This window comes from Clarias gariepinus, chromosome 6, assembly GCF_024256425.1.
Source record: "Clarias gariepinus isolate MV-2021 ecotype Netherlands chromosome 6, CGAR_prim_01v2, whole genome shotgun sequence".
Taxonomy (NCBI): Eukaryota; Metazoa; Chordata; class Actinopteri; order Siluriformes; family Clariidae; genus Clarias; species Clarias gariepinus.
In genome coordinates, this window is record NC_071105.1 from 33772754 (window position 1) to 33844081 (window position 71328).

A 71328-nucleotide genomic window follows, 5' to 3' on the forward strand; every position below is an offset into this window, starting at 1 on the left:
ACCTGGCTCCAGTTGCTATGGGGACACGGACAGTGAAGAGACGTTAGTCTTACAGAATTCCAGGATTTTAAAAACAAGTGTTACGGAAGGGATGATGGAAAAGATGAAGGAACAGATACAGACTGTGATGGCAGGCGGATACCACCGGTGACATCACCTGAGACAACATGTTAAAACATTGTAGCAAAAAACTGACACAATTGATCACAACTGGGACAACTGTTCAAAATATATAGTATATGCAGTGCCAATTTTTGTGTTTGTGTGTTTTTTTTGTGGATGTATTATTATTATTATTATTATTATTATTATATGTTGGCTACTTCCTTTTATAACAGTGTTAAAATTGAGACATCTCAATATTTTTATTCTTTCATTGTGTGCAGATTAATTGTTAGCATTTGAGTGGTAATCATGTTAGACCCATACACTGTTGTTGTAAAGTTGTGGCACTTTGAAGATCTCTATATGGGTTCCCTTAAAGGAACAATAAACACATTGTCTATTTGGAGACCTTTGGACTATTGTGTACCACAGACAATAGAAACAAATAGAATTTCTGTGTCTAATTAGCAGCAGATTAAAAGCAAAATGATGTAGATTTCCAACCAGACTTGTGGATGCATTTGGAAGGTCTTTAATAAACCTACATAGCAAAGAGATGAAAATGTAAGTCATAATCAGGCCAGTCTTAAATTTAGCAACTGGCAGATATCTAGAAAAAAAAATCTCCAAACCCAAAGCATTTTTATTTATTCAAAACTGTTCTAACGGCAAAAAGAAAGATGATTTACCCACAGTTTGGACTAATGAAATAAAACCGTAAGAAACCATAACACAAAGTAAGCATTTTCTGAAGAAAACTGTCCCGAACTGGTCAGGCAAACTAGCATTCTACAGAGAAAATAGTCCTGTACAAGCAAGCAAGCTAGTGTGAGGCTAGCAAGCTAAAGTTTTCCAGAGAAAATAACACCTATCTAGCTGATGAAATAAAAAATAATTAAATAAATGAAAAACAAGGAAGGAAATTCCAAGCTTTTCTAATCCTGCCAAATAATCTAGCAGTACTTGTGGTAGGTTAGCTGAGCTGTAATAATGAATTCCTTTCATTTCTGTTAGTAAATCTTGCATCATATTTTTGAATGTTTTGGAAAACTTTGTAATCACATTTTTTCTGGTACTGAGGATCATAGTAAACAAAAATTAAGAATCTATATAATAAAATTCACCTTTCATTTAAATGTATCTAATAGTCTATAAAGGAATGTAACATACATTTACATGTTATAAGCAAGCTAGCGTTTCCTCAAGAAAACAGATTTGGCAAGATTAGGGTAGCTTGAAATTTTCAGTGCTTTCTTGATTTTTTTTTTATAAAGTCAAATTTAGGTAACTGTGAGTTACTAGATTTTTAGCCCCATACAAGACTGGGAAAAATCTGGGAAATGCTAGCTTGCTGGCCCTGTTTTGAACTGTTTTTCCCCAGTTATGATAGATTCATTCAGCCTCATTCAGGCAGGACCTGTACTATATACATATCAAAATACTGTTTGATTTCACCAGTCCATGCGATAAACAAATCATATTCGTTTCTGCTCTGAGAACACTTTGGAGAAAGTGAAATCTCAATGAGCCTGAGGCAAACTACGTCCTGGTAACCAAAATTAAACAAGTGACTCTAATTAAACTCATCAAGATACTCATCAAAAGCTAGGCTGATACTGATGCATTATTGTACTAGCTAGGACTGGTAAGAGCACTGTTATGGCTACAACAAGTGCTTTTTTTTGGGGGGGGGGGGGGGATGGAGTGAAACCCACTAAAAACTCCACTATGTTGTCATAACTTAAATGTATATTTTATCATGTTATAAGTGTGATTCACACACTGAGTTTAAATGGCAGGGAATTTCCCAATATCTCATAAACACCTAAGAAGTCTAGTTTACCCACAAACATTCACTATTAGCTAAATTAGCATCTGAATTGAGTTTTTAATACAATAGCACCAGTAAGAAATCCATTATTATTCAACACATAGCCAAGGAACTCCTGGAACATAACAATAGGTCTTTTTTTGGTATTTGCTTAAAATTTCACATTAGTAAAGAAAGAAAAAGAAATAATTCAGTTAAAAATGTGTTGGCAATTTGTTTTTCGAAAACCATTGCTTTTGGGTTTGTTTAAAACAACACAGAAGTACTGTTTCCTGTGAATAATGAATTGGTTCTATTTCCGTTAGTAAATCTTGCAACATATTTATGAACATTTTGAAAACTTTGCATCACATTTTAGTGGTAATGATTTTCAATTTAAACGAAAACATATCATAAAATCTACCTTTCATGCAAACTAGTCTACAAATGAAATAAAAATATAATGACTGCATATACTAAGATTATGCAATGTTTTGTGAGTATCGCAATGTCAGTTGCTTTATTGTACTGAAGGAATAAACTAGCTGTTATCTATGGTAACATGATGCACCCTTGAAATTAAAATGGTGGGTAATTTTTAAGACTCGGGTAAATGTATACGCTCACATTAAACTTCATTTTGAATTTAATTTTATTTAGGTTAAATTTCTGAATTACCTAAACAGTGTTTAGGCAATAACCTTTTAAATTCATAGTCTCACTTGATAGCATCACATGCTTGCTGACAACAACAAAAAAAGTATATGACCTTAGGTGGCTTCTTTTAATAAAGACCAACTGTGTTTATTTGCACAGCTAGCTAAAAAAAATAAAGATTATTATATATTTTTATATAATTAAAGTTTATTTAGAGTTAACATTAAGTTACCAAATAGTTTAAAATTGCCTTATGTTTCTCCCGTACTGCAAAGTACCTAAAGATACGATTTAAAAACTGGTACAAGCAACCTCATTTTCTCTCTCATCTTTTCCAAGAATTCAGCATTTAGTATTACTATCACCCGTATACTAATCACCAGCCTGATTGTCTGTCATCACTGCACCTGTTTCTTACTGGTTCATGCCTTAAAATAGGTGGTTTTATGCTTGAATAATTCATAGATCACTGCGTGGCTTAACAAACAGAAAACATTCCTCTGAAACAGATCAGGTACAGGGACTTGACTACAAATGAGAAGCAAAAAAGTCCTTCAAATGGCGTGAAGGACTATTCCTTAGTCACTAAAAAAAAAAAAAAACATAAACGTTGGCTCTTTGGAAGCAAAATACAAAGAAGTAAGGGGTGGATAGAGACAGTTTTATACATTGTGCCATTAGTGATGGATCTAGAGCGTTTAGGGGTTAAAGATTGGCAGCACTACATTTAATAGAGTTGGACTAGTGCTGTGCGGAAGAGAGCTTTCAGAGCTAAGGGTTGTGCATTTCAGTCCACTCCCACTCGGCTAGTTTTGAGTCAGATCAGTGGTGCGTGGCAGCTCAAAGGGGTAATGAGCCAGACTCATCTTTGCAGTTAAAACTGGCAGAATAAAAGACAGATCCTATAACAGTTAAGTTGTATGGAGCGACTGTATTGCTAAATAATTTTTATTTTATATTTTTGTTTTTTGCTGCACAAATAAAACAGCCAAAAATAATGATGTTCTGAAATGCTTTTTGCTCTAAATATAGAAAAGATGACTATTCAAGCTACTTGCTTTTAAATGAGCAGTCATGCAATCCCTAATACTGTATCTATAATAGTGTGGTGTTAAACTTAACCAAGTATATTGTCACATGCCTAACTCGTCCTTCTCACAGCAAGCAACATGCATGCTATTGTTTTTGGCAGACGAGTTATAGGTGTTGAGTGACTTGGTGACAGATCTATTGCTATGAACTTAACAAAACAATGGGAAAATTAGCAACCTAAGTGTGAAAGAAGAGTAGTGGGAAATCACCAGGCTGCGTCCTTGAACTGGACAAAATTCATCCACGACAGCGGTGTGAGAATGGGACACAAATGGAAGAAAAATGAATGAATTAGCTTCTGCTTGGCTGCGTCTTTTTTCACAGCACTGCTGGGAGTCACGGCTGTGGTCAGGTACCCTGGGAGGTCAGCAAAAGTTACACGACTATACTAGTCACTATACAGCGTTCCTTACTGCCCTTTTCTTCTCCTCTATCAGGTGTCCAGGAAGCAGTGTTCAGTTGGCGCTGTCTCATCAGCAGGCAGCCCACTTCCTGACACAGATCATGGGAAGAAGCTTACGGAAAAAAAAAAAATACATTAAAATCACCACCAAGCGGTTTCTCTGACAACACACACCACATCCCACAAGGAAGGGAAACTTGCATAAGTGTGTAACACAGGCCGCAAGAGAGCCACAGCCTCTGTTTCTCATCCTGAGTATCATGTTAGATGGGATGTTGTCATTTAAGCTCATTTGTTAGCCAAGTATCATGGACAGCTTGTATACCCCCAGCTCTAGATTCTGATATGAGAAACCCTAGGGGGGCTAATGTGGGGGCAGCAGAGTGGTCTGTACCACAGAGATAAACCTCCCTACTGGTGCCCTCCATGCCCTGGAGCAAAGCATTGTGGGCACCACACCCTCGTTGCTGGCACAGTGCTGGGCCACCTGCTACATTTCATAATTCCTGCTGTGGTTACCGCAGTTACGACATCCCTGATGACACGGAGCACTTCCTCTGGCCAGGGTCACATGCCACAACACACACACATATAGCGCTACACTGGAAAAACACAGTCAAACAAAGCTGGAAAACAGGGTCAAAGGGTCAGATGTTTGGGTTTTATACACTGCATCCCAAACATTGTAAATGATACAAAATGCATCTGTTATGTGTTAATCAATTTAATCTGACCACTGAGTCTGATATGACTTTATAACAAATTTTGTATGTATGCATGATATTTTCCAGTCTTAGCACTTGTGGGATTTAGCCCTTGCATCATCTCTATATAAATACACTGATGCATCAGCATTTTAGTCTGTCCGGCTTTCTGTACACTGTACACCTGATTAAAGATCTCAGTTTTCATGTTAACTTTCATGCTAACATAATCAACAATCATCAATGACACCCGTCAGCGAACACACAATATTTCTGACTTAAATCCGATTGAGATCATTAAATAGGTTTTCCATGCTTGAAAACAGTCCATTGTGGTTGAATTAAAGTGGACCACAATTCCTCCAGGGCCATATAATAAACTCATAGACTGTTATCACAACGCTTGATTGCAGTTGTTGCTGCGAATGCTGGGGCAACCAGTTATTAGGTTAAGGGCAATTACTTTTTCACATAGGGTCAGGTAGGTTTGGACAGCTTTTTTTCCTTAATAAATAAAATCATTATTTAAAAACTGCATTTTGTATTTATTTGGGTTATTTTGTGTAATATAAAAATTTGTTCGATGATCTGAATCATTTAAGTGTGACAAATATGCAAAATAAATAAATAAATACAATTCTGAAAGGGGGCAAATACTTTTTTGCACCACTGTAGGTTTAGTAATATAAATAAAGTGAAAAAAATTAATTCGCAATACAAAATAATACAATGACATGCAATTAGTTTAGGCGTATAATTAGTAAATTAGTAAATATATATATTAGTAATATAAAAATAAATACGTAAATAAAGTTTTAAGTGGTCATAGGCATGATTTCCCACTTTCCTCCAGTTAACTGATTATTAGTTACAATAGTCAAAACACTGTTTAGTACAATGTTGAGTTTTTTGTTTCAACATGATTATAAGTAATTAAGCATTTACTTATTGAAAAAAAAATGAGATATAAGAGTTTTTGGGCGGCTTTATGGGTTTCATCATTAGAGGCATCATTAATGATTACATGCCAATTTGCAAAAAATAACTTTGTCGTCATTCACGATTGCAACTCAACTTGCCAAACTTTATAGCGTAATCTACTCCTCTGCAAAATTACACAATTAATAGAGATACTGAATCAAGATAAAATTGCAATCAGCTTAAAAATTAAGGAACTTTTAGTTTAGAAATAAAACCGAAGTAAGTTTTGTGTTATTCTTAAAAGCACAAAGATATGAAACGACTGCACATTTTATAACTGACGACACAAACAGGTGATTATTAGTTACAATAGTCAAAACACTTTTCAGTACAATGTTCAGTTTTTTGTTTCAACATGATTATAAGTAATTAAGCATTTACTTATTGAAAAAAAACGAGATATAAGAGTTTTTGGGCGGCTTTATGGGTTTCATCATTGGAGGCATCATTAAAGATTACATGCCAATTTGCAAAAAATAACTTTGTCGTCATTGTTCTTTTGGCTGCTTCCATTAGAGGTCTCCAAAGACGATAATCTGATTCTCTCATTTTGATTTTGGCACAGGTTTTATACTGGATGCCCTCCCACATTGGCTGGGAAGCAAACCTGGTTCGTTTGCATGGCACATGAGGAGCCTACTACTGAGTGACCAGTGGCATCAATTTACAATTAATTCTAAGCATAGTTACCAGATTTTTACTTTTAACATATAAATTGAGATTAGAGCATCGGCAAAATTGTCGTGGGACCAAATTGCATGCAAATCTTAGAGCTCGATCAAGACAGGCTACAACCGGTAACAGTGTTTTCAACCTGGCAGATAAGATTCTAATAAGAATCTAATAAGAATTTCTTGAATGGCTGTAGTCGTTTAGCACAACCCATAAGGCATAGGATTAGCAGACTTCATTCACTGGCCTGAGAGGCATGGAAGACACACTCCATTCACTGGGGCAGACAGGCAAAGAAGACACACCTCAGCTACTTGGACTGATAGGAAGAAAGAATAGATCACCTTCACTGAGCCAGACAGGTACATAGACCTCACCTCCTTCCCTCATTTTTAAAAGCAATGTAGCCTTCTCATGCACATGATTATACAAATAATTGAATCTAAAGCATATTGGGGACATCATACAGTACATTAAGACAGACAAGGACTGGGATAAAATAGAGTAACGACAATGTCCTCAATGTCCAGAAAGGTCCAAAAATGCCAGTACACTGAAGATGTTTTGATGCTAGGCATACTTCCCTCACTGGGACTGGCAGGTATAAAGAATACATCTCCTTTGTTGGGACTCAGAGACACAGAACCTAACCTTATTTACTAAGATCAACACATAAAGAATGGCGAGAATTACTGTTCTGAATAATAAACTAATAATAAAAGAGATGTATTTTAGAATTTACTTTTGCATTCACAATTGCATCTTAACTTGCCAAACTTTATAGCGTAATCTACTCCTATGCAAAATTACACAATTAATAGAGATACTGAATCAAGATAAAACTGCAACTCAGCTCAAAAATTAAGGAACTTTTAGTTTAGAAATAAAACCGAAGTAAGTTTTGTGTCTGTAAATTTAGACAAATTTTCCGTATCTGGCAGCACAAAACAAGGAAGAACATTTCTCGTTTCTCATTAAGAAATTTAATTTTATGAAACCAAGATGTTTGCTGATATTGCATTTGCAGTAAATAGTTTCTAGTAGTTTTGCCACCCTTGGCATCGAAACCATGACCAGAGTTTCCAGGGGAAAAAAAACTAACAACTAACAAAAACTAACAAAAAGTCATTAAACAAACACAACTTTAAGATCACTGTTTTGGACAAGGAATAAATGTTTATTAGTAATTCAACTAATTTAATTGTATATAAGATAATACATTAATTGTGAATCCCGAACTGTTCAGCTAAAATAAAAACAATCTTTAACAGACTAATAGCAGAATTTTGGTTGCAAATATCCTTTGTTTCAGAATTTTCTGTTTTTATTTATTCATTTTTTTAGCTTGCTTATTTACATGGTAAAAACTTTATTGCAGTTGCACCTCATGTTGGTAAAAGACAATAAAACAAACCACTAAAATCACTGTAGTCTGTATAATAAAAAAACATATATTACATGTAGGCTTTAGGAAGATGTTTGCAGATTGTACTTACATTTACATTTGGCAAACGCCCTTATCCAGAGCGACTTACAATTTTATTTCATTATACATCTGAGCAGTAGAGAGTTAAGGGCCTTTCTTAGGGGCCCAACAGTGGTAACTTGGTAGTTGTGGCCACCAAGATTCTGACCCCTGTACATGTTTTGTTGTCAAATCATATTAATATAGAACAGCTTTAGCAGTGAATTAAAAATTGCAGAGATTATAAAAAGCATTGCAATAATTTGTCCACTTCTATACATCAGTCTGTTTTGGGTTTGTTGTATTTTCGTCTTCCGTATTCTGTAGCCACAGATCCTGCTGTAGCCCCAACAGCACCCCCTACAGGTCCTCCAACATACAGCCCAAGCACACCCCCTAGGACTGCTCCTCCAGCCACCAGCTTAGGCACCTGCTTGGCACCTTCACTCACCTTATACCCAACAAATTGAAGGACAGAGCCGAGCAAAGTGGTGACTGATGAAGCTATGGATCCCACTTGTTTTGCATTTTTCTCTTCTTGCTCAACTTCTTCTTCTTCTCTCAGAGAATGAAGAGTGCCTGGGAGAGATCGGTCAACAATGTCATCTCCTCCTCTGCCTTTCCGCAACTGTGTCATCGTTCCACTACCAATCTCATTCTGTCCCTGAGAACTGTAATGCCTTCCTCCGCTTTCCTTCACTACCTGCTCCACTTTTTCAAGTAGTTCCTCAATGTTCTTTCCATTCCTTTCTTGCTTTAGCACATGGTAACGGTCGCCACACTTCTCCACCAACTCTAGCAACTCAGGCCGCTTGGCTGCAATGTATTCCTCCACATTTTCATCCTTTAGCATGTCTGAGTGTGTAAAGAGGACCAAGGTATGGCGTAGGATGGCTTCAGAACCAAAGGAATTCCGTAGGGAGCCCAGGTCATGCAAGTTTGAGCGGCCAGGCAGGGTTACAGGGACACACAAAAGAAAGGCATGAGGGCCTGGGGCACACAGATCCATACAGGAGGACAGATGGGTTGCCATGTTCTCTGGGGAACAGCTGGATGAGAACAAGTCTGGAGTGTCCACCACTGACACCTAAAAGAGCAACACATATTCTCATTACTAACTTCACCTATTCATTAATTAGCCAGCTATTTACATTATGACCATAGAGAGAATGTGAATATGTGGTGTAAAGGCTGTAAGGTAATATAAAACAGATAGTACTCACTTGTTTCTGTCCAATCACAGTGGTTCCTTTCACACATGACTGTGTGGTGGCACCAGTGGCATCATCTCTTCGGAGCTTAAACTCATCTCTGCCCAGAATGGCATTCCCAGCTACACTCTTTCCAGACCCAGTCCGACCTAGCAGAACCAGCCTCAGGTCATCTGAGGATGCAGAGGAACTGCTGGAGAAGGAGGAAAGTTGGGCAGGGGTGGCGCGAGACAATAAAGCAGTGGAGGAGGATGAGAAAAAGTCATTAGTGCTGGAAGAAGAAGTGGAGAAGGCAGTGGAGGAGGATGTGAAGGAGTCATCGACACCGGGAAAAGAGGAGACTGCAGTGGAGGAGTAAGTGGAATTGGTTTTGGGAGAGAAGGATGAGAGAGTATCGGAAGTGGAGAAGGCAGTAGAGGGGGAAGAGATGGATGCATTGGTGGGGGAAGAGGAGATGGCAGTGGAGGAAGAGGACAAAGCATTAGAAGAGAAGAAGGATGAGGCATTGGTGGAGGAAGAAGCAGAGGTGGTGGTAGGGAAAGAGGAATAGGACAATGCAGTAGAAGAGGCAGATAAGGGGGGATTGGTAGGGGAATAGGAATATGTGGAAGATGAGTAAGAGGAGACATTAGTGGAGGAGGAAGGGGCACGAGTACTTAAAGAGGAAGAAGAGATCTTGGTAGAGGAGGATCGGGAAAAATCAGGTGAAGAAAAGGAGGAGAAGCCAGTGGAGGGTGAATGTCCGAAAGCAGCAGAAGAAGAAGCTGTGGGTGATAAGACAGATGTGCTGATGTCATCAGTGGTGTTGAGGTGGTAATGGACTAAGAAAAGAAAATGAGAGAAATTTCATTTATTAAATAACATTTTTTAAAGAAAAGTTTTATTTCCTGGCTAAAAACTATATAAGATGAGTAAGATTAATATCGACCAATGTAATAAGGAAATGTGAAAAAGAAACTGTGAAAGTGGATGTATACATAACATGACATGACATGACTTTAATCAACAGCAAGTAGTCGAATAAAGCTGCACCATTACAAGATAAAGTTTCAACTGATAGCTGACACAAACATGGTGAAAAAAAAGCATTTTGAATATACAGAAGGATTTATACAACAGTGCTTTTGAAGGCTTAATTCTGATTGTTTAGGTGGACGACATTGATTCATTATGGCTCTAGCTGTTCTAATGTTCTTGTCTCTGTAGTGTCTGTAACTTACTCATGGTCTTGTATGACTGATACTTCACAGAAAATGTTAAAAATGTGTATCTATTTGCAGTTTTCTGTAAAAAGGCATTAATATTTTTGGAAAGTGTTTGCAGTATCAGCACAAAGGAAAAGCTGTAAATGTACATTTTCTGAGACAGCAATTTTCAGGCTTCGTGTTTTTTTGTTTCTCTGTAACATGACAATCTGTGTATTTTTTTTTTTTATTATCGATTCACATTAACTTATTAACAATATAACAGTGTAAGGTTATGATAAGTGTATAAAAGGTAAAAATGTTATGTATTTTGCTAACAGCTGAAATAAAGCCTCAGTTAAGACACATTGTTGGCATAAAGCTGTTATGCCACTGGATTGTCTTTTTTTTTAAATAGCATCAAGTATGCCTTAATAGCTCGGCGCTGTCATGCTGTAATATCAAACATATGAACCAAATTCACTCTACAGGTAGAAACCCAAAGTCAGCAGCCCTTATTTTTAAGAAAGGTGGGGGGCACAAAACTCTTCACGCTTTGACAGTGAGTTCTTATTAATTAATTAATTAAGAATTTAATGTTGATGTTTAATGTCAACTTACAACGGTGGTGAAAATGAAAGTAAAATACAATGCTCAATATTGACCTCCACAGTCCTAGATGGAATTATTTCTTTATTTCATGATTTATGTAAAAAAATAAAATAAAATAGGGCATAAGTTCATATGATAAGAAAAACAGTTGAGTATTTTACATGTTGCTTGTTTCACAGTTTTCTGTGATTTTCTGCGTATCGAGTTTCTGAATACGTGGCACGTTTTTAGCGAGAAAAAAAATGCTTAAAAATAGAAGGGAAACTTGTTTCGTGCTGCGGTGTTGTGGTTGAAACTGTTTCGTCACAGTTTGTTCGGTGACTGTCTAACATGGAAATATTTGGTGACTAAAATTCAGATGACCAAAATACTAAAGCACGCTTTCACGACGACTACACCTCTGACTAAAACTACAGATAACATGAACAGTAAAACTAGGTGGTGCACGGTGACTCACTGGTGTTAACGAAGTTCTGGTTGTTCTGGTTTCTGACTGGTTGTTCTGCCTCTGAGAGATGACTGAGAATGGCGCCCTCTGGTGGCGAGAAACAGATAATCACGTATAAAACATGTGAAGGTCGTGATATTAAACATACCTGATGTTATAACAAAAACCCAATAAAATAAAGACATTTTAATATTAATCCTATTGGATCCACTAAGCATGGATAGACAGCTGGTCATCTGGTCAGTCAAACAAAACATTGTTGAAATGATTAAAAGAAACTATAAGGTGTGGCACCTTTACTCAAAGAGAAACTGGAACGCTTTTTGTGGACTACAGACGAGTCGTCGTTCCAGGGCTGAGAATAAAGCCCATTGGCCAGCTGCTGTGATCTCAGCCTGCCTGCCGCCGGCCCCATGCTTCTGACTCTAATTTTCCCTCTCCTCCCCGACTCGTCCCACGTCTCCTCCTTGCTCCACGTTATTTGGTTCGGGTGCACAAAGTGCTCCTCTTGCAGGCTGTACCTCCTGTTGAGGTCACTTTCCTCTCTCTGCATGCCACTTGGTGTATAACAGCTGCCAGAGCGCTCAATCAGCTTCTTCACCTGGAGGAAAGAGTAGTATCAGTGAATTCCACACATTCCAGTTATTACAAACAAGGTAGAAGTGGTCAGTGCTTTAATAGAGTGAGTGAGTCTGGTCCAAACAGTCTCAGCCTACACCATCTGCTTTCTCTATTACTTATGAGCTGTTGATTGATTGATGTGCAAAGGAGTGGATTTCTTAGATCAGTTTTTTTTTTGCATTTACTGTATTACAAATGATTATTCATTTATTTTCAATACTGCTTATTCTGCAGTGGGTCATGGGAAGCCTGGAGATCATCCCAGGAGATGTGGTTCACCCTGGACAAGGTGTCAATCCATCACAGGGCTAATACATACATACATACATACATATACACACACACACACACACTATAGATGGGCAATGCCAACTAGTCTACTATGTGTGTCTTTGGATTGAGGGAGGAAACCAGAGCACCCAGAGGAAACCAATCAAGTACTCAGACTCCAGGCTGGACTTGAACCCTTGACCCTGAAGGTGCGAGGCCATGGTGCTATCTACTATGCCTCCATGCTGCCTATAAATTATTATTCATTAAAAGATGCCACTGAATGTTTTTCTCTCTATAGAGTGGAAATGTCTGGGAAATTTGTTTGCAATTACCTCACCAGCCTTACAGGGTTTTTTTTTAAGGTATACAGTCACAAAATCAAACTGAAACAAACCTCACAGCTATTACACTGACTGCGATGCGGTTACATATTCATAATTATGTTGTAATGCATGTATGTCGAATGTCTGACAAGCAAAACTTTGCATAATGTGCTACTATAGAAACCATAACATATCAGAATGATTGGTGCTTTGCTATGAAAGGGCTAATTTTTCTGAAAAGGTTTGAGAAACCTCACCTTCTCCAACAGTGATATGACCTGCTGCCTGTCATCTGGTTTGCGGTTATTGATCACATGCCAGCGTCCTCCACAATCATTCACCATGGCACTGAGTCCAGGTTCATCCAGCCTCATGTACCGCTCATGGTCTCTCCCTATCAGATAATCTCCGCAGGTGAGCAGCACGATGGAGTGTTCCAGTGCGCCCTTGCCAAATATACACTCCAGCTCAGCAGGAATTCGGCCCTCCATCTCAGTAAACTGACCTACGGGTACAAGGATGAGGAAGGCGTGTGGCCCTGGTGCCACCAGGCCTAGAGCTTTCTCGGTCTCTCTCTTTACACTGATGTCAATGTGCTCGCCTTTCCAGTACCAGCGTGGTGTCTCGACCACTTTGAGGGGTTGTCCTTCTGACACTCCGGACCTGACCTCATTCTGCCGTGTTGACACCAAGGAGCTGCTGCTCGAGCTGTCATTCAGAAGCGTGTCAGCTGTCAGGGTCTTTCCACAGCCCATGTTGCCTACTAGAATTAAGCGCAGCTCTGGAATGCCAGTGTGGCTCCCCGGTGAGGCTGGAAGACAAAGAAAGAGAGACACTGTTAAAGAGACATTCAAAGAAGTAACGGTTAAAATTCTGATCTAATTACAAGAACTGTTAGACTCATGGGTACTTGAGAAAGCCTTGAGACAGTTTGATGAAGCCATCCATAAATCAAATCCCTGTTATCAAATATAATCATTTAAATTAATATGACACACACACACACACACACACATATATAAAGTGCAACATCCTCCATCTTTACTTTATTGCTGACTTTCTTTAAGGCTGAATGTAACAAAACTGAAACTGGATACTCCTTGTAAAAAGTTACCAAGTCTCCTTACAAAAAAACTATTATGGCACCGATTATACAATCAACAATGATTGTCTCCTTACAATACCACCTGCCAAGGGGTGGGATATATCAAGTATTAACTGTACACTGAGTTCTCAAAGATGCTTTGGTATTCGGAAAAATAGTGTCAAATTGTGATGGTTAAACGACCAGGTCAGAGCATCTCCATAGCATCAGGTCTTCCTGGTATGTGATGATCTACCAAAAGTGGTCCAAGGACCAGTGATCCAGCGACAGGGTGGTGGGCATGCAAGGTCTGAACCTAGAGAAGAGCTTCTGTTGTACAAACTACTGGCAAAAAATAACTGCTGGACATGATATAAAGGTGTCAGAGCACTCGTTTCAGTGCGTTTCAGTTTCAGGGTTCCCTGTATCAGCCACCAAAAGTGCCTAAAATGGGCTTGTAAGCATCAGAACTGGACCTGTGGAAGAAACTGGTCTGGTCTGATGAATCATGTTTATTTTACATCATGTGGAAAGCCTGTGTGTCCTGGAAAAACCTTGGGTCATGGCTCCATGTTGATGTCAAACTTTGACAAGTAACACCTACCTAAACATTGTACAGACCAAGAACACTCCTTCATGGTACTGATAAGCTCTAATGACATTGTTTCAATGGCAGATGGTTTTAATGTTGTGGCTGATCGGTTAACATTTTATTTCGTTAAAATCAGTGTAAATGGGGATAAAGTGGTATAAAAGATGAATGAATAAATGAATGATATTAGTCAAATATTAGATGCTTTACTGTACAAAAATATTTAATAGGGCAGATAGGTTTAATCCTGCTAAAGAAGCATTTTCCACTCTAACTTATATGCATTATGCATTCATCTACATTTATTAGAGTAATAGTGTTGTAATTAAACTCAGTAGTTCAGTGGCTATGCAGTCTGAGATGTTCTGATCTATACTAAACCTGTGGTTATAACATTGTCCACATGCCTCAGTAATCATGTGATTCACAAGGATGGACAAAAAGACATACCTTTCATTCCTATACCTTTCTGACCCATATGAAAGACAGAGAAAGTGTGTGTGTGTGTGTGTGTGTGTGTGAAAATCTTCAGGTCAGGGTGTGTGTCTTTTTTTTAGGCATGGAAAAACTGCATTCTTTCTCTCATGCTCTTTCACAAACACACACTCCCATATGACCGGTGGCCCAGCCTGTTTAACAGCATTCAGCAGTGTTGTCACATACACACATGCACATCCGCTACGCATGATTCTTCTTAATCGGAATTTTTGCAAAGCATCATGTTTCCTTATCTTATTACTTGATAAGAAATGTTGATGAGGTTTTCATAAGAACCAGGAAACATTGGCAAAAAAAAAAAAAAAAAAAAAAAATGTGTTTGGGAGATACTGCAAGTGAGAGAAAATCGGATCAAAGACTTATTTTATTTACTTATTGAAATAAAAATTGCAGACCAAAATATGCTCATATTCTTAAATTGATGTATAACTTTTCATTTGTGTATTTGTGATATTTCTTTCTATACTGTACCAGTCTACTAATTTTATTATTTCTAATTTAAAATTAGATGCATTTTTTAATTATACAAGGTTGATAATAGTTTAAAACAAAAGTAAAACAAGGAAGCACTTTAAAGTTTTCTGAATTTTGATAATCACATGATTTTAAGTTTTATTGTGAAGAGACATGATTAATAAACTAAAACTAAGACTATTGCAATTCATTAGTTTACTTGTATACAGCTATAACATTAATATTAATATTATTATTATTTTATTATTATTATTATTATTCACTGGGAAATGAATACATTTTAATGACTTTAACACATCCTGAGGCAAAGTTACCTAAATGAGTATAATTGAGTATAACGAGTATAAACTCAGCTTACTGTACCTTGACTAAGCATATCCATGTTTCGTGATGCTCAGCAGCCAGTAAGTCTAAATTCCACAAGAGTCTGTACCACGTTTTGGGCTGAAGCAGCAGCTTTACTCCTCTGCCTTGCTGCTACCCTATAGTCTTACCCCTTAACCTCTCAGAAGGAGCTCCTGGTTATCCCCTCCCACCTGCGCTCTTTCTCCAACCAAACACACTCATACACTCACAAAACTGGATCCACAATGATCATTCTGTATGTGGGTGGAGGTGAGACTGCCATCTTCCACCTGTGTGAATCATGCTCTGCTGATACCCTGGTTACGCCCGAGCAAACCTACAAGACATCCAAGCTTCAGGTTAATTTACAACATACCAGTGTTAATAGAAAAGTTGCAAATACCATTACCTTATATGGGCATTCTAACAAGCCATAGATATCATTTAATTATTCTTGTTTATAGCTCAGCCTACTTGGGTTTGTTAGAAACAAACATAAAAAAAATTGCAATTAAAATTTGTTTATATAATGTCCTTAATTGTTCCCATTAACTACAGGATTAACTTCTTTTTTTTTTTTAAACCCGTTAAGGATCATTCAGAATATACACTAATTAAGCAATATGACAAGAATGGGAGTGTTTTTGTGTGCCACCTGTAATTCAAATGACATGTTTATATTAATATGCTTCATCAAGTATATGTTTCCCAGGATCATTATTGAATTTACACTCATAAGCCACTTCAACACCTGTTCAACTGCTCATTTATGCAAATATCTAACCAGTCACATGGCAGCAATTGGGAACATAAACATGGTCAAGACGATCTGCTGAAGTTCAAGCCGAGCATCAGAATGGAAAGTAAGATGACTTTGAATGTCGCTTAGTTGTTGGTGCCAGACAGTGTTTCCAAAACTGCTAAACTCCTGGAATTTTCCCCTCCAGTACAGCCATCATAAGGGTTTACGGAGAATGGTCTGAAAAAGAGAAAATATCCAGTGAGTTGCAGTTCTCTGGGCAAAAATACCTTGTTCATACCAGAGGCCAGAGGAGAACAGCTAGACTGGTTTGAGCTGCTTGAACAATAACTCAAATAAAATCACCTTACAACCAAGGTATGTTGAAGAGAATTTATAAACGCACATGCTAAACCATGAGGCAGATGAGTTACAGCACCAAAAACTGAGACTTTGCCTAGGTTCACAGAAATTGGAAACTAAAAGGAAAAAAAATTTGACTGGTCCGATGAGTCTTAATTTCTGCTGCGACTTTTGGATCGTCTATTGGGTCAAAATGAAAGATGAAACAGCATGAAAGCATTCTCTAAGGAATGTTTTCAGTAACTTGTTGAATCTATGCCATGAATAATTAAGGCAAATCTGAAAGCAAAAGAGGGGTCCAACCCAAGACTAGCAAGCTGTGTTTAATGAAGTAGCTAGTGAGTGTAATTAGCAGTGAATCATTTACACACATTCACTTGTATGACGCATGCTCCACATAAAACAAATACATGGTGCTATTTAAAAATTTTAAATATTCATTGATCAGCCAGAACATTTAAGCCCAATCTACTGTATATTATTAATATACAGTGTGCTGTGGTATCCAAAATGGTATCAGAAAACCTGTTAAGTCCTGTAAGTTGCAAGGTGGTGTCCTCCATGGATCAGATGTGTAGCTCCACCGGCTTCAAAATATGTGAAGGCAGGGAGGGATACGGTGTTTAGACATACAACATGGTCTTACCAAACTGGTGCCTCGGTGGCGATTTGCAGTGGGGCGCTACATCAAGGAAGGTAAATTGAAACGCATGCCCCTCGATTTTGCGCAGTTAAGCTAGCTGTGGTGCTGAAAGGGTACTATGCTTACCATTTCTGGCCTGAGCAAGAATTGGCAGAATGTGAGTGTGCTGGCTGGTGCCCCTCTCAAACATGTTAAAAGGCCATAAAAAATAGAAAATGCTGTTAAAGGGGTGTTCTTTGTCTCCAACAGGGTCTAGGTATGTAATAGGTGTTAAAAACATCCCCATTGCAGGCATTTTTAGTGGCATTCATGGGTCAGCATGGGTACTTTTGCCAGTCTGAAGCTATGCAGCCTCATAAACAAGCTGTTTCTGTTCTGACACTTTTCTCTCATAACCAGCATTCTTTTTTTTTTCAGTAATGTGCACTACATGATCGGACCAGATGGACATCATTGAGCATTGGGTGCCCATAACGCTTTCACAGGTTGGGAGATGCTTTGACAGTCATCTAGCCACCATAATTAAACCAAATTCTTATCCTTTTTTTTTTTATCGAACACATCAAATTTGAAGACTGACAATGAACTTGCATCCTAATAGTCCCGACTCTTTTAAAGAGTCGGGACTATACGACTCTTTCAAAGGTGCCACTGTAATTAAATAATTATTTATATTTACCTCAGCCGTTATTGGTTGAATGCTATGTATGATCAATGTAATCGAACCTACTTATTACAGCAGAGCGACACTTGGCTGAATACTGACATTTGAATTAAACCTAGAAAACAGCTTCAGCTGTGAAGTTATTCATGTGAAAAGTCTTAGTCATGATCTAAGCACTTTGCCATGGTACAGTATGCAGTGTAAGTGTACAGTACAATCAAGTACTACCGAAATTCTATGACTTGTCAATGTGCACTGACTGTACTAGCAATTTAAATGCCACCATGTCCATTTAAAAAAAGAAAAAAAAAAGAAAAAAAAAGTGCAAGTTCTTTATTAGTACCTAGAACAATGAATATTACAGCAGCAAATGTTAAGCATTTTTCTTTGCCAGTGGAGTTTGGGCTGTTTTATATTCCAGGTTGCTGTCATGCTGGGATTAACCTCTGTCTTTGCCATTTATGCTGACAATGCTAGTGCAAGGTTTGTGGACACCTGAGCTTCAAAACCATTTCCCGTATCATCATTATATGTTTTCTAGGCATGTCCCCCATTTCAATGTTATAGTATGTAATTTTTGTATTCATAATTTACTGTATATAGGAGTATGGTATAGTACACTACAGTACGCTAATAAGTACTGAAAATAAGTATGCCATGTACAAACCAGGTACAGTATAATGTATAAATAGGCAAAATATAATTTATACTGCTTTGGGCAAAGAGGCATTTATCAAAATGGAACATGTTTAATCCCCTCATTACAATTGAAGGAAAACTATAATGCTTCAGCATACAATATTCTATACAACTTTGAGATACCAACTTTGTGGCAACAGTTTGGTACGTGACATTTAAGGACATAATGATCAGGTGTCTACAAGCTTTTGGTCAAGAAGTCTTTCACTTTTTTCCTATAGGTTTGAAAGACAAGCAGGTGACCAAAACTGGGTAATGATGAAAAAAAAATCCTGCCTCCTAATGTACAATGGAACAACTGATGATAACCTACATGTACTTTAATTCACATATAAATGTTAACGATTTAAGCAAAACTTTACATTTAAATAAGAAACAGTTAGACCTCTCGCAAAGAGCTCATTTAATAAAACCTCTTACACGATATATTGTGATGTTAAATATAAAAGCCCAGAGTACCATACATGGCTCCATCCTGAAATTAGATGAACAGGTTAGCAGAACAGATGTGTTCTACATGAGGTCACCAAAAATAGCATGTCACCTTACGTGTAGTAAAATCATGGCTCAACACTACTTCTATATAAACGTCCAACACTGTTATAGAATAAACTTGGAATATGCATAATGACAACCACAAAGAGATATTGTCATATGTTTTCAATAAAGTACTGTGAAGCTTAGAGCTGGTTAATAACCTGAGCTTTTAAACTACAAATCAAGTTAGGGCAATTATCAAATTAAATAGTGACCTGTCTGCACAAAGCAGACTCCAACCCCTCCCCCTCTTTAAAATCAGATCAGCTGCACAGAGGTTAAAAGGGCTCACTAAAATGCTTTTAATTGATAGAATGACAAAACACAGCGACAAAAAAATACAAAACGGAGAGTAGACGGGATAAAAATGGAACGACAGATTAAGAAGCGGGTTAAAAGGAGACGTGTAGTCTGTGGTCTGTCCAGTGCAAAAATGTGCAATTCATGTCCTTCTCATGATGAGAACCAGAAGTACTGTCAGGGTTGACAAAGGTCCAAGGGCGTGGAAGGTGACAAGCTACCGGCGCCATCTTCCATAAAGAGGAGAGAGAGAGAGTCTGTAACATGGGAGATGACCCGGTAGCGTTCAAAGTCCAGGCATGACGTAGGCTATGTTATCCAGAGTGTTTGACTGAAATGAACAGAAATGAAGGATAAACAAAAATCAGATCATATTATATAGATAATGGGTCATTTGTAAAATCTAAACAAAATACACTGGTGTATATTTTATTAAAGTTAAAACATGCTGCAACAGTTAATCACTAAATGTTAGCAGACACTACCTACTTTCGTAGAAAGAGGCATTTTGACTGACAACACTATTAACCAATCACGTATCTCCCTGAAGCCAATCAGAAAACTATCACAAATCTGTTACTCACGACAAACAATCTCAACATTGAGAGATAAGTTTATCTGTTTTTTTTTTTTCAATTCAGTGGCTCCATCTTGTGCAGCACAGCCTATAACTAGACTGCCATCTGTATGATTCTAAAGCAAGTGGCCAAAAATCCCTGTATTAAAATTTTTACGCTTTTAAGCTTCTGACATCGATTTCTAGAATCTAGGACTGGAATTTAATATTACATTCAATAACAAATACATGTATACAAGTAACTGAACTGACATTATAAAGTAACTTAATGGTCATTGTCACAAGGAAGCTTTAGAGAATAAAAGAATATATATGGAAATGATTTGGAATGAAAAGTAAAGGGTAATGTGTACAAATCATAATTATCAGATCGTTCTTGATGATCATGCCAAGAGTGACGGTAGCAAGGAAAAACTCCTCGAGATGGCAATGGGAAGAAACCTTAAGGAAAATTTTTGACTAAACAGGAAAGACATTTTCATTTAGGTGATATCGGATAGCAATGACTGATCTGAAAATTTTATAATTACCTATAGCATGGCTAGAATTTTATTTTATTGTTGCTATTAGAGTTCAAAGTTAACAAATACTCTAGGTTATGTTTTGTACAAAATTTTGTATTTTATCTAATTTGTTAACAGTAGGATGGGTGTAGTTACCAGTACGTGGGGAGGGCAACCGTTAAGTTCTGGCACCTGAGCAGTGAGACACGCCAGAGGGCCAAGAGCGCACAGCACAGAGTCCAACAGTACAGAAAGAGAGCCTGACACCGTCACCATTCCCTATACACACAAACACACACAGGTAACACATTGATACAGCTCAGAACTAAGCCAGGATCCAAGATGCTGGTTTATCTTAAACAGTTTACACCAACGAAGTTATTACACTGATATTAAATCATACCTACTGAGCCAACTGGCAAATGCAAGATTTTTTTTTCTCATTGATTATACAAAGTGACACAAAAAAAAAACAGGAACTTTTTTACAATCCAATAAAAATAGGAGTGATATAAGAAATACATTTTATTGCCCGTTCCACTGATCCATGATTACTAAAAGGGCGGAGTGTTTAATTGCTAAATGTCACTAACCCGCAGTGCTAATACCCGTAGTGCTACCATTACGCATTTAAAAAATTCCCGTTATTCTGTGTCACCCTGTACACAGAATAACCATGTACACAATAAATATAATGATGAATTTTAATAAAGGAATAGTTTATCTTTGCCTGTGAAAGATTTAACAAATATATTATATATACAGTATACATACAGTATCTGTATTGAACAATCAATTCTAATTATTATTATTCTAATGCACTATTGGCTTGGGGGATCACGACAATCTATAGTAGCGGGTCATACTTCAGTTTCCTGGAGCCTCCGGCCAATCAGCGACAGCGATTCGCCTAACAACTGCAGGTGGGCAGCAGCATCGATTGGGTCCACCTCGGGATCTCTAAGTGGTGATGGTGCGGGTTCAGCTACAGGAGTCAGAGATGGTCCGTTTTGAGGCACAGTCACGGCAGGCTCTGGCCTTTTCGGCACCGCTGCTACTGTGTGTGTTGTTGCTGGGCTCGGCGTAACCGCACCTGGGAACTGAGCGACACCTGAAGGAGCAGAGATAACAAAAAGAAACCTTGATTGGTTTTGGATCAGTGGACTGAGCTGTGTGCAGTGGTACAGGGGTAAATCAGTATTTAAGGTGTTGGACTACAGATCGGAAGGTCACAGGTTTACTCAGGCAACACCAAACTGACTCTGTTGGGCCCTTGAGCAAGGCACTTAATCCCCATCTGCCCTTGTGTAATGAGATAAACGTAAGTGGCTCTGAATAAGCACATCTGCTAAAAATTCCATAAATATAAATGTAACACAAGTATTCTTGTTTTTGAGTAATTTTCTTCTAAGGAAATTTACATCTAAGGATTTATTCCTAACATTTGATGATGTAATCGATTTGTTTGCTCGCATGCAACAAAGCAGATACAGTGGGGCAAAAAAGTATTTAATCAGCGACCAATTGTGCAGGTTCTCCCACTTAAAAAGATGAGTGAAGCCTGTAATTTTCATCATAGGTATACCTCAACTATGAGAGACAAAATAAGGGAAAAAAACCCAGAAAATCACATTGTAGGATATTTAAAAAATTTATTTGCAAATTATGGTGGAAAATAAGTATTTGGTCAATAACAAAATTTCATCTCAATACTTCGTTATATACCCTTTGTTGGCAATAACAGAGGGCAGACATTTTCTGTAAGTCATCACAAGGTTTTCACACACTGTTGTTGGTATTTTGGCCCATTCCTTCATGCAGATCTCCTCTAGAGCAGTGATGCTTTAGGGCTGATGCTAGGCAAAACGAACTTTCAACTCCCTCCAAAGATTTTCTATGGGGTTAAAATCTGGAGACTGGCTAGGCCACTCCAGGACCTTAAAATGCTTCTTACAGAGCCACTTTTTCGTTGCCCGAGCGGTGTGTTTGGGATCACTGTCATGTTGAACGACCCAGCCACGTTTCATCTTCAATGCCCTTGCTGATGTAAGGAGGTTTTCACTCAAAATCTCACATGGCCCCATTCATTCTTTCCTTTACACGGATCAGTCGTCCTGGTTCCTTTGCAGAAAAACAGACTCAAAGTTTCCATCCCCATGCTTCACAGTAGGTATGGTGTTCTTTGAATGTAACTCAGCATTCTTTCTCCTCCAAAAACGACAAGTTTTTACCAAAAAGTTTTATTTTGGTTTCATCTTACCATATGACATTCTCCCAATCCTCTTCTGGATCATCCAAATGCTCTCTAGCAAACTTCAGACGGGCCTGGACATATACTGGCTTAAGCAGGGAGACATGTCTGGCACTGCAGGATTTGAGCCCCTGGCAGCGCAGTGTGTTACTGATAGTAGCCTTTGTTACTTTGGTCCCAGCTCTCTGCAGGTCATTCACTAGGTCCCCCCGTGTGGTTCTGGGATTTTTGCTCACAGTTCTTGTGTCCTTTAGACCTCACAGGGTAAGATCTTGCGTGGAGCCCCAGATCGAGGGAGATTATCAGTAGTCTTGTATGTCTTCCATTTTCTAATAATTGCTCCCACAGTTAATTTCTTCACACCAAGCTGCTTACCTATTGCAGATTCAGTCTTCCCAGCCTGGTGCAGGTCTACAATTTAGTTTCTGGTGTACTTTGACAGCTATATTGGAGTTTGGAGTGTGACTGTTTGAAGTTGTGGACAGGTGTCTTTTATACTAATAACAGACGCCATTTATACAGGTAATGAGTGAAGGACAGAGAAGCCTCTTAAAGAAGTTACAGGTCTGTGCGAACCAGAAATCTTGCTTGTTTGTAGGTGACCAAATACTTATTTTACCAAAGAATTTACCAATTAATTCATTAAAAATCCTACAATGTGATTTTCTGGATTTTTTTCTTATATTGTCTCTCATAGTTGAGGTATACCTATGATGAAAATAACAGGCCTCTTTCATCTTTTTAAGTGGGAGAACTTGCATAATTGGTGGCTGACTAAATACTTTTTTGCCCCACTGTATTTTCTACAGAATCTGCCTGCCAATCCAACCGCCTGACTGTTGATCATCTGTCCTCCAATACACCCACCCCCACTTGTCAATCCATCTGTGTCAATGTGGACATCTGTCAGGCAGCATGTCTATCCACCATTCCATATGTAGTCCAACTCCATAGACTGTACAATAAAACTTTTTGTCTTTGCATGTCTGTACTATGTACATCTGTTGGCATTGATGTTTTCACCTATGACTCTCAGTGGCTGGCTACAAACCTTTACTTTTGCTGGTATCTTTGGCAGGTTTGGGCTGGCTGTGTTTACTGCGTTTGCTTGTAGTGGACTCGTACTTCATCTGCTTGTGCTGCAGATACTCCGCCCTCTCCCTCCACACCTGAGAGATCAGGACGGCACACTCGATAACACGCATCTCATTTCTGATTCCAAGACCATTAGAACAAAGGGAGAAAAATCAACCCAGCGAAATGTATTCAAATACCCATATAGACAGTTACCTGTTTGTCTCCCTCGGGTAGCTGATTCCAAGCATCTCCCAACTTCTTACTCAAATCACCAAAATCTGTCAAATAATTTAGAAAGCATTGCTGTAATTTAAAATTATCAGGACAGTTATATTCTCCATTGTTATCTCTGGTTGTCTGATTATCGTATTCAGTATTAAGTCCTAATGCCTTGGCAGAAGTATATTATTAGCCAGGCTAACAAATAACCTGTATCTGAAAAAAATATCAGTTAATAAAGCAATATTGCATGCCAGGGAGAACTCTTGTGCTTGCACTTATAACCAAGCAGAAGACAACAGCACAAAATGGAGTGTAATATTTTAAAACATTTGTTTTGTTTGAAAGAAAAAAAAATCCACTAAATAAATAAATAAATGTGTAGTCTCATAAGAGTATAATGTGGAACCTGTGTATTTATTAATGTTTTCTGCTTTACATTGTATGTTTGTCTTAAAGCTGTACAAGACTTACTTAGTCAGAGATTACCGGTACTATGAAGCCAAAATTTACAGAGAATAAACTATGGAGGGGGTGGACACTCCTGTAAATCTCCAAAGTTTCTCTTTATATTTATTATTCCGCTTTAAAATATGAGCTACATTAAATTCCAGGTTCCGGTGTTAAATATCAAATAGAATGAAATGGAAAACTAGTGCGCTAGGGTGTACAATCCCTTATTCAACACGCCAAGTATTGCCCTTAATTAATTGGGAATTTAGAATTTGCAGCGTTTTAGCTTGGCGTAAATAAAACAACACAGAGGCACTTCAGAATGACTTAGAAGCAATTAGTAAACAGACAATGTGTTGTTTTAAATGTTGCCAGAGATATTTTCTTGCTAAATTGTAACTGCCTTCTCCTCAATTCTGCATTCCATACCAAACTACTTTCACTCATGCTGCAACCAAGTGTTACAGAGTGATACATATACAGTGAGGTCAATAAGTATTTGATTACCCTGTTATTTTGCAAGTTCTCTTACTTAGAAATCATGGAGGGGTCTAAAATTTTCAGCTTAGGTGCATTTCCACTGTGAGAGACAGAATCTAAAAAGAAAAATCCGGAAATCACATTGCATGATTTTTTAATAAATTATGATTAATTATGATTATTTGTAATTTACTGTGTCAAATAAGTATTTGATCACTTGCTTATCAGCCAGATTTCTGACCCTTGAAGACCTGTTATTTTTCTTTTAAATAGTCCATATGCTTCTTACGGAGCCACTTCTTAGTTTTCCTGGCTGTGTGCTTTGGGTCATTGTCATGTTGGAAGATCCAGCCACGACCCATCTTTAATGCTCTGACTGAGGGAAGGAGGTTTTTGCCCAATATGTCACAATACAATATGTCACAATACATGGCCCCGTTCTTCCTCTCCTTAATACAGTGCAGTCATCCTGTCCCCTGTTCAGAAAAACACCCCCAGAGCATGATGCTTCCAGCCCCATGCTTCACTGTAGGTATGGTATTATTGGGATGATACTCATCATTCTACGGCGAATGGAGTTGAGACCAAAAAGTTCTATTTTGGTCTCATCTGACCACAGAACTTTCTCCCATGACTCCTCTGGATCATCCAGATGGTCCCTGGCAAACTTCAGATGGGCCTGGACATGGGCTGACTTATGATAGTAGCCTTGGAAACGATGGTCCCAGCTCTCTTCACGGCATTGACCAGCTCCTCCCATGTAGTTCTGGGCTGATTCTTCACCATTCTTAGCATCATTGATACCCCATGTTTCTACTTAGACTTTGGCTGATTGTGGGGTGCACAGGTGTCTTTATGACAGCTAACAACCTCAAACAGGTGCTACTAATTTAGAATCATGAGCAGAGTGTAGCTGGACTATTTAAAAGCAAAATAACAGGTCTTTGAGGGTCAGAAATCTGGCTAATAAGCAAGTGATCATATATTTATTTGACACAGTAATTCACAAATAAATTGTTAACAAAATCATACAATGAGTTTTCTTTTTAGATTCTGTCTCTCGCAGTGGAAATGCATCTATGCTGAAAATTTTAGACCTCTCAGTGATTTCTAAGTAAGAGAACTTGCGAAATCACAGGGTAATCAGACAGAAGTATGATCAGACATTACATATCTAAATCTATCTGTATCAGAATCTCAAAATACTGTCTTAAAGCCCATTTCTGCTCCGCCATTATAGTCTTGTCCTAATCTTTACGTTAACATTTTAGAACATTTCAAACATATAGTGTGGGTTATATGCACAACAACAGGCTGTACACATAATACATCTAAAATATGATTACTTTTTGTGTCAGATATGAACCACTTACTACTTTTTCCCTTTTTTTAGACAAACAAGCTAGAGATAAACAAAATTTCTTTTAAGGAGGCGTGCGTGTGTACCAACCTAGACCTGGCTGCTCCTCCAAGATGCTCAACCTGTACTCTTTCGAGAAGATCTGATATGCCGTGAGAACCTTTTTCTTCGCCTGCAGTTCAGACAGCAAAATATAAATACAGAAATGCGCTAGAATGATAACAGGTGTAAATAATTTGAATGTTAAGAAGTCTGGGAATTTACTTTCACGGCCTTTAATCTGGCCTTCTCTTCTTTCTTTTTCTTTTTGTCACTGTGCGATCCTGACCGTCCTCCTGTGTACAACCCGACATCCGAGCTGCCATTAGCTATGAAAAAGATCAGAGACAGAGAATGCATTGCAAAAACTATATCTTATCTATAAGAATATAAAAACCATCACCATTAGCCATTGTCATACATTTGCTGCCGTGACGCCGCTCTTTCTCCTTGTCCTTCTTCTTCTTGCTTTTCTTGCTCTTTTTGCTCTTCTTTCTGTGCTGGCTGAAGGAATCGTCGATGACCAGCTGACCCGCTTCCTCATCCTCCGCTGAGGAGGAGCTGTCGTCGTCCAGTAGCTCGTAAGATCCGCTGTAAAGCCCTGCAGTGAAAGGAAGTAACAGGGTATGCAAGATTTTTAACAACACACTAAATATAGTTTTATAAGTCGAGCAGAAAGTCTGAGTGTGCTTACACTTTTTTTTTATGCCTGATAATTAATTTCTGTGCAAAATCATTTGGTCCAACAGCTTAGGAAAGAAAAATCCTATCAGAAAATCTGAATTTGTAACATGTAATAATGTGTCATAAACTAGAATGAGAAGTCATAGTCTTATATACACAGTGTGCATAGGAGGATTTTTTTTTTGTCAAATTGCAGATTCAAATTCAAAGAATCTGCTTTGTAGTGTACATGATTTCATGCTCTTTTACATCTTTAAAAAAAAAATACTAATGGACTTTGGCAAAGTTCAACAGGAACCGTTTTCTTCCTTTTCCTAAACTCTTAAAGCATAATAGCTCATTAAAAACATTAGAACAGCCGTCAACAGACATTCCCCTCAATAATCCTCTCTTTTGTTTTCTCCCTGTGCCTTGATTACATTCTGCCTCACCTGCCTCTCTGCATAAACACACCTGCCATCTATTTCCTCACCTTCCAGCTCCACTTCCTCGCCGACAATCGGCAGCACCTCCCTCGCCACGTGCGGTTTCTTCTTAGCCGGTTTGGGCGCGGGCATGCTCTCCCTCCTACGATCTTTTCCCGAGAGGAGCGGGGGGTACGACGGTTTCTTGGGGAGCGTAGGGCAGGGCTCTGAGCCGACAGCTGTAGGAGAGGTGATAGCCTGAAGCAAGCCCATTGCAGTCATGCCATCATGAGGGGAAGTGGAAGGCGCTGACGCCGACACGGAGCTGCCATGGCTGTCTGACGGCCTTTTTTTCTTTTTGTGATGATCTAAGGAAAAGACGTACAGGTTCATCATAGATTATCACTTTGCTTAATACATCATATCCAAACCTGTATAATCAGTACTTGCTTAATTCTAATCAGGCATCCAAGGCATTATTACACAATCGCTATTAAAAATTTCCTTACCAGTGCTCACCCACCTTTATAACGATAATCATCATGATGCTTCTTTTTCTTTTTGTGAACCTCACCGCTCACTACAAACCCATCCGATTCCTTTTATAAAACCAGACAACAAACATCAGTGTAGTGTGGAATTAAAAAAAACCCTGAAAGCTATAATAACATCATAACACGTCGTACTACGTGTCAGGTTGCAATCTTCTTACCTTGGGACGTTTTTTCGAGGACTTGCGAACCTCAGCATCGATGATCTCCTCTTCTCGCAGGAGGTCCTTGTAAGATCTCCTCTTCTCTCTCTGACTGCGGCCTGCCACCAGGCTCACCTCGCCCTCCATCTGATCATAATACACAGAAATGTCATGCAGGTGCATTTGTGGTGCGAGGGCTTCATGCAAGGCGGCGCTGTTCTGAAATTTTAGTGCTCATATTTCAGATCTGTGGTTCACTAACAAAAAATATGGGATTTGTCTCAAAGTCAGGAAGAGTTAACATTTAGTTTAATCAGGGGTGTCGGATCAGGAAAAAGCACTCAAACGTGTAGGACATCAGTGATCACAGTGGGGATTATAAGACTCACTCACTTATTGTCTATGGGCACACACACAACTGTGGCCAAAGGTTTTGAGAAACAAAAATCCACAAATTCTGACAAACTTTAAGCATTGATTATGCAAGACTTAGCTGCCATCAGTCAGGATGTGGCCCAGAAGCTGACAGACAGCACACCTGGGAGAATTGCAAAGGTCTTAAAACAGAAAGATCAATAATTGGAAATCTGCAATTATTGACTTTTTGCATAAACTTAATTTAATTGTCAATAAAAGTCTTTGATGCTCATGAAATGCTTGTAATTATACTTTGATATACCATATTAACATCTGATAAAAAAAATTCTAAAAACAATGAGTCAGTAAACGTTAAAAAAATATATATATATTTGTGTCGTTCTCAAAACTTTTGACCATAAGTATACACACACTACGGGCAATTTGGGGACACCAATTAGCCTAATCTGCATGTCTTTGGACTGTGGGAGGAAACCATGGTACCCTGAGGAAACCCACCAAGCGCGGGGAGAACATGCAAACTCCATGCACACAGACCCCGAGGTGGGAATCGAGGCACGACTTTGGGGGGTAAAAAATAAAAATTAAAGCGAAATTGTGGCCAAACCCCAATGTATGAATTATATAATCATGAAGAAATATTTCCCATATTCTGTGACATAAATAAAACAGCAGTTGAAATCGGATTAATCTGCTTTATTGATTTCATTTCTGCAAGTGATCTCTCTGATCAATCTGCACCAAGAAACAGATTATTAAACCTCAGTGCTCACCGTGGTCAGATTTACATTCTCATTTCCAACATCACACTAACGCTTTGTGAAATATTTTAGATGTGATCTCGGAAATCCGAGAGGCGGATCCGAGGGTCGCCAGCAGAATATAAACAGCGTTTTCCCGCCTGTGTTTGAAAACAATTTCGCTAGTTGGCTAACACACACACTTCTCTTTAATGTTTGCCGGATAGCTTTAGCGCTCTTGCGCTCGCCTATCTTAGCCTAATAAGAGTCTGATCCTAAACGCCTTCCTACAGGATACAAATTGCACTACATACTACATTATAAACATAACTTTAAAAACCCTAGATAGGGCGCTTAGATAGGGAGAACTGCGCTATTTAGCATTCAGCCTCGTCAAACCAAGCTAAAGCTTTCGTAAACACCTAGAACTAGTTAGCCAACCGGCTAACAACATTTATTTACGCTAAACCCTATACTAAATTAAGTTATCTTAGTAATGTGCATTATTCATGTAGCATTCTTCGTCACTGCGTATTTGAGAAAAAAGACGCAATTTTCATTGAGTAAAACAGAGAAATTACCATTAACTAGCATTCATAAACTTCAGGCTATCCTCGCCGCCATCTTGAACACAGACATTCTTCTTACTCCAGCGAATAGCTCAATAGAAGAATGCGTCAAAAAGCGCAACAGCGCCCCCAAGCGTTTTGGGTGAAAGATGCGGGGATTTACACACTCACTCATTCTGTATACCGCGTGGACCTGGAGGCTACTCCAGGAAACAAGGAGGTGTACACTTTGACAAACCATTTCAGGGCACACATACACACACACACACACACACACAACGGGTGTAGGAAACGCCTGCAAACTCCACACATACACAGACCCAAGGCAGAATTCGAACCCTCGACCCTGGAGGTTCGAGACCACAGTGCGAATCACTTTACATTTAATAAATCTAAAAGCATTTATTAAATTAGTTTAAGCAGATTTTATTTTAAATTTGAGGTAACCCTACCCGTGGTTCTCCCCACATGCAGATCCTGACGCTTGCGTGCCACAATTACCTGGAAGTGTAATGTACGGTCAACTCTCTGTGCCAATGTTTCAGTAGCCCTCGCTTCAAATTCAAATAAAAAAATTCTAATTCCATTTGTCACATACACAGTCATACACAAGTACAATATGCAGTGAAATGCTTATACAACCGCTTGTGACCTTAAAATCTAAATTATCAATAGAAATAAAAATAAATTAAGGAACAAAATATGAAAACCTTCTTTCTACTCTGGTTTTCTCCCACAGTCCAAAGACACGTAGGTTAGGCTAATTGACGTTTCCAAATTGCCCGTAGTGTGTGAATGAGTGTCTGAATGTGTGTATGTGTGTAAGCCCTGCAGTGGATTGGCACCCTGTCCAGGGTGTACCCCGAATCATGCCCTAAGCCTCCTGAAATAGGCACCAGGCCCCCCGCGACCCTGAATACAGGATAAAGCTCTATAGACGAAGAGTGAGTAAGTGAACCTTCTTTCTAGAATAAAGAAAAACTGCAGAGAAAAGAAAAAAAAATATTTGATATAAAAATATTTTTAAAAACCTTCAGTAGCTGTACAAAATATACACAATAATGGCTATACAATATGAGAAATGTGCAAACGTGTGCAAAATGAAATGGATATAAATGTCCAGAAAGTATGCAAAAATGAAAAGACGGTAGTGTGCAAAATGAAATGAAGTGTATAAATGTCTAGAAATGTACAGGGTGAGTGCAAATATGCATGAATGTACAAATGTATACTGTCCATAAATGGACTATAATTGTCGGGTGTGAGAAATGTCCATAAAGTTCGGCTGATCTTACCACCCTGTGTAGAGCTTGTCTGTCCTCCATGGTGCTGTTCTCGAACCAGGTCATGATCTTTCCTGTCAGGGTGCTCTCTATGGTGCAGGGTAAAAGTTCCTAAGCATCCTGGAGGGCAGTCTGAAGTCTCTCAAGCGTCTGAGGTGGTAGAGATGCTGCCGGGTCTTTTTCACCACACCATCGATGTGACAGGACCATGATAGTTTCTGCATGATGTGGACACTAAAATTACTGAAGCTGTCCACTCTCTCCACTTAGCTCTTGTTAATGACGGGGGTCTGGTAGTTCCTCTTTTGCTTTGCACTGAAGTCCACTATCAACTCATTTGTCTTGCGAACATTTAGAAGAAGATTGTTCCTCTGGCACCTGCTTCTCCAGATTTCCAATCTCTTCCAGGTAGGCCATCTTATCATTGTCAGATATCAGGCCCACCACGACGGTGTCGTTAGCAAATTTGATGACTGTTTTGGAGTTGGTGGTGGCCACGCAGTCATAAGTTTACAATTAGTACAGCAGGGGGCTCAGGACACAACCCTGTGGGGTTTCAGTGCCTAGAATGAGGGAGGCTGAGACATGTTTGCCCATCCTTACTGCCTGTGGTCTGCCAGTCAGGAAATTGGAGATCCACTGACACAGAGATGGGCCAGGTGTTTCAGCTTGGTGATGAGTGTGGGGGGAATTATGGTATTAAATGCTAATCTGTACTCGACAAAGCGCATTTTAACATAATTCCTCCTTCTAGTTTCCAGGTGAGTGAGTGATGTGTGGAGGAGATATAGCATCATCTATAAAGCGGTTCGGGTGGTATGCAAACTGTAGTGGATCTAGTGTGTCAGGTAGCAATGAGATGATTTCTTCTGCCTGACGTACCTATGCATGGTCTGTAGACGCTCTGCAGTCTTACCTGGGGATTCAGTAGCTATGAGCTCGGCCTGACATACAATTTTCGCTGCTATTGCAATGCCTGTGACTCACTCACAGAATGGCATAAATGTTAATGATGATGCTCTCCACCCTCCTGTTACATTCAGTGGGAAGCATTGTAACCTCGCACCTTCAAGGTTGAGGGTTCGATTCCCACCTTGGGTCTCTGTGCATGGAGTTTGCATGTTCTCCTAGTGCCTGTTGGGTTTCCTCCGGGTATTCAGGTTTTCCCCCCAAAGTTCAAAGACATGCAGATTAGGCTAATTGGCATTCAAATTCAAATTGCCTATAGTGTATATTTGTGCTTTGTGATGGATTTACACCCTGTCCAGGTTGTCCCCCACCTTGTGCCTGAAGTTTCCCGGGATAGGCTCCAGGCCTCCCACAACCTTGTACAAAGGAAAAGCGGTATGGAAGAAAAAAAGTTAATGAATTAAATGATTAAAGTCAAATAGAGGATGATCTGTGATGAAATTGCATCAATAAAAGAGAGAGATCACTAAACCAGTTAATGCAGGGAACAAAATGTACATTTAAACAGAAGGCATTATTATTATCATTATCAATAACAGACATGAGGATTGTTTAATCTTTATAGAAGGAGTCTCCAGAGTCCGTAATTTTTTCCACCATGGTTTTGCTTTGTCTTATTTACCTAATAAGTGGACAAAAGTCATGACTTGCTTTTCATTAATAAGCAACACCATCCCTCCCATGACCCAGTACAGCAGTGGTTCCTAATCGCTGGGCCGGTGCAAAATTGTCTTACATAAATCACTGGAGACTACTGTTACACAGGATACAAGCAGTATAGAAAATCAATAAATCAATAGTTTGTTTTGGTGAAATTATTACCCATCAGAATTCACATAATTAACCAAATTAAGTGCTAGAAGATCTAAAAGTCCCTAAGGAATATGAAAAATGAAGCCCAAGAAGCTATCAACCAATATGTCAGACGGAAATATAACATGGTACAACTGCCATTATGCTTAGAGTAGGCTATACACCCAGAAGATGTTAATTAGAGAGACAATCAAGAGACCAAGAGTAAGTCTCTACATAATGCTACCAATACTATGCTTCACTGTGGTAATGGTTTTCTCAACATAATGGGAAAATGCCAAATATATCACTTTGTGCCATGGCAGAAGAGTTCTATTATGGTTCTTCAGGTCCAACATAACATTCTTCCCACCATTCTTTTATAAAGCCAAGCCAAGGGTCTTTTTTTTTTTTTTTTTTTACCTTTTTTTGGTCTTTTGTGGAGCCGCGAGGTGAGTAAGCATCATCTCCAGTGTCAAAAAGTAGTGGGAGGTCTGATAAGCCTACTCGTGTACATGCACAATGTGCTGAGATTTAAAATACGTCGCTTAAATGAACGATAAGGAGACATTTGTATTAGAAAACAAAAACTGCTTTGTAAGTAGATAGAGAAATAAAATGTGATTGTAGGAAGGCGAGTTGAAAATTATCTGCATTCCGGTTATAAAAAAAAAATCTCTTTTCTGTCTTTTCAGCACTTCCTGTTCAAGGCTACTGTCTCCCCAGTCAATGCTGAGCTGCTGTGAATGTGTTACATCAGTTCATTTGTAACTGCAGTGTGAGAAAATGGAGGCCCACTTGTGATTTGCACAAAAGAAGAGCAGCATGCAGTGATTTGTGGATTTGTGAATCACAAAAGGGTAGAAACAGAGACGTTTGGATATCTGTAAACAAAATTTGGACAGATAGTCTAAGACTGTCAAAGTTTCTTAAAGAGAATCATTACTGGTGACAAGACAAGGATTCAATACTAGAAGGTGGGGGCAAAACGGCAGTGCATGGAACGTAAACATCCTCAATCGGCAACCAAGGAAAGTTCTTGCTTACAGTTTTCTGGAATTCTTAAGGACCATTATCAGGAAAAAGTTCTACAATCTACAGTGCTCATTACAGTGGGACGCCTATCGAAAAGCTGAAGCCTAAACTTCAGATTTAACACAAAGGACCGCTATCCAAGGGCATTGTTATCTTGCATGACAATGCACGTCTGCACACTTCTACCCACACTGTCGACACTCTACAAAAACTTCATTTTAAAGTGTACGGGGATCCTTTCTATAGTCCTAATCTCGCTCAATCAGGCCTTTACCTGTTTGATCCCCTAAAAGGAGCCATATGAGGACAACTATTCACTTCTGATGTAGTGTGAAGTGAAGACAGCGGTTAGTTTTTTTTTTTTAAATGAGGGAATACAGAGGGTTGTTGACAGATGGATAAAGTGTATTGAAAAGTAATTACGACAATAACCTAAAGTGTGTGACATGGTCATCTGATCATACAACAGTAATTTGCCAACAGGTACAGTGTTTTTACTTATTAATCAAAAGCAAGTCATGCTTCCTCAAGACCAAAGAAAACAAAGCAAAGCCCTTCTGTTTGAAGGAAATTTCCACAATGGGAAAAAAATGTCTCTCTGAAACATCATGTTCCTAAATGCATTAACTGCATTTTTTCGTCTATTTTAATAAACATTCACACATTCTGTTTAATCTTGCTTCAGTGTTTTATTAAAAATGTAAATCATGTACACCTTAATGATAATTACAAAAATCTTTTTCAGAATGCGCATTATAGGTACATGCTGTCTTGTCTCTTTCTCACTCACATACGCGCACAAACACACACACACACACTTACACGATTGCTACATTCATTACAGGTCATCAGATAATAAAGTACCTAAACAGTGTACTAAATCCTAACAAAGACGTGAATGAAACACAAATAATTACACATTATACAAAATATGACCTGCCTGAATTAAAAGTGCATGCTAGGAGTGTAAAGAGAATGTCCCTGATCTGAAATGTAACTTCAACTCTTCAGTTTATCTAAATTTGCATATGGTACAGTATTTACATGTTACATAGTCGTAATACTTAAAATGCGTACATTCCCATTCCCACTGCCAGAGCTAAACAGAGACCAAGCAGCATCCTAAGCAGCTGAGAGGGAGACGTCAGTGAGGAGGACAATGATGGCGCTGAGCGCTGGCACACTCTGACATCTGAAGAAAGAGACACAGGCAGTGTTAGAATTCTGCATAAGATAAAGATTGCTGGATTTTGCAGGCTCTCTTAGTGTGTGTGTGTTACCTGGAGTCTTTGTGTTGGGCGTTTTGTTTCTCTGCCTCAACTCATTCTTCTCTGAGACATTCAACAAGTTCTGGAGTTCTTCAAACACCTGGAAAGTAAAACCATCCATACACACACACATGCAAATTAGTGTTACCTCATTTCACAGAGATAAATCTTATAAGTGGGTTTTTTTAAAAGATCCAACAAAATGTACTATATCCTGTAAGTGAATCTGTATAGATTGAAGAAATCTTTTAACCTGGATGTTGAACTCGAATGCTCTGACAGCTTCCTCCAGCACGCCCTGTCTCTGTGTCTCCGTCAGCTCGATGCTGTTCATCCTGCTTCTGTACAGCTGCTTGAACAGATTCGGGCTGCTGACGGACGGAAAAGTGAAGAACGTCAAACCATCTCCAGTCTTCAGTCCTAAAGATTTCTGGGCAATACGACCCAACACCTGGCCACCTGACAGGTCACCCAGGTAGCGAGTGTAAGCGTGAGCCACGAGGTATTCAGGATGCTCGCTGCCAACCTGGAATAAGAAGAAAACCAATATTGTATATTTAATAGCAAAGTAATAAAGGACATTAATTCATTTCTGTCCTTTAAATTGCACCAAATATAAATAGTGCATAGGTATCTTTTACAATCTTTCAATACATATACAAAAATAAATCGTTTGCCGAACCTCTCTCAGTCTCTGAGCGTATCTCAGTGTAGCAGCCGGTACGGTCACCTTCTCTTTCCAGTCCGGACCATAAAAGTGCTCCAGATCCTTCTTAATTGCCGGCAACCTGGCCAGTTCCTGAGGAAAGTAAATCGGTGCGACGCTGTCTTGAGAAGCGTTTTTGTCCAGTTCCTCCTCCAGAGCTTCGTAGATCTTATACAAGGAGCACAACAGCAGCTGAGGAAAGAGACACAGAGATGAACCATTATGCCGGATACAAGGAGTCTTATCAAGGACATTCTCAGACTATAAAACACTGACTGAAAAGAATATCTAAAATCTGTTTTCAAAGGTGATTGGGATGAGAGTGCTGATAAGATGTCTGACCTTATACTGGTCCAGGCTGATGTTCGCTTTCTGGAAGGCCAGCATCAGTTCGGTGTTCTCAGCTCGCACGTGGCTTTCTTTAGTCACAGATTTTATCTGCTCAGACAGATCACTAGAGAGAGAGAGAGAGAGAGAGAGAGAGAGAGAGTGATGTTTTAATATAAGTAGTCATAATTTTCGCTTTAATCTATGTCAGATAGTCAGGGAAAAAGGTTAAACAAGCTTCCATTGGTTAAAGTCTCATAGCTTAAAGATGCCATGTGAATGTCTTAGATTTGCTGTTGTACTTACTGGTCTGTGACCTGAACCTTCTCAGTCTGAACGTTCTGCTTATCCACTTCCATTTCTGTGAGAAAGAGAATTAAGAGTAGTTCCTGAGAACAGCTGTCTTGTATCATTTTTGCAACCAACATTACAACATCTCATAAAGACAGACATTTAATCATCTTATATATATAGAGAGAGAGAGCAGTTATAAATGTGTATTTAAAATGGATCATTACTAAAATGTTTACTCACTCAGATGGTCTTTGAGTCGTTTAATTTCCTTGATTTTCTAAGAAAGAATCCTCTTGGCTCAGTTGTACAATGTGGAGTTCATTCTGCTTGACATCTCCCGCTTTTTATACTCGCTCTCTCGCTTTCACAGCAGGGTAAAAACAGGAAGCGGTATTCAGCCTAGTAGAACAAAGCATGAGGGAGGACCTAGAGCTAACCGTGACACAGCACACACACAGGGTGAACCAGAAACACCGAGACAGATGGAGAGGGAGAGAGAGAGACGGGGGGGCGGGGGTTAGGACTAACCATGACACACACATTCTCCAGGCTGAGAAAGGAAGAAAGAGGACGATTTAATGCTCTTTAAGAATGATAAATACATGGCTTTACGTTAGTTTTTCTTTTCCATGCTGTAGTCCTGTTTTTGAAGGTGCAGGAACGTTAAGTCGTCCCTCTGCTGGGTGGATTGCACGTGAATCACTTCCACGCGCTCTCTCTCAGTGATTGCTGGGCGTTTCGCTGAGTCATGGTTCTGATTTGAACACGGCGTTATCGGCGTGCTTAAACCACACCTCAGCAGTCTGGGGTTACCAGTTACGACTTAGTGAGAAAAAGGGATTCTAATAGAGTTCAAAAAGTAGTGTCAGTGGCAAGCAACCTTCGTAGGGTTCACAAGTTCCTTAAAAAAAAAAAAAAAAGGAAAGAAACAGAACTAATAACGGGAGGAATACCACAAGTCTCCTTGTTGTACTTGTAGGCCAGGGGTAGTTCAGTGGTTAAGGCATTGGACTACGGTTCGGAAGATCCCAGGTTTAAACCCTGCAACCACCAAGTTGCCACTGCTGGACCCTTGAGTAAGGCCCTCAACTTCAACTGCTCAGATGTATAATGAGATTTAAAAAAAAAAAATTAAAATTTAAAATGCATGGCATTTGATTGATTAATAAATACATTTTCAAAACTGACAGTGGTACTAAAAGTCACCACTGATGGTTACACTGTTGTGTTTTAATACTAATCTAACACTGACTATACATTCACAATATATACAGTATTTATAACTCTCTAACTAACACATTATATTTGTCCGTCGAGTCATTTCTGTGTACATTTGCTTGTGTACCATTCCCTCCACAATGTCAACATGCATGAGCGGAAAAGATCATGTGACTGAATGTGTCTAAGTTCCAGCTGTGTCATGGTTAGTCCTGATCCCTCCCTCGCTCCCACTCTCACTCCCTCTCCCTATTCCTCTCTGTCAGTGTTTCTCCTACCCTTTTTTTCCCTACACTGTGTGTGCTGTGTCATGGTTAGCTCTAGGTCCTCCCTTCTGCTTTGTTCTGCTGGCCTGAATAAGGCTTCCTGTTTTCACACTGATGTGTAGGGGGAGGGAGGACGAGAGAGCGAGTGAGTATATAAGCAGCAGCTGTCAAGCAGTGTGAATTCCACTGCCTACAACAGAGAAAAGAGGATCTCTTCGTAGAAAACAGGAAAACTACACAACCTCGACAGCTTTCCAAAGACGATCAGAGTGAGTACACCTTTCATTATTGATTCATTTTCAATACATATTTGTTGTCTTGTGTAAGATTCTGTTCCTTCTTACATATCGTCTCTATGAGATGCTACAACATGTTTTTCTTTCTTTTCCCTTTTAAATTATACACTCATCAGCTACACATATTATTTTTTTTATCTCTCTCACAGAAATGGAAGCAGATAAGCAGAATGTTCAGACTGAAAATGTTCAAGTCACAGACCGGTAAGTACAATAGCAAATCTAAGACGGTTAAGTTATGAGAATAGAAACAATTGAATATGGCCTTGTTTAACCTTTTTCGGTGACTATCTGAAATAGATTAAATGACAAGAATTGTGAATGACTATTATTAACACAGCACTGTCTCTCTCTCTTTATAGTGATCTGTCTGAGCAGATAAAATCTGTGACTAAAGAAAGCCACGTGCGAGCTGAGAACACCGAACTGATGCTGGCCTTCCAGAAAGCGAACATCAGCCTGGACCAGTATAAGGTCAGACATCTTATCAGCACTCTCATCCCAATCACCTTTGAAAACAGATTTTAGATATTCTTTTCAGTCAGTGTTTTATAGTCTGAGAATGTCCTTGATGAGACTCCTTGTATTCGGCATAACGATTCATATTATCTCTGTGTCTCTTTCCTCAGCTGCTGTTGTGCTCCTTGTATAAGATCTACGAAGCTCTGGAGGAGGAACTGGACAAAAACGCTTCTCACGACAGCGTCGCACCTATTTACTTTCCTCAGGAACTGGCCAGGTTGCCGGCAATCAAGAAGGATCTGGAGCACTTTTATGGTCCGGAGTGGAGAGAGAAGGTGACCGTACCGGCTGCTACACTGAGATACGCTCAGAGACTGAAAGAGGTGCGGCAAACAATTTATTTTTGTATATGTATTGAAAGATTGTAAAAGATACCTATGCACTATTTATAATTGGTGCAATTTAAAGGAAAGAAATAAATTAATGTTCTTTATTACTTTGTTATTAAATATACAATATTGGTTTTCTTCTTATTCCAGGTTGGCAGCGAGCATCCTGAATACCTTGTGGCTCACGCTTACACTCGCTACCTGGGTGACCTGTCAGGTGGCCAGGTGTTGGGTCGTATTGCCCAGAAATCTTTAGGACTGAAGACCGGAGATGGTTTGACGTTCTTCACTTTTCCGTCCGTCAGCAGCCCGAATCTGTTCAAGCAGCTGTACAGAAGCAGGATGAACAGCATCGAGCTGACGGAGACACAGAGACAGGGCGTGCTGGAGGAAGCTGTCAGAGCATTCGAGTTCAACATCCAGGTTAAAAGATTTTCTCACTTTACAGATTTACTTACAGGATATTGTACACTTTGTTGGATCTTTAAGAAAATCTACATATAAGATTTATTCCTGTGAAATGAGGTAACACTAATTTGCATGTGTGTGTGTATGGATGGTTTGTTTTCCAGGTGTTTGATGAAATCCAGAACTTGTTGAGTGTCTCAGAGAAGAATGAGTTGAGGCAGAGAAACAAAACACCCAACCCAAAGACTCCAGGTAACACACACACACTAAGAGAGCCTGCACAAATCCAGCAATCTTTATCTTATGCAGAATGTTAACGCTTTGCCTGTGTCTCTTTCTTCAGATGTCGGAGTGTGCCAGCGCTCAGCGCCATCATCGTCTTCCTTACTGACGTCTCCCTCTCAGCTGCTCAGGATGCTGCTTGGACTCTGTTTAGCTCTTGCAGTGGGAATGGGAATGTACGCATTTTAAGTATTACGAATATGTAACATGTAAATACTGTATAATATCAAAATGTAGATAAATGGACGATTCAAGGTGAAAGTATGAAATCAGGAAAAATGTCCAGCTTGCACTTTTATTTCACACATTTCAGATTTCGTTTTGTCATTTCCATGTTTTATGTAGCAACCGCATTTTTACATGAAGAACAGTAAGTACACTGTTTAGGTATGTAGATGAAGTGACAAGTTTAGATGAAGCTGCTTGATCATTTTTGTAAATTTTCAGCATGCACTTTTCTGGAATAATTTTTATGATTTTTCTCACGATTTAGTAAAGAGAGAATCGATAAGGTTATTGTTCACATATACTGTACTAGTCTTTAATAGATTCTACAATCTGTGAGTAAATTTAAGCAAATTGTTTAATACATGTAAATATTGCATACTATTAAATTATACATGTTTTGCTTTTTTTATATTAAATAAAATAACAACAATAATATGTCTGACATTGCTCTTTATTTGTTATTTGTACTTGAAATCTATGACCTTATATCATATTGAAAATATGGGTTTTTTAAAATCTGTAGCAACTAGCTACGGTCTTCAAATTTACATAGAAAATTATAGATTTGATAAATAATGGTCCTCTCAACCACGAGAACTAAAAGCAAGCTAGACCTATAGTTATAGTAATTTTTTTAGAGGGTTGTCCGGGTGGAGATATAATTTAATGATTTAAATACTCTGTGTTTGGCTTACCAAAGTTTGGATGTCTACTCATGACCTACATTCAATGCCTGCTTTTATACTTGGCATCTTTATAAAGTGCTAGCACACATTTCCCATATAATATAACATTTTACCCTGTTTCCAATCTTAAAAAAGAGAATCTTCAAGTTAAAAAAAAAAAATCATGTTGAGGACATTTATGCAGCGGAACATTTGTGAAGAGATTTATGACACTGTGAAGCAAATACATTTAATATTTTATTGTGTAATATGATTATAAATAAAACTGGCTACACTGTCTGGCCAAAAAAGTCAGCATTTTAGAATTTTCAAATTTGTCTTCATTATGCAAAGAAAAAACATCTATCTAAAAATCAATGTTTAGGAACTGTCTAACACCTTATAGTAATAAAAACAGTAGTGCTGAGCTTTCAACTTTTTTTTTTTTTAAGGAAATGTGGTAAAAAAAAAAAAAAAGGCTGACTCTGATTGGATATAAACACTTGGTAAAGTTACATTGACAGTGGAACTAGCTATAATTAATAGTGAAAGTAAAACATTTCCACACACACATTTAATAAAAACTTAAAGAATTGGAACTATACAGCTGTGTGCCCCTAAGAAAACCATTTGGTAGTGAGGCTAATCAGAATCAGTTTGATAGGAAGTGTAAAGATCAGACTTTGGATCAATGTAAAAAGGCCAAGTGTTCTGTTGAGTCCAAACTTAATTTGTTTCAGATCAATGTCAGAGTAATAAAGGAAATACATAAAGCAATGCACCCATCATGCATAGAGTCCATAGTAAAAGCCTCTGAAGGCAGTGTTATGATCTGGTGTTGCTTCAGTCGGTCAGGTCTAGACACAACAATGTTATGTGCAATTCCCTCCGATCCACCAGCACTGCTCGCCTCATCCCACCATCTATCAGGAATCGAGGGCGGCACTCATCCAGACTCTTTTCTGTTCTGGCACCTGGGTGGTGGAACGAACTTGCTCTAGATGTCCGTACAGCAGAGACTCTGGCTATCTTTAAACGACGACTTTCTGCAGTACTTGGACTAACCCCATGAAATTAAGTCAGGTCATCACCTCCGTGGAGTTTTCCCTGAGGGTACAGCCGTATTTTCTGACTCACATTGTGGAAGACGGGTTCTGGGAGCGTGATGAATCATTTTACACATGAACTGACAACAACATTGCACATTGTAATCAAAACTAAAGGAATTCGAAGGAATTATTAGAGGGTATAAGTAACTTGGAATAAAGTTTTTGGCGAGGCAGTGTATGTTTGGGGCATTCATCTCTATTCTTTCCCTATAATTGTGTCATGTCTGACAAGCAGTCCTGGAATCTGAAAAGCAGCTACAAAAACCTAATTCCAAAACTGTAAAAAGTTCTTTATAAATTCATAAACAATTCATAGGATACACACACTGAAAGACAGCTGCATAATCTAGCAGGCCAAGTTAAAGGGAGAAGGATGGAAGGGTCTGTCTACATGCCACTTGGCAAAGAGGTCAGGGGTAATTTCTGTGGCTCACAGGGTTGAGATGCCAGTATCTGAGCGCTTGGGTTGTAGGACCTTGAACCAGTTCAACACCTTAACCACAGAGTGACTCCTGCCCCCGAAAGTTATATTTTAAAAGGACCGCACAATCATACAGAAAAAAAACTAGAAGGCCTAAAATTTCTCAGAAATCCTGAAAAGACTAGACTTGGTGTTTAAAGCTCAATATTTTTGTATGCAAATTATCTAACTACCAGGCACACACCTTGGGTGTGACAACTGGAAAGTCAAAACAACGGAATGTCAAAACAGCCTTAGAGACAGTCCTTAAAGTCATCAGCAAAAATCTATGTCCCACATGAGCAGACCCTTTTTAATCAAGACACCAGAATATTTTTGAAATCCAGGACCTTGGTGATAGTAGTGATATTGGTGTACCTTGGTGATAGTAGTGATATTGATTAAAACATGATGGTTGTTGCATTTTGCAAAAAGAATTGTCAATAGGACAAAAAACTTCATGTAAGTTTTCATGTTTTTTATTTCTTTCATTAAGTTTTCATGCTGAGACAGAGACATTTAAAATAAAGGACTGTTAGAACAGAGTATCATTAGCAAAATGATGATGAAAAGCCTCAACAGTGGATGACAGTCATCACTAAGGTGGTGCTCAAGTATAAGGTGACAGGGCCAAGTATAGAGACTTGAGGACCCCAGTCATGATCTTAATGTTACCTGGACTACTTGTATTTTGCTGACACGCCGCAGGATTTTCATGAGAGGTACAATTCATTTTGGGTAATAAGGACAATCCCAGAAAATAGAGCCAGTAGTCTATGATCTGAGGAAGTTCTATCAGCTTTTGAAAATGTGCTTTCATCCTTTTGCTCAATAGGGGTCTTTATTCAAAGAAGAAGCCGTTATTTGTTCATACACCGTACAATAAAAATCCTTTGGGGGTCAGAGCACAGGCTCAGCTATGACATGGCACCAATGGAACAGAGAGAGTTAAACATTGTCCTCAAGAGTCCAACAAATGGCAGCTTGGAAATGATGAAGCTTCAACCCCCACTCTTGTGAACAGTAACCTAGGGTGTTAAGCACTAAGCCACCATTATCCTGGTCAGCACTGCAGTGGATCAGCACGGAAACACTGATCAAAAGGCAGAAATACATCCTGAATTGAAAATCACCATGCAATTGTACAGTAATTTTACACCTATGAGTAAATTAAGAAATTGAATTTATTTTTTTAAAAAGTGGGACAAAAATTGAGACCCTAGAAAAAAAAACCGTGAGCACAAGGAGAATATATGAACAGGCTAGAGAGTAATCTGACCTCATGATGAACCAAGGATCCGGTACATGTGAAGCAGCAATAAAGCCCACTCTTTTATACATTACTGAATTAATAACTGTATTCATTCACGATTCATTAATCAAGGGTGAACAAAAAAAAATAAAAGAACATTAGTAGCCTCATCGTCTGTATACAGGGTTATGGGGGGGCCTGGAGCCTACCCCAGGAGGCAGAGTAAAACCTGGATAGGGTGCCAATTCATTGCAGGGCACACGGACACACACACTACGGGAAATTTGGGAACGCCAATTAGCCTAATCTGCAGGACGGTGGAAAGAAACCAGACTATGTGGAGGAAATCCCTGAGAACATGCAAACTCATGCAAGAATCAAACCTGGCCGGGAATCGAGCCCAGACCCTGTAGTTGCAAGGCAACAGTGCTAACCACTATGCCACTGTGCCAACATAACATTAATAGTGTTTCAGCAAATTCTCATAACATAACGTTTCTAAATTTGTATATTCCAGCATTTTTTTTTTTAAGTTTAGTTTTATTGAACCTTCAGTTCCATTTTCCTTTCTAGTGCAATTTTTTTGTCATTGTAGGGAAATCTTTCTGTTTTGAGTCACAGACCATCGTATAAGCATATTTTGAAATAAAAAAATTTGCCAATTGTAATTTTGTATTTAAAGTGTTTCCCTAAAGGTACTTCATGCAAATGTAAAAAATATTATTCTTAAACAACTTGGTTGTGATTAACTAATCTTGTTATTAACTAATCTTTATTTCTAAGTTTTGCTTTATATATGAACTCCCCAATAACAGGACTATGCACTTTTCCTCCAGTGTGTCAACATTAGTGATTAATTAATGTCATGTTACTGAACTCGAAGTCATGACTTCAGGCTACACAATATCCCGAGTCATGGTTAATTCTGATCCCTCCCTCTCCCGTCACACTGCATGTGTACTCTCAGGTCTAGGAATGTGCTGTGTCATGGTTAGCACTAGTCGCTTCCTGATTTAGGCATAATGCAGCGTCATGGTTAGCTGTAATCCCGCCCTCTGTGTGCATTCTGCTGGCCCGCGCGCGCTGCTTCCTGTTTTATACTTAAAAGCAGGAGTGATATATTGAGCTTCTGAGAAATCTATTTATGGTTCGTCTCCATAGATCTGCAAAGCTCCATGTGTACCATATAAAAAAGAAGTTTATCCATACAAAATATTATAGAATGTTATGTTTAATATTTGCAATTATACCACAGAGCTGTTAATTTGTTAATATGCTTTCCATAATTCCAGCTTTACCATCTCATTACTACTGTAATTTAAATTTCAGGTTTACATGTGGTACAGTACTGTGCAAACGTCTTGTGCCAGACTTTATTAGATTTTAAGGTACTCCTGAGGGATAGTTCTACAGGCATCACAACATCGTTAATATTTTCTACAACTGCACATTCCCAAGCATTTTACTGCTTACTCATTTAATATCTTAAATGATTTATGATGTAAACAGAAGTAAATTCAAGTAAACAGAAATTCAATATAAAAATATATGACAGCTACTTTTTCCCTCAAAGGAATAAAAAAAACACATTGAGTAGGTTCAAATTACAGATCGGTCAATAAACATTTACACTTTTATAATCATAGTTATAATGAATTGGATCTCTCTGTACAGTGATCTGATTGAGAAAATAGCGAGCATGACTGAAGAATGGCATGTCCAGGCGAATAATACAGATTTGATGTCTTGAAGCCTTTTAGAAAGGAAACAGCACCCTAATGCAGTGTAAGGTGAGACCTCCTCATGGAAATGATTTAAATATGTGTTCAATTTAGATTTTTATCATTTTGGCCAATCATAAATATATATTTTATTGACACACACACACACACACACACACACACACACACAAGAGACATTTCCTGTCTCTTTACTTACCTGCTGTTGTACTCCTTGGATAAGCTCTATGAAGCTCTGGAAGAGAAACTGGAAAGGAACGCCTCATACCAATTTACTTCTCTCATGTACAGGGCAGGATGAAGACTCTAAAAAAAGATCTGAAACATTTCTGGGGTACCTCTCTCGATCTGTACATTGGCACGCTGGCACCATCTGATTTCCCTCCTCTCTCAGATCATCAGCGAGCATCCTGAATACCTCAGGTGACCTCGGAATACCTATCAGGTGGCCAGGCGCTGAGCTGTATTCCTCAAATGTGTTTAGCACTGAAAAATAGATAGGCTTGGCTTTCTTCTCCTTTCCTGAATATGTTCAAGTAGGAGCAGAGAAGCAGGATGTACATCATCCAGCTGATGGAGGCACAGAGCCGAAGAGTGCTGGAGAAAGATGTCAGAGCGATCTAGCTTAACATCAAAATCAGAAGACATCTTCTATTCACGAAGATTTAGTAAATTTTTGGAAAATGTTACATGAACAAATTTTATATATAATTAATATGGTGCAGGATAACTTAATATACACATCTCTGTGTGTGATTTGCAGATGTGTGATGAACTCCAGAACTTCGTACATCTCACAGGACAATAAGCCGATAGAGACACATACCACACAACCTCAGGACTTCAGGTAAATGAAACACTAACCATTTTATTTTCGTCAGCTAGTTCAACTTACTTCCTAACAGATATCAAAAAAGTGCTGCGCGTTTGTGCTAATTATCTGACGTTAATGGATGCACAAATAAACCTTATTGGACAAAGAAGGATTGCACCTGTACACTCAAAAAGTCGTGTTATCACCGCCTGGTTTCTTAGAGTTCTTTCTTACCCCTACCCTTCCTGTGAACACCTGGAAGACATAACTTCTAAAAAAAAAAAAAAAAAAAAAAAAGTTTATGTTACTGCTTTATATAACGGCTTATTTTTATATGAACCACAAACCATTTCTCCTGTCTCCTGCTCGTATAATAAATGCCTTTATGACTATAATATTTCAATTAATATTATATATTTATTATAATTATAGATATCTTTAAAAGTCTTTGGCTATAAAATAATAAATATTTTTATAACCCAAAATAAAATTTTTAGGAGCCAATATTTAAACCTTTTTATAATGTAACGCTGATTTTTATACTGGAGCTATGGATAATCTTACAAGAAACGTAACTAACTGTGCTTAGCTAGCGTTATCTAATAACGATGAATACTGATTGAGTCTGGATGAGAACGTCTGTATTAGCCTCTGTATTAATAGTATCAGGTTTGGAATGGCAAGGAGTGAGGAAGAAGTCAGAAATTTTTCGTTTGGCTATTTAGTTTTCTTTTGAGTTGTCAGTGTTCCTTGATTAATGTTAGCTTACTTTGGCTAGCTAGCCAGATAGCTATGTCATGCCTGCTTGTTACCACAGCACTGGGCGAATTTCAAAGGATAAAATTAAGAATATTTAACATTGATCAGGAAATCCTTCTAAATTAAATGTTAAATGTTAAATGAATCTCTTTGGTTGTTTTGCAAGAGTAAAGGAGTGCATATGATACCAAAAAAGAGCTGCAAACATTAACGAGTGTGCTTGTGAAATTTTTGAGAGCGTATGTCAGTTGAACTCTCTGGAGATGTCCTCATCACCAGTTTTGTGTCAGTAGGTTGGTACTGGTAGGCAGCACGGTGGCTTAGTGGTTAGCACTGTGGCCTTGCACCTCCAGGATCGCCAAATAAGAACATCCTGCATTCCTTCAAATCAAATAAAGAGTCAAATATATAGGCAAACAGCAAATTGTTTAATTTTTTTATACATTAATCCAAACATTAAAAAAGATCTGATCATATTAATATTTATTAAGAAACTATCACAGAGTAACAATAAATTTCACTTTACAGCGCAATAAAACTTGCAGTCTACAGATCATTCATGAACTATTTTAAATAGAACTACATCACAGTGTCTCCTATCATATGGACGTTATAGCTCAGAGAGCTGATCAGTAAACACAGTAAGCTAGCTTAGTTACAGTAAGTGATATTAGAACAAGACAAACTAGGCAAGCGGGTAAGTGCTTTAGCAGTGTGACAGAAATAGAATAGCAACTGTATCGTTACACATTTAAAAAAAAAAAAGCTGCGGTGGTCCTACAGTTATTGGGCTCTTATACATTACAGTATGTGCACACGACATCATTTTTTTAAAGGTACACTATTAAACTGTAATTTGAGAGTATATGTTTACGCGAGAGTGCGTAATGCTCTTGTAATGCTTTCTGACTGGGTGACCATATTTTCAGAAGAATTTTTGGATTCCCTTTTCCTGTTTTTTTTAACAATGTGTCATATTGTGAAAAAGTATGATATTTATCTGGCAGCACAGTGGCGTATTGGTTAGCACTGTGGCCTCACACCTCCAAGGTCGAGGGTTTGATTCTTGCCTTGGGTCTGTGTGTGTGGAGATTGCATGTTCTTTCTGTGCTTGGTGTGTTCCCTCCCATAGTCCAGATACATGCAGATTAGATTAATTGATATCCATAAATTGTTTGTTGCCCCTGGGATGGATTGGCACCTTGTCCAAGGTGTTTCTCACCTTATTCCCCAAGTCTCCTGGGATTATTATTATTATTTATTATTTTATTTGTAGAGAATCTCATAGTAATGCCAATCTGTTTTTCTTTCTTAAAAAAATAAAAAAATAATAGTCAGTCCTGATTAGTACTTTAATATTTTATAAATGTTTGTATAGCTAGATCGCTTTATTTGCAAAGTAATAAACCCACAACCTTTGACACTAGATACTGTATTTTTGCGCAAAAAAAAAAAGAAGAAAAAAAAAGAGATTTCCCCTCTCAGTCGAACAAGTACACACCTGAAATATTGTGGGAAAAGAGAGAACTGAAAATTGTTACAATTGTGAAAACAGCTAGCGCAAGCTACATATTATATTCTACATATTATGAGGTACTTCTTGTGGTTACTGCAACATTGGCACTAACTTATGCTCTTTGCATATGCACATACGGACTTTACAGATAAAACGTACCATGTATGTAAACAAAGATTGTGGGATTTAAGTAAGATATAGTGTACAATCTACGAGAAATCTATGATCAGGATTAATTAAGTTGTTTGACAAAACATGTAAACAGCCCCTGCTGGTAAGTAAAAAAAAAAAAAAGTAAATTGTGTATTTAAATACAATGAAGCAGACACAAAACACGTAGCCTTTTCTTCAATTTCCTTCCTACAATTAAGCTGTGTCACTGGAAAAATCAGAAAGTGTAATAAAAAGGGCACGGTACACATAGCAGCGATGTACAAAAAGCTACAAGGCAGTTCACACTTCTGAGCAGTGCATTTCGTGCTGTCTGTTACTCTGTTCTTCCTTCGTTAATCTAAGCATGTCACAGAGTGAAAAGCTGATCCTGAGGGCTCTCTTGTTTTGACACTGATGGACAAGGGTTCAGAGGGGCCAAGGAGCTGTTCTGCACAGAAGGAAGGTGTTCTACTGCTTTCGCCCTCTGCGCTAGAAACTTGTTGAAAGCTGTCAAAAAGACACCAAGGCTTAGTTACGAAAGAAATAAATCAGAAATGTGCATGTTAGAGAAAGAGAGAGCTAGAAAGTAAGACTAAGAGCAAGGAAAAGATTGAGAGCTTACCTTCGCTGGTAACACCCTCTTCATCATCATCATCGAACTCATCATACTGGAAGAAAAATTTAACAATCATTATAAAATCTCACTGGTTCTATCTCACAATATGTCTTGACAAAATTAGGGAGGCAACTAAGCAGTATGTTATTCTTAGATTTTTGATTGTGTAGAACAGCAGAACACATTGAGAGTTCAAACTAGGAGGAAAAATAAATATTAGATAAATATTAAAAAGAAACAATAAATAAGAAGAAACATTTTGTTTTAAGGGGCGGACAGGGGTCTTTGATTAAGACTGTAGTGGGATCATGGAGAACTTAACAAAATAAGTCACATAAGTGGGAAATGTAGACTCTTATACAGGAATATGTGAGATATGAAGCTCACAGGACAGACAAAGACTATATTTGTGACGCTGTAGCAATAAATTATTTACAGTAACTTCCTGGTCAGGGTCATAACATTTTACAAAAGGCCACTAAATTGATTACATTTTAAAACTAAATTCCATATAACCAACTAAGATATCACAGGAATGTACAAACCACAACAGTACGTTTGTAAGTGGAACTTAAATCTCTAGAGCTTTAGTTATGAACCCGAGGTTAACAAAGTGTCAGAGGCAGCATTCACACAGGAAAATATTATATTACATCATACATCCTATAAGTATATATTTATATTATAAAACTATTATGCACTTGGTTTGTTTACAAACATAACCTTTACAATGTTCTTTCTAAGAAATCCACCGGCTTGTGTTACTTATTATGATCTCCAGATGGCGCCAACACACTGAACCCATGCTCTTCCTAGGGCTCTACACAACTACAAGTGGAGTTAAAATGTAAAAAAAAAAATATAAATATATATATATATATATATATTAGGGTTAGGCACACAAATACATAAATAAAGATTAACCAGTGCCTCCTGGTTTGATTTAAAGCCCACCCATATTATGCAAAAATCCCTTATTAGTTATTTTTAGATATTGCAGATGTGTCTCCAGTGTGCTTGGACCAAAAAAAAAATTCTTTACTTTGTGTCTATTTATCATTTTTGTCTTGACCAGGAGTGGTGGATCTAGAAATTTTTTTGCCAGGGTGGCATGAGCCGGTTTATAATGCAGAATGTATATACATTACTGTACAAAAGTCTTAAACACCATATTATATGCTGTACCAATTTTGTTATATACCGTATGTACATCATGTCTGCATAATTAGGTACAAAATCATTTAGTATTTCCATAAATAAATAACATTACAGGAGAATATATGCATGGCTGTAAAGAAAAAAATATAGTACAAGACAGACCAGTTTTCAGATGAAAACAAAAAACCTAATGTTTTTTGCTCCTGGGATTGGCATAAAAATAGAAAATAGAAAAATAGAAAGGAGCGAGTGTGACAAAGTTACCAGAAGAACTCATTTTCCAGCAAGTTCAGTAAAATGCTAGTTCATTACTATATATTTTTTTCTTACAGCCATGCATACATTCTCCTGTAATGTTATTTATTTATGGAAATACTAAATGATTTTGTACCTAATTATGCAGACATGATGTACATATATAACAAAATTGGTACAGCATACCATCTTTGGTGCCTAAGACTTATGTACAGTACTGTATGTATGTATGAATGGGTAAATATCAATATTTTATATAAGTAACTAATATTAAAAATATTGTGGATTTAAATATAAAATGTTAGTTTACTTAGTGCACTTTTTACCTAGTACGTTTCCGAATTGGGATTTATATGAACAGAAAATAAAATCATAGCATAAGGCATAACAGGAACTACAGCAGAATCATCCGTCTCCCTGTCTCCACCTGTCTCACCATCAACCCTGCTTCTGTCCCTCGCTATTATTCATCTGCACTCTCATCTTCATCTCCAGTGTTCATTTCTACTCCTTTCTCTTCTCTCATTTCCACATTTCTTTCCTCCGTGTCCTTCTCTGTCACTCCTGGTCGCTCCTGCCCACTCACTCCTCCTTTTATGTTTTTCTTCTACTGCCCATACTTTGCCTTTTCTGGCAAAAAAAATTGTTTGCCATATTTTAAATAAAAGTTTCTCAAACCTGGTCATAGAGGACACACTTCAATTCAGAAAAGGCTGTTAATTAGCTCGTTAGTTAAATCAGGTGTGTTGGGAGCTGAGAACACACTAAAATTGTACAGGATAGCTCATCCTCCAGGACCAGGGTTGGGAATCACAGTTTTAAACCATATTTTTAGTTCCTTTTCATTCCTTAATTTCCTTTTTACTACTGTGACCTACCGCAATGACAATATTTAAGAGTCTCATGGTTCACACCTACATATTTCATTAACCTAATGTGGATAAAACATTACAATAAAACTATAAGATAAATAAAGATGTGCCACAGAGTGATTGTGGTGGCACCTGATGTGAATATGTCTAGGTAGTCTGTCGTCTATTGCAGTGACTCAGAGGGAGCTATAAATTATAAGTAGAGCAATGGGGCAAGAGAGTCTCCATGCCCCCACTTCTACTCCTCCCCCTTTGTAGATCCACCCCCTGAAGAATGCTTAAACAAGCCAATCAGATTTTCCCCATAAAGTATTGATAATAAAATTGATCTGTAAAAATTGTTGCTTAAATGAAAGGATTCCATGCCAAATATAGGGTTTTCCCCCCAAATTGCTAACATCGGTGGTTTTGTTTAAATGCTCCAAATTAGACACACACCTTATAAATAATACAAACTATAGTTTATTCAGTTAAAATTGCTTTTGTAATCTGCCTAATAATTTTTGTTAACACACATACCATTAAATTCCAGGGCTGTCTCAGTGCTTTGCATGAGCGATTGTTTTTTGTTAAAAGCTTAAAAAGCAAATAGTCGGTAGTGTCCGTAACCATGTCAAAATCATGTTGCAATAATAATAATAATAATGCAATTTTGCATTTTAAAATAATACACTTTTTCAGGTTTGTCTTTTTATGTAGAATCTAAATTGGCCAAGTTTCATCTGAATGACAAATTTAAAGATATGAATTGAAAAATGTTACGGACACTACAGACATACTGTAAAAGGGCATACAAATCTGTTCAGCAAATGTGTTTTATTTTAACTGATAAAATATAAATGTGTATGCATATTTACAAAAAACAAAGCATGGATGAGGAGATAAGAAGCAATAAGTATTAAGAAACATGGTGTTATATATTATGCTATCTGAAAATTAGATTTTTCACCTAGGTGAGACATTTAGCACAGACATTATATTTCGGCTGAGAGTTTGAGGTATAAATAGGCATTATCTGTGTGCTATTTCGGCTGGTGCATTAACACATAGACTTTGAGAGACCTGTAATAACTTCAGAGGTATTTCCTTTAAAGGGCAAGATTCAAATGTCATTTAGAAAATATAACCATGTTGGATGAGGTTATTTATCATGCATCCTGTGCTCTTTATTTTACCCTAGGGCATGCAAACCTTTGTAATTGCATTAGGTTAAAGTTGATCTGACACTGAAGTCATGATTGTGAATAAATTGTGTTTGTTTAGTGACTTCTTATTTGTGTTTTCCTTTTTTTTAATTGCCAGTCTTTATTAATTTACATTTATGTCATACGAGCTAACTGTAGGCAGGTGTGCCATACCATACCGGTCTCTAGCATGTAATAACATCATTCTAATATAATGTAGTAATTTAGTTATACAGTACATGTAGTTAGTAAATAGTAATTTATTTTTATGATTGCCTGGAGGTGTGTGTGTGTGTGTGTGTGTGTGTGTGTATTGTCAGAACACACCGTTTAAGAGTGTAAAGGAGTAGACAGCTAGTAATCTGAAACAGTTCATGGGCTAGTGTTAGATTTAAAATAGGCTACAGCCACTACTGGCTGTTCAAGAGACTGCAGAAGACAAACAACACGACTGCTTTGACTGTAATTCAAGTAATTCAAGCAGGGAAAGGAAAAAAAATAAGATTGGGAATTACCGTTTCTGTAGATAACCACTTCTCAATGTCAGCCATAGCAGCGCTCTGTGGAGCTGGTGCCTGGGAGAAAAAAACACACACACACACACACACACAAATCTATAATAATACGTCTTGACAAAATGTATCATTTGTGATATATTTTATACTGTATATAAAATGAATTTCTGACAAACAGTATGACATTCATCATATTTTAACGTTTCATGCAAATCACTAAAAGCACACCGTTTACTGATTCTTTCCACACCACCATGCAAGCACGGAAACAATCATGCACTATCGTCTCTCTAGGAAAAAATTCTTTCTGTGAAACCTCTCCCATTTCTGATGTAATATCTCGAGCATTGTAGCGAGTCTCTGTTTTGATGTGCTACTCATTTGCACTATGGAGCACATGCTTCACCTACAGAACAGAGCTACTGAGCTCTCTTTCCCTTAAAAGGAAAATAGTCTGATAAATCTTTCAAGACATGGAGTCGATTTGGGTTTTTATTTTTAGACAGACAGACAGAGTACTTTATTAATCACAAAGGAAAATGATATTGTTACAGCAGCCAGTTCACAGATTATACAACAACATATACAGTGGGGGAAATAAGTATTTGATCCCCTGCAGATTTTCTAAGTTTGCCCACTTACAAAGAAGTGAAGGGTCTATAGTTTTTATCATAGGTTTATGGTAAAGGATTGAGACAGAATATCAACCATAAATCCAGAAAAAGCACATGATACAACTGTTATGAATTAATTTGCATAAGTATTTGATCCCCTACCAACCAACAATAATTCTGCCTTTCACAGACTGGTTATGTGCTCTCGTGGTACACATATTAATTTAAAAAGTGGTTTACAATTTACAATGTAGTATGTGTATAAAAGCCTCCTGTCCACAAAATCTCTATCTTTCATTCAAACCTTACCAGCATCGGCAAGACCAAAGAGCTGTCAAAGCAAGACAGGAACAAGATTTTAGACCAGCACAAGGCTGGAATGGGCTACAAGACCTTCAGCTAGAAGCTTGGTGAGAAGGAGACAACTGCTGGAGTGATTATTTACAAATGGAAGAATAATGAAAGACTAAGAATAATCATGAGAAAAATGAGGGACCAGCCCAGGACTACACGGGAGGAGCTTGTGAATGATCTCAAGGCATTCGGGAGCACAGTCACCAAACAAACCATTGGTAACACAATACGCCTGCATGGATTGAAATCCTTCAGCGCAGCAAGGCTTCCCCTCCTCAAGAAGACACATGTACAGACCCGTCTGAGGTTTGCCAATGAACAGAGAAAGATTGGGATAACCTGCTCAGATGAGACCAAAATTTACCTCTTTGTCATTAACTCGACTTGCTGTCTTCGGAGGAAAAAAAAATGCTGCCTATGACACTAAGAACACCACAGTCCCTACAGTCAAGCACAGAGGTGAAAACATTATGCTTTGGGTCTGTTTCCCTGCTAAAGGCACAGATTGACTTTGCTGCACTGAGGGGCAATGGATAAGCCATGTGTTGTAAAATTTTGGATGAGAACCTTCTGAAGATCTTCCAGCATAAAAATGACCCTAAAAATACTGCCAAGGCAACTAAGGAGTGGCTCAAGAATAAGCGCATTAAGGTCATGGAGTGGTCTAGCCAGTCTTCAGACCTTAATCCAATAGAAAATTCACAGAGAGAGCTGTAACTTCGAGTTGCCAAGCAACAGGCAAGAAACCTTAACCATTAGAGAAAATCTGTAAAGAATAGTGGATCAAAATAGATCCCAAGATGTGTGCAAATCTGGTAAACAACTACAAGAAACGTCTTCCCACTGTGCTTTCCAGCAAGGATTTCTCTACCAAGTAATAAGTCATGTTTTGCTTGAAATACAACTTAATTCAAAACATTTGTATCATGTGCTTTTTCTGGATTTTTGGTTGATATTCTGTCTCAATCCTTTACTATAAACCTATGATAAAAATTATAGACCCTTTACTTCTTTGTAAGTGGGCATTTTAAAAAATCTGTAGGGGATCAAATACATATTTCCCCCACTGTAAGCAACAAGGTGAAGAAGACTATTAAGGCCAGGCTAAAATTTAAAATTCACAACAAGAAAGCGGGTAACGTTCACAAAGTTTACATCATCCACTGATGTAAGTACTATTGTCAGGCTATCAACAGCAGCAGCTCCCATGTTGCATACAAACATTGCTAATGAGAACTACAGCTCCCAGTACACACTGGGGTCAGGGGAGGCTCAGAGGGTTAAGGAACTGGGTTACCGATCTAAAGGTTGGCGGTTCAAGCCCCAGCTCCACCAGGCTGCCATTGTTGGGCCCTTGAGAAAGGCCCTTGACTCAATCTGCTCCAGTGGCACGATACTGTATCATGGTTGACCCTGTGCTCTGACCGCGGCTACACTGGGATATGTGAAGAAAGAATTTCAATGTGCCATTATATGTCGCACATACATGTGACATATAATGGAGGGTTGAAGGGGAATTCAACCCAGGGTGCCATACATGCCAGAGACAACACACACACATCAAAAGGTAACTGGTGCTTAGCACTTACATATGCTTTTTAAACATCCCATTTTAGATCTACTTCACCATTGCTGTTATAATGACCTCGGCCATTCTGCCAAGCCATTCCAGTAGATTTCCAAGTGTGGGTGTGGGATTGTGCCCATTTAGCCATAAAAGCATTAGTGACATGAAACCCTGGATTTTAGGCAAAGACACCTCTTGTGGAGTCTGCATTCCACTTAATCCCAAAAGTGCTCCAAGTGGTTAAGGATTAGGCTCTGTGAAAAATCCACTCAAGTTCTTTCGTACCAATTTGTCTTCATAGAGCTTGTTTTGTGCACGGGGCATTGTCTTCTGCCATATGTGAACGTAATTATCGTGGTGGAACAGGTTTGGGCTTACATGCTTCGTTTCAGTGAAGGGAAATACGCTGCCTGCCCCCAAAAAAGTCACAACCTTTACGATTTCATTGTCACTTTTTGCTTTGATTATCACACACAGTGTGGTGTTCATGTGCGAAAATGATTCCTCATGCTCTTAGAGAAAAAAAAAATCCATTGATGTGATAACCTGGACATCCAACATTTTTTGCCAAATAAAATTGTTGAGCGTAGACCTGACCAGCTGAAGAAACCCCAGATTATAACACTGTCTCCAGAGGCATCGCTTTATGCACTTCCCTTTCTCCCCCCCGACACGCCCATCACTTCGGTATAGGGTCAATCTGGACTCATCAGACGACATGACCTCTTCCAATTGCTCTAAAGTCCAAACTTTATACTCCCTAGCAAATCTTTTTTTTGGATTAGTGTCTCCAACAAGTGCATGCGTAAACATAGTTATGGTTTTAACTGCTGATTTTTTTTTACCATGCAGCTTCACCGAGTGTTTAAGTAATCTTCATTCATGATTTCTTTCTCTCCATCTCTTCAGCACCATCTCTTCAGTGTTGAAGGGTTCTCCAGTAAGTTTTTCTTTTATGCAGCCCAATAATTTTACCCTCTCAAAATGGCAGCTTTTTTTTTTTCTTTTTCCCCAGACAGTGTATAATTGCATATAATTGCTATAGCATTGTATACAAATGCATTGTATACAATTGTGTCCTTCCATTTTGTGGCAACAGTTTTGGAAAAAAACAACACATATGGATGTTTTGATCCGGTGTCCATCATCCATTGGCTAGAAAGAGTATATAGAAAGAGCATGCATACGAAATCGCATCTTTGAAACCCACCAGTGCCTCACTGTATATCCACTGAGACTGACGAGTCCATTCACCTGCCTCATTCTTCGCACACTCATGCTGGCACAAACACAAACACTGGGTTAGTATGTTAGTATATCACTAAAGAGCTATGCATAAAGTATGCACAGAAATAAATTTTTTTTTTTTCGAATTCTGACTTACTACTGTAAGTGACAACTACTGAAACTATTTATTCATTTAGCTAACAAACATCCTGCACCCAAAAGCAGCAAACAATATACATACTGTATTTGCTCCACGAAACAATTTAAAAAGGAAGGATATACTATAAAGTTAGAAAACTGTGTTTTGTTAAACACTCAACTTTGACAGACTTTGTAGAAACAGTTATCTTAGTTTTTAAATAATGAACTATCGTGTTGATTTATCTTTATATACTTTACTGGAGTTATTTACAGGTAAACATTACAGCTGTCAGCTTTCAGAAACCTTTTTTATTATGAGAAAAAGTATGTGTTAGACACAATGGATTTCACACTTGTCTATTATAAATGTATATATAGGGGTAAGTACTAGGTATTGAGCAGACATCCACTGACAGTCAATAGAATAAAAAATAAATACAAATAGTCAGAGAGCTTTTCAGGAAGACAGACTAGAAACACTCAATATGTTTTAAAACACCTCTCACATTTCTGCTAAACGTGAGGGAGAAGAAATTTGTATTTTTAATATAAATAATATAGACAGAATGTTATTTAACTTACGCCTGCTGTGACCTGGAGCCGAGTGTCCAGCGCTTCTGCTAGGCCCTCTACTGCACCAGGGTCCTCGTATTTAACACTACACACACAAGAATGTGAGAATGCAGGTGCATGAACATAAACACACACACACACACACACACTCAAATACATACACAAACACACAAATCTTCATAGCATGCACATCTCAAGCCTGTATAAGTACAAATCTTTGATTTCTTTGATTTATTTAGCTTAACATACAATCTGGAATCGAGTAGTTAGACATAACAGAAGCTTAGTTTAAATCATGTGCCAGATTCAATAGCTGTATCATAATTGTTCCAAATAAATAAATAAGCATTTTATTAGAAATAATTCTATCCAAGTATAATTTTGGCCTAAAAAACTTACATAGTTTAAACTTGTAAACAAATTCTAACACAAACCTATCCTTGTTTACATAAAAAAAACTAAAATTGGACATTTTAAAACCATATGAAGATATGATGACTCATAGCCATGTTTAACAGATTACAGACGCCAAAAGAAGAAGAAGAAGAATTATTTGTGCTACACTTTTGTCACACAAGAGGGTGTGCTGTGGTCCTGTTGCTCCCGAGTGCTGAAAGCATCACAGCCGTGGTCATAATCTTACAACAGCACGACCTCAAGTGTGATATTGCTTTTGTACAACAATTCCACAAACAGCATTTAAATCATCAAAGGATTATAATTTAATTGTTTATTAAACCTTTTTTTTATTGCTTTGCTTACTGATATCCTTCCACATCTGGCAGAACTAACTAACCGTGACTGGTGAAGCTGGCGATTGACAGCTAGTGTAATTAACAGGGGTGAAAGTAGTTTTAAATTCTTACCGGTACTATGTAGCCAAAAAGTGGGGAGAATAAGCCATGCAGGAGGTGGAGACTCTTGTTTATCCCTTAAGTTTTTCTTTATATTTGCACTTATTCCTCTTTAGAATATCAGCTATGGTAACTTTCAGGTTCTGTTATTAAATCCCAAATAGTTTTAAGGGGTTACAGATGGATTTGAAATTCCATGTGTTAGAAGCTATTTAGCTTTCTAGGTTGTCTTAAGCATAAAACGACTTACAAACAATTATTAAATAGACAAATTGGTCTTTAAAATTACATAGCAATACCAAGTGTGTTTTCTTGCTAAAGTGCTTCCATAACTTTTTTAAAATCTGATATTTGGCATGTAGCTTCTCTCTCCTCGGTACTGCAGTCCATACAGACCTATTTTAATCCACGCTGCGACTGACAGTGTAATTAAAAAGTGTAGAACACTGTGAGTACCTTTACTGTGCATTACCACCGCTCGTGGAAGACCTCTGGTCCAATCAGACTGCTCAGTCGGAACTAACTGTCGTATATAATTACTGTGTAATTACAGGTAGATGAATATTACTGTATGTTTATTTTGCAGTGCTTCTCAGTTCCGTATTAACCCCCAACTCTAGATTTTTTTAGAATATGATTCAAGCATGTAAATGGCAGGGGTGTCAGATCTTATCCAGAAAGGGCCAGTGTGAGTGCTGGATTTTATTCCAATCAAGCAAAAGCCAGACCTGTGAATCTGTTGTAAGTCACGACTGACTAAATTAACAGGTGCATCAGGTGTGTCTTCAGCTGTGCTGAAATGAAAGAACGCACGCACACCCTTTCTGCGTATGATCTGATATCTCTAGTCAAATGATTTATTTTTATCGCAGCATGAACAAAGTTAAATTTACTAGCAAGCTGATGGTGATAATGGTGACTATATTTACCTCCTTCTCTGCTCAGCCAGGGAACTTCCTCTTGTCTGGGCAAACATATCAAATTCTTCATCGTTGCCTCCTGCAGCTAGGAGAGGAGAGAGATCACGAAAATATGAGAGAATATTCACACAATACTGAAACAATTTAAAATACAAAAAAAAAGAAACACTGTAAAGAAACCACAGACCTGAGCTCATTATGGGATTAGATGTAGACTGGGTCACTGGCTGACTGGTTGGTGCTGAAAACTGGCTAAGGTCTATAAGGTCTCCTGAGGCCTGCTTCAATTTACAGAATATCACAATCAATAAATCGTACATATAATATATTATTTCCTGCAAAAGACATTAAACATCATTGTAGCATTAAGGGACCGAATAAATTACAATTTAAATAAGCTTTTAATAATACACGCAGCATCAGAAAAGTTGAAAAATTACATTTACTTGTTCTGTGGTGCTTCTCTGCGTAATGTTTAGACTTTCGAATCTGAAAAAAAGAGATGCCAATGAGATCAAAGCAAGTCTGCATTGTTAAACGATGATGAAAACAAAAATGTTCTCGATTTTGTATGTGAAGAGTTTGACAGCAAACTAAGATAACACACATTTTCATCCTTTTACTTATGTTGGCAAATCTGACACAGAAGGTTGTCTATTACAAAACGCTTACTATGAAAACAGCTATATAACCTTATTTGAAAAGCATTAACGTTCCCTGTTTTGAGCAAATCATAAATCAGATCTGTCTGATGCAACACAACGGCTGCCGTAAGTGGTGTAAATGTGTTCAAAGGGTTTTTGGAGAATGTTGAGGCCAGGAGAAGGAGGTTTACACTTTGTTCGCAGGGCACATATGCACAGAACACACACTGACCCACTTATTTACACACTATGAGCAATTTGGGAACACCAAATGCACTGTGGGAGGAAACTGGAGCACCCGGAGGAAACCCACCAAGCATGGGGAGAACATGCGAACCTCATGCACACAGACCCGAGGCAGCAATCCAACCCTCGACCCTAGAAGTGCGATGCCACAGTGCTAAGCAGAACGCCACCATGCTGCCAGATACTAAACTGCACGGTTAAATTATCACGTACTTAAAACAACTGCAGGATGATTTATCCATTACGACAAATTTGTGGCAGTCACAGAAAATGCGCCCTTATATAACCCAAATAATTTGAACACATTTTTTCAACATATATACTTTTTTTTAAACCCTTGTAGTCCCAAGAACCACGCACAAAATATCCTCTAACAAAAAAAAAAAATGCTTTTCTCAATGGAGTTCTCATATTCCAGACACACTCTCCATATATTTATCAAATTAGGCATGTATCCTACAAGTAATCTGCAGAGATTTCAATCTTTAGCATTTTAATAGCCACTTTTTAGAGTCTCACTTCTCAAACTGTATTTTGTAAGACTAGCCATAACTGCGAGCAACATAAATATCAATGAATGATTCAGTGCATGCTCTAATTGCAGTACTAATGATCCTGTACGTTTCAGTATAGTGTAAATTTGACTGTAGTACCTCTCGTAGAGGATGAAGGCATTGTTAAGATCGTCGTTGGCAGCGAGCAATTCTCCAATCAGCCCTTCCTCACATAGATTGGGGATCAGCTCCAGGATTCGCTTCTGCATGTTCTTACACACTGTGTACAACTGCTGCTCACACACACATATGCACACAGAGAGGGAGAGAAAGCGAGAAGCGAGTCAGAAAACTAGCAGGCTTATGTCTGTTACAGTATATAACCAATTCATGTGTTATTACAGAGAAGGAAAGAAGAGAACAACTGTGGGGTTATGGGTAAGAGAGTAAGCTGTGTGTTGGTCAATGAGCATGTACATGACTCTGATATGAGAAAGTGATGCACGGAATAAAAAATACCTGCAGTAGCTCTGTGTCTGCTGGTGAGCACTCTCCTGGTTTGAGCTGGTTCAGCATATTTGTCATGACCAACAGGTTTCCCTTTACTAGGTCCAAATCTGCCTTTAATTTCTGTTTCTGTTACACACACACACAGAACTCACTAAAACTCAAAAGCTGCAATCATTAACATCAAATAAATAAACTAAGTATAGTTTTAGGGCTGTTATAATTACAGCATGAGGTAGGACATTATTATTTTCAGTACCTGTTCAGGTGAGATATCTGTTGGTGCCCCATTTGTCTGAGAGATACTGTCTGAGGGTAAAGTTTGTGTGCTTGGCACGTTGGACGTGTGTGTTGTGGGTTCTGCAGACGTTTGGGCAGGTGTATAGTTTTCTGCTACGCTCTAGGAGTGGTCACAAACCAGAGAGATTTATTATCCTCAATAAAACAGAACAAAGTACAAATATCAGATCTGTTCCAGTCAGCTGCACTGGAGACTGGAGACTGATTATATTGTGTAACCTACTGAAGCACTAAAATGAATTCTTTTAGCATTACATAGACCAATACAACTTTATTGTCATCGCACAGTACAGGTATAACTCTGCGCAAATTTTGATATTGTGCAACTTAAAAAAGGAAGGATGATATAATGATATGGGCAGTGATTATTACCTACGAGAATAAGGTTAGGGTATTTAAAGGAACCTGCTGAAGCCACAAACAAGCTAACAACATTTGGAAAAATTATGGACTAGCAATGTTCATGGTTCAGAAAAAAAAACACCACATACATTTTCGTTTTTTTTTTTTTTACCACATCCATAATGTTGTAACATCCATCATATTATTTTGCATTCCCTGTTTTATAAAAATCTCAGAATTTTAAAGTGCTCAGGTTTTCTCACTGAAAGGTGCATTTAGCAAAGGTACCGTCCTGTAGCAGGTTAAAGTCCATGGAAGTACAAACGGTCATGTGCAGTTGGGATTTACCCTGATGGGGGTGTGTATAGGCGACAGAGCATCCAGATCAGTCATAGGAAACTCCAGGCCTCTTTTCTTCAGATCATCATACACACACACCACGCCAGATAGGGACGGAGTGTTCCGAAAAGCATCGGCCCATGACTAGGAAAGTGAAACGCAGAGTGGAAAATTGACAGAATGAATGACAAAAATATAATTTAGGCCAATTCCAACTGAGCCAACCTTAAATTCCCATAATCAGTCTAAAATCAAAAACAATGCGCCTTTGTGTTCTGCTAAAATTCGGAACAAACCTGGATGAGGCTTAAGACTCGGTCGTGTAAGACCATAGGGGGATTGTTTTTGGGGAGAATGGATCGGACCAGCACTCCCTCTACAAACTCGCGGGTGCACACGTAGACGTGAAAACGCTGGCCGCAGTTCTTCACACACGTCTCGAGAACCTAAAAAAAAAAAAAAAAAAAACATATTGCATGAAGCCCTTGAGGATAAATTAGTGATATTCATTATTATACAGAGCAACACAACATTTAAGATACAATATTTTTAACATGAATTCCTAAATCAAGTTGAATAAAACATCAAATGATTCTAAAACTCATTCACTCTTTAATCTGGAGACATAATATCAAAAGTTCATAATTTTATACAATATTAAATATGACACATTCAATATAATATTTTCAATATAATATTTAATAAGAATAATCTTAAAATGAATCAAAATAGATTAACTGACATTTACCACTTTATATAATCCTAAATATTAACAACATTTTAATAAACTTTTAATTTAATATAAAACATTAGATGGAATATTGAAATAAAAATATATAATACATAAAATACATTTATACAGTATTAATAATTATTTAGCCAATTTAGAAACCTGTACTGAAGTTCTTCATTTTAAAAGAACAGTCGACATATTTGTAGTTTTTATGAAGGAGTGAAAGAATAAATAAATGAATAAATACAGTAAATATTACGACGACAACCAATACTACTACTACTACTAATAATAATAATAATCATAATAACAATAATAATGATTATATTAATTGTAATTATAATACTCTTACAGTTAGTGCCAGCATGATTTCTCTGAAATTTTTATTTCCCACAATCCGCTTCTTTATGGCTTTCATTGCAGCTTTGGGCCTGTATGCACATGCATTAAAAGAGCATAAATACTCTTATTAACACACAATATTAAACACAACAGAAAAGGTACACTTAAGTGAAATGATAAATGAAAATATGACAATACCAAAACACTTGCAACAATTAAATAAGAAGAATGAATGAACTGAAGTTATTGATGTCATACCCATCATCTGTCTCATTGATAATGTCACAGATTTCCATGTTCATGCCCCAATTCTCACTCTCTAGAGAACCCTTAGTGGCTTTCTCTGCACAAACACACAAATTAAAACAGACAAACAAATCTGAATTTAATTGTTCGCTGAAAATATGCATTAATTTCAAATCTGGTTTCTGCAACATCCTCCAAAGATATTGGGACAGTCTACAGATGTGTGAACATCATTTTGGTTAATAACACTTTTTGAGCATTTAGACACTACAGACACCACTTGGTCAGGTTTAGCTAGTGGGAGTTTCCCCCATTCTTTCATTATGCAGGTTTTCAGTTGTGCACCAAAAATTCTTAATTAAAGCAGTGCATGTGTGAAATTTAAGCAGAATACAGTTTGCCGTTTTCTGCTGTTAAACATAAGGACGTCTATGAAAAAGATGGTGTTTGGATGGCAGCATATGTTGCTCCAAAAAGAACATATTTTCTGCGTTAATGCTGTCTGTCCTCACAGATATGAAGTTTACTGGTTGGCTTTTGGACCTGACACTGATAACAGTCAGACTTTTAGACTTTTCTTTTTCCTCTTTGACACAAAGAACATGACAGCTGTTGTTTCTAAAAACTATTTGCAATGTTGACTCATCCGGGAGTGTTATTGAGGAGTGTCATTGAGGAGTGTTATTGGGGAGTGTTATTCTGAAAGTATTGAATCATTTGCTGGTGCATCTGTTGGCAAATCAGTGAGCCTTGCCCAATTCTTGCTCTAGAAGGACTAGGCCTTTCTTTGACACTCCTTGTATACTATAACATAATTGCTTCACATGTTGTTACTCATCGCCACTATTTTTCTAATTGTCACATTATTATTAGTTTAAATAGTCCTAAAGTCTTTATGTTTTGCATTGCCAATTTCCGTACTGTCCCATTTTTTATTAGAGTGATTTAGGTCAAAGAAGAAGGCTTTGTTCTGATGATTTCTGATGACAAAAATCATGTACTTTAAGGCTAATATGCTCTTGACTAGAATGAATAGTTGTAATTAATAAGCAAGATAAACACACTACTCATACAACAGATAGTTCCAACCAGGTTATCTGACTGGATGAGAGGCATTCCATAATTCATGATGATGATGATAAAGCACAACAGCACTGAAAGCTATATTTATCATTCCTTGTTACAGGTGTTCTAACCATCATTAATTACTCTAATTGACAGTCGCAGTGTGGATAAAAGTAGGCCGGTACACTCTGCAGTACTGGAAAGAGGGGAGAGCACAAAATGAGTTAAAATGTTAGTTAAGTAATGTCACACGAGAGGGGGTGCTGTTGAACATTTCGTGTCCTTAGTAACTTAGTCATTCTGAATCTCTTCTAAACCATTGTTCTGTTCACAGCTAAGGCGAGCTTCAAAGCTTACTATCTTCTCACGCAAAGCTGAATCCCAAATTCCTCTCTAATCCCTGATAAAGAGCACTACTTGGTGTGTGGAACATGGGATTGTGAACTCTACAGAGTGTACTAGCTTTCAATTTTGGGATTTCATCCCAGAACCCCAGAAGTTAGCTGATATTCTAAACCGGAATAAATGAAAATATAGAAGTAAACCTCACAAGTTTCTCAGGACTGTCCAGCACCACCATGATTTATTCTCCTCACCATATAGCTACATAGTAACAGTTATAGTTTAAAGCTACTTTCATCCCTGTTAATTTCACTAACTGACAGTCGCCAGCTTAACGCTAGTTCTGCCAGTCGCAGTAGGATATGTGTTGGCAGATCGAAACTACTGGGTAAATAAACAAACAAATCATAATCTGTTGATGATAAATCCCATTTGCAGAACAGTAATACAAAGCAATATATCTTCAGCACTCGTGCTGCTATTCAGTACGACAGCAACTCCCTCTTGTGTGACATTACTTAACTGACATTTTAGTTAATTTTGTGTGCTCTAGATGAGGGAGTTCCCACCAAGAATAAAAACAGACTCAGAGCAAAATTACAGAGAGACAGAAAACCCATGACCAGATTAAACCCATGACCAGATTAAATGACAGAGAAACACTCCTTCCGTCGCATACTTTGGGCCTATAGAAAAAGTCACTGTGTGTGTGTTTGTGTGTCAGCTCTTGACTGAGACACTTCTTGCAAACTTAATTAAAAAAAAATAAAAAATCAGCATACATCTGGTAAAATATAGCTGAAACCAAAGTTTATTAATTAACTAAATGTAAGGTGAAATTACAGAGGCAGGGTATTGGTGGCTCAAACTGTTTAGGCTTTGGGCTACTTATTGGGAGATTTAGGTTGTATGTCCTGGCACTGCCTAAACTGCCACTGTTAACTGGGCCTTTAACGCTTTAACAGTATTGTCCTGTGCTCTGACCCCAGCTTCCTAACTGAGATATATGAAAAAGATATCCACTGTGCTGTAAGGTGTGTGTGACAAACACAAGTAATCAGTTTTTTACTTTGACTACTTTTCTGACTATTCACAGCAATATACAAAGTCCTCTCTCCACAGAAATCCCAAGACTGCTGGACAATCATCAGCTGATCCCTTGAGGATTCGTTAAGCTTCGAGCGCAGACTGGATTTGACCTTTCTTGCCACTTTGCATGACAAGAAAGTGTGCAACAAAAAACAAGCAGACCTCGTCAACTGTGTTAAACTACAGTAGATGTGTGTACTTTTCACACATCTAATCGTTCTTATTACTTAAATGCAACTAGGGACGTAGACACAAAATTCCAACCTGACAGACGTATGGTACAGTATGATCTCATTTCTGCAGAAATCATTTGCTTCATAACATCTAGCAGAAAAATCCAGTCAGAGAGTTAACAGCACCAACCACGACCAGAAAGATTGATCATATAAAAATCACAGAGATGTCTGTGTGAAGTGGTAAGGAAGTGTAATTTTGATCACATGCTTTAAAACCACAACTGAGACTTAACATGAAAGCTGCTGGCACAACTCCTTTAAACAAATGCCTTATTTGTATTCTTCTGCTGGCCAGTAAAAGCTTGGTCTAAAGACAGATTCTTATTGTATCTTCCAGTTCGACCCATGCTTATGACTGATCATTAGGTTGCTGAGGAGGTTGAGAGAGGGTATGAACGACCATGTGATTCAAACCATCATTTACACAGGTTCCTCCCAGACCAAAACACTACTTCATACTTCACTAAGCCCCACCTACTCCCTAGGAATTTTCATGTGACTGTCAGCTGGCTGTGTGCACATTTTCCCCGAGTGGCTCTGACATGTGAACATTGGGAAGAGTGTGTGAGAAACAGAATGAGGCTGACCTTAAAACTAATAGCAAAACTAAAAAACCGGTACTCATACAGTACAAGTAGAGTTGCATGAGTAATTCTATGTCTAAATCTATTCTGATGAAAAACTACTTTTAATATTTCCTTGTATAAATATATTCTAGATATATTTTAGACAAAATATTGTAAACAGGAACAAAAAGAAAAGCTTAGGCTATAGTCACAAGAGCAGATGGAATTGATCAAACTTTCTGCTAGAGGATGATCTGCTACAGAATTCCTTTAGAGGTGTGTGGAAATGGGTGGGACAGTCCCATGTAAACCTCTGGTGTGACCTCTAGATCTGAAAAGATGTTCAGCTGGTGTTGACAAGACATAAAATGATTATGCAGGAACAACCTTTACTACAGAAGTGCTCAAGCCCTTTGGTATGTGTTAAATTCAGGAAGAGTTAAACAGGTCCAAACTGCAACTCCGAAATGTTACAAGTGTTCTATGAAACGCAACCAAAAACTTAATGTGAAATGTATGCACTGTAAAAATAAGAGTAAAGACCTAAAGTAACTCTTTCTTAGTCTGCGCTCTGCAGCCAAGACTGAACAAAAACTCACTCCTTTCACACTATTCAAAAACACAATTTGTTTACATGGCAGAAAAGATTCATTTGAATAACTCTGTATTGGCCAGGGCCTGAAATTACCATACAGAACAAATAAAAGCGTCATGTGAGGTATATTTAAATCCCTCGCAATGTGTGATTGCATTATGAGGAAATCATGCTGTAAATTGGAAGAAAAAGAAGAATTCTCAACTGGAATCCTACAGAAATTTCCAAAAAAAATATATATATATTCCTTTGAACAACTCACAAAGAGGAAATAATGTAATTTCTTTTCATATTCCATTTTAATTTGTGTCAAAGGAGAAAGTTTCTGAGTGCAAATTAAAAGACTACATGTGTTCAGTATATATTTTCTTTAAGTTAGCGCCAGATCTGGATCCTGACCTTGGAACCTTGGGTATAAGGTTCAAATACATCCTTGATAACAGGGAATCATGCACAAATACATTAACAGCTCATGGCAATTTGGAGACACCAATCGCACCATGCCCATGAACAACTCTCTATCCACCACCCCCACCCCTTCTCCTCTCTCCCCCACTGACCAAAATCCACATTACTGTATGTTGGCTCTCAGTTCTTGAGTAGTATGCACCCACTTGTTTTGTGAGCTACCATTAAACGCAAGAGAAGAATTCCTTCAGACTACGCCTGGTATTATCGAAATTTCCCCCAACAAAAAAATATCTTGTATGCCTTCCTACTTTTTCAGCTATGGCTGTTTATGTCTGAGGATAAGATTAGCACATGCTACTGTACATGCATGATTTCTGGAGAGGCCGACAGCACTGATGAGGTCACATCTAAACAGTGATGAACTTCCGTTCTCAAGTATGACTGGCTTCCATATCTGTTTTGATTCATGCCCCAGTACGCTGTATCTTTCTCGAGACCACCTCTTCCAGTGGTGGTTCGATGATTCCAATGTTCACTGATCAAAATGAACCAGACTTTGGGATCAATTGTTTTTGGAAACAATCCCAGGGAACTAATGTGAAAATTTCCTAAAACTATTCAACAAACAATAACCTGAGCCAATGATAAAACTAAGGAATGCGTCACCGAGATGTCAGAGTTGGACTGGCAAGGCTTTTTTTTTTTGTTACATGTGGTATTTGCCACCCATGCGGCTATGACTTTGGGATGAAATGATAATCGGGTCCTGAGATGAACAATTTGTCCTAACGCCACAGATGTTTAAAGCTTGGCTCTCAGTATAAAGATATAGTTGAGGCATATTTGTTGTCATCTCGCAGCATGCTGAATTTTTGATTGTTGAATTCAGTCAGGTGGTGTTGAAGTTTCTTTCTGAAGGATTTATAACAATTGACACAATGCATGTAACTGTGAATTTGGTGAAAATACACGCTTTGGAGATTTCTGAGACTTTTCGGGAAGGAGTCTCCAGTTTCAGCGCTTCGAAATACCCCGGCTTAAGGCTTTAAATCGATTTGCGACACAGGAAGGTTTCCAAGGTGAAAGACTTTCTCAGTTTCTCAATAAATTACAGCACTTCTTATGAACAAAACATAAATAGTAGTGGTGTTTTCAGTTCCCTAATTATAAAAACACAGCTGTGACTTTACCAAACAACAAAGATTTAAAAAAAAAAGGGAAAAAATAACATGCAAACATTACATGTTAAAGTAATTTATATATATTATTCTCCAAAAAAGCACATTTAAATATAACATTACAATAACTAGTGTGTAAGGCTACACCTTTGATCTGCTATCACAAGCTTTCATTTTGTCGACGCTTAAAAAACTTCAAAGAATAGAGAGAAATTTAAACTGGAGTATTAATAAGAAAACAATAACAATGTAGCTATACATTAAAGAGTCATGTATTAGTCAGGGAAGGTCACCACACCGGGAACTGAAACGTTACGTCTTTTAACTTTTCAGTTTCTGTAAAGCGACAGTTCACTTGCAGGAAGTTCAATATGTTTTTTGTTTGTTTGTTTTAAAGTAACAACACTAACAAAAATAATACACTCACGGATAAGCTGTCCGACAGGAGAGGAGAACGGGTTGCCCATAAGAAAATCCATTTTTACTTCAATATTATATATTAATATCACACACGCATGCACTTGTATTTATTTTCGCGTTGCGCTCTTATTCCTGCCGGTTTGAACAGCGCTGGAGAAGCGCGTTCACGTCACCGCGCGTTCACGGTTCATTTACAAAGCGTCCCCGAGGACGCGCGATAAGGCGCGGTGACGTAAGAGGGAGAGAGAGATCAGGAAGTAAAAACGCACGCACTGGATCCCAGGGCGCCCCATGCAACCATAGTACTTCAGGTTATTTGTTTTTTTAATTTGCATAGGCGGAGTTTAACCTCCCGCAGCGGTTAAAACACGGCACATAATCGTTTGTAAAAAAGGTCAAATTAAAACATTCATTGTATATTAGGGATGAAGGAAATTAACTCGCTCTTCATTGTTGAACACCGTTTAAAAACAATGACGCCATTAATACAGCGTTTTTGCTGTTGTAACCGTCATCGTCATGGTAACGTGTTCTTCTGTGTGGTAGTACCACTATCGGCCGCTAGTGGCGCTCTCTGTACCGAGCCCGTTTCAACAAGGCAGTGGGAGATCAGGGAGAGATTGATAATAGTTTTTGGCATCTATCTATCTATCTATCTATCTATCTATCTATCTATCTATCTATCTATCTATTAGCATGGTGACATAGTAGTTAGCACTGTCATCTTGCACCTCAAGGATTTGGGTTTAATTTCCACCATGTCTGTTAGCGTGGAGTTTTCATGTTCTTCCTGTATTTGGTGGGTTTCCTCTGTATACTCTGGTTACCTCCCACAGTCCTAAAGCATTCCCAAATTGCCTGTAGTGAGTAAATTGTGGGTGTTGGTTGTTATAAATGGGAATAAATACAATAATAATCACAATTGGCCTCCATGGTACCTAGTTGGACTACAGAGGTTCCTAGATTGATGGATGTTTATTTGAATTGTGCCAGTGGTTGAATGTTATCAAGTTAAAAGAATGAGCAATGACTGCCATCTTTATCTCGTGCCATTCTCTAAATGATTGTCATTTTTGTCTCCATCAATATTGCTTAGCAGTACCAGATTCATCGTCGCTGCTTTTACTCTTGCATCCGGACGTCCTGGGCTTGTACTTTTAGAGGATGCATGCTGCATTCACATGACAACGTATGCCCAACAACCCCATCAAGCACCTTTGGAATGAACTGGAACAGAGATCGTAAGCCAGGCCTTCTTATCCAACATCAGGGAAAATTTCCTCTACAAAATAAATTGGCACGAGTTTCCACAGAATCATTCCTAGATCTTGTGGACAGCCTTTCAAGAAGAAGAGTGGTGTGTGTGTGTATAAATATAAATATATATATATATATATATATATATATATATACAGTGAGGTCAATAAGTATTTATTGAATTAACCCCCCTCCCAAAAAAATCCTCTTCCCAGTTGTGTTGGATTAATGGCACTTAGTTATTAACCTAGTTAACCCAGTGTAAGTATGTATCCAATGATGTAAACTTTAAAGCACTTTTTGTAAGTTGCTCTGGATAAGAGCGTCTGCCAAATGCCTAAATGTAAATGTATTTGATCACCTGTGATTTTGCAAGTTTTCTTACCTAGAAATCATATAGGGGTCTACAATTTTCAGCATAGGTGTATTTCCGCTGCGAGAGACAGAATCTAAAAAGAAAAATCCGGAAATCACATTGTATGATTTTTTTTAACAATTTATTTGTGACA

The 71328-nt window shown here is 38.1% G+C and overlaps 6 protein-coding genes across 9 annotated transcripts in view; 2 read left to right on the plus strand and 4 right to left on the minus strand.

The window, feature by feature from the left end:
• The window catches only part of lyl1 (LYL1 basic helix-loop-helix family member), a 9208-nt gene extending 8697 nt beyond the window's left edge, over positions 1 to 511 (plus strand). The window contains exon 4 of the mRNA XM_053498941.1: positions 1 to 511. This exon is cut by the window's left edge and continues 442 nt beyond it. Coding sequence (XP_053354916.1) covers positions 1 to 151 — 151 coding nt within the window. The 3' untranslated portion in view covers positions 152 to 511.
• A 7113-nt stretch (positions 512 to 7624) lies between these two features.
• On the minus strand, positions 7625 to 15699 carry LOC128526853 (uncharacterized). The gene is made up of 6 exons (XM_053499037.1): positions 15573 to 15699; positions 12819 to 13372; positions 11639 to 11945; positions 11354 to 11431; positions 9113 to 9921; positions 7625 to 8976 (listed from the first exon to the last, which is right to left on the minus strand). The coding sequence occupies exons 1-6, from the start codon at positions 15589 to 15591 to the stop codon at positions 8170 to 8172; spliced, it is 2574 nt and encodes an 857-aa protein (XP_053355012.1). The 5' UTR covers positions 15592 to 15699; the 3' UTR covers positions 7625 to 8169.
• Positions 15700 to 19477: 3778 nt separating this feature from the next.
• Positions 19478 to 30002, minus strand: LOC128526407 (HMG box-containing protein 4-like). The gene is made up of 12 exons (XM_053498233.1): positions 29940 to 30002; positions 28259 to 28387; positions 28070 to 28145; positions 27615 to 27914; positions 26880 to 27059; positions 26684 to 26787; positions 26510 to 26591; positions 24121 to 24185; positions 23882 to 23999; positions 21446 to 21690; positions 20736 to 20858; positions 19478 to 19830 (listed from the first exon to the last, which is right to left on the minus strand). Exons 1-12 carry the CDS (start codon positions 29940 to 29942, stop codon positions 19786 to 19788), a joined length of 1470 nt encoding a protein of 489 aa, XP_053354208.1. The 5' UTR covers positions 29943 to 30002; the 3' UTR covers positions 19478 to 19785.
• A 4668-nt stretch (positions 30003 to 34670) lies between these two features.
• On the minus strand, positions 34671 to 36981 carry LOC128526409 (heme oxygenase-like). Its single transcript, XM_053498235.1, has 7 exons — positions 36842 to 36981; positions 36614 to 36668; positions 36323 to 36434; positions 35957 to 36172; positions 35528 to 35800; positions 35287 to 35374; positions 34671 to 35198 (listed from the first exon to the last, which is right to left on the minus strand). Exons 2-7 carry the CDS (start codon positions 36664 to 36666, stop codon positions 35071 to 35073), a joined length of 870 nt encoding a protein of 289 aa, XP_053354210.1. The 5' UTR covers positions 36667 to 36668; positions 36842 to 36981; the 3' UTR covers positions 34671 to 35070.
• A 1255-nt stretch (positions 36982 to 38236) lies between these two features.
• LOC128526408 (heme oxygenase-like) lies at positions 38237 to 40587 on the plus strand. The gene is made up of 7 exons (XM_053498234.1): positions 38237 to 38354; positions 38531 to 38585; positions 38744 to 38855; positions 39011 to 39226; positions 39383 to 39655; positions 39805 to 39892; positions 39984 to 40587. The coding sequence occupies exons 2-7, from the start codon at positions 38533 to 38535 to the stop codon at positions 40109 to 40111; spliced, it is 870 nt and encodes a 289-aa protein (XP_053354209.1). The 5' UTR covers positions 38237 to 38354; positions 38531 to 38532; the 3' UTR covers positions 40112 to 40587.
• Positions 40588 to 47357: 6770 nt separating this feature from the next.
• LOC128526817 (target of Myb1 membrane trafficking protein-like) lies at positions 47358 to 69733 on the minus strand. 4 transcript variants are annotated; one of them, XM_053498977.1, is made up of 16 exons: positions 69570 to 69733; positions 63673 to 63757; positions 63425 to 63503; positions 62636 to 62785; positions 62349 to 62483; positions 61618 to 61758; positions 61371 to 61487; positions 61011 to 61144; positions 59914 to 59956; positions 59655 to 59748; positions 59477 to 59552; positions 57703 to 57778; positions 56963 to 57031; positions 53218 to 53277; positions 49240 to 49285; positions 47358 to 49124 (listed from the first exon to the last, which is right to left on the minus strand). In XM_053498977.1, exons 1-16 carry the CDS (start codon positions 69619 to 69621, stop codon positions 48985 to 48987), a joined length of 1497 nt encoding a protein of 498 aa, XP_053354952.1. In that variant the 5' UTR covers positions 69622 to 69733; the 3' UTR covers positions 47358 to 48984. The 4 variants fall into 4 exon arrangements, with proteins under 4 accessions (XP_053354952.1, XP_053354951.1, XP_053354950.1 ...); XM_053498976.1 differs by having other exon boundaries at positions 59655 to 59745; positions 59908 to 59956; XM_053498975.1 differs by having other exon boundaries at positions 59908 to 59956.
• Between the last annotated feature and the right edge of the window lie 1595 nt (positions 69734 to 71328).

Excerpts from the sequence above, each read along its gene's own strand:
- LOC128526853 (XM_053499037.1), bottom strand. Across the intron at positions 11,432-11,638 it reads CAGTTTCTCTTTGAGTAAAG|AGGGCGCCATTCTCAGTCAT; the intron begins GTGCCACACCTT and ends TCTCGCCACCAG. Across the intron at positions 9,922-11,353 it reads CCAGAACTTCGTTAACACCA|TCCATTACCACCTCAACACC; the intron begins GTGAGTCACCGT and ends TTCTTTTCTTAG.
- LOC128526407 (XM_053498233.1), bottom strand. Across the intron at positions 26,788-26,879 it reads GCGGCGTCACGGCAGCAAAT|CTAATGGCAGCTCGGATGTC; the intron begins GTATGACAATGG and ends TCTTTTTCATAG. Across the intron at positions 21,691-23,881 it reads AGATACCAGCAAAAGTAAAG|GTGTCGCTCAGTTCCCAGGT; the intron begins GTTTGTAGCCAG and ends CTGCTCCTTCAG.
- LOC128526409 (XM_053498235.1), bottom strand. The coding sequence starts at position 36,666 with ATGGAAGTGGATAAGCAGAACGTTCAGACTGAGAAGGTTCAGGTCACA. Across the intron at positions 35,801-35,956 it reads ACGCTCAGAGACTGAGAGAG|GTTGGCAGCGAGCATCCTGA; the intron begins GTTCGGCAAACG and ends TTCTTATTCCAG. Across the intron at positions 35,199-35,286 it reads GCCCAACACAAAGACTCCAG|ATGTCAGAGTGTGCCAGCGC; the intron begins GTAACACACACA and ends CTCTTTCTTCAG.
- LOC128526408 (XM_053498234.1), top strand. The coding sequence starts at position 38,533 with ATGGAAGCAGATAAGCAGAATGTTCAGACTGAAAATGTTCAAGTCACA. Across the intron at positions 39,227-39,382 it reads ACGCTCAGAGACTGAAAGAG|GTTGGCAGCGAGCATCCTGA; the intron begins GTGCGGCAAACA and ends TTCTTATTCCAG. Across the intron at positions 39,656-39,804 it reads CATTCGAGTTCAACATCCAG|GTGTTTGATGAAATCCAGAA; the intron begins GTTAAAAGATTT and ends TTTGTTTTCCAG.
- LOC128526817 (XM_053498975.1), bottom strand. The coding sequence starts at position 69,621 with ATGGATTTTCTTATGGGCAACCCGTTCTCCTCTCCTGTCGGACAGCTT. Across the intron at positions 59,553-59,654 it reads TAATCCCATAATGAGCTCAG|CTGCAGGAGGCAACGATGAA; the intron begins GTCTGTGGTTTC and ends CTCCTCTCCTAG. Across the intron at positions 57,779-59,476 it reads CTGGCTGAGCAGAGAAGGAG|TGTTAAATACGAGGACCCTG; the intron begins GTAAATATAGTC and ends TTGTGTGTGTAG.